This window comes from Dasypus novemcinctus, chromosome 28 (genome assembly GCF_030445035.2).
Source record: "Dasypus novemcinctus isolate mDasNov1 chromosome 28, mDasNov1.1.hap2, whole genome shotgun sequence".
NCBI lineage: Eukaryota > Metazoa > Chordata > Mammalia > Cingulata > Dasypodidae > Dasypus > Dasypus novemcinctus.
Genome location: NC_080700.1, coordinates 38,022,124 through 38,094,212, shown reverse-complemented (window position 1 = coordinate 38,094,212; position 72,089 = coordinate 38,022,124). Strand labels below are relative to the sequence as shown.

Here is a 72,089-nt window from a genome sequence, read left to right as displayed (position 1 = left end):
AATTTTAACTCATGGTTTTTTAACAATGTTATTGACAAGCTCTGCAGCTACAAAATGTAGAAACTGGTAGTAATGAGCAAACGTAGTGCCTAGATCTTGGATTCTAAAAACTTGTTTTTTATTGAAAGTAGTAATAGAAATGGCCAATTCCAAGGCTGTGCTGGAAAAATACAAGCTTGGGACAATTTACGGTGACTTAAAGTAAGAAAGTGCTCAAAGAATGATAAGGATTTGTCAAAGGACACAGGGATTAGCTAGAAGGGGCCTTTTTTGTCCCAATCTGGAACAATTTGAGCAGCATTATATTACAAAATATATGTGAAAGATTAAAACACATAATAAAATAACTTTCCAAGAGTCCATAATAATATAAAGAAATAAGTGAATACACAAATAAATATGGGAGAAGGAAAATATCTTCTTTAAAGTTTAACTGATATATGTGGAAGGAATTATGGAGTTAGAAAAACCTAGTTTGGCAACCATTATATTAATGATAATTTCAGGCAAGAATAATTCAACATGATTCAGTCATTGAGCAGGTAAAAGTGTGAAGAGCAGCCAGATATTTACATACCCAAAAAGTGTCTTCTCAGGAGGTAGTTATTATCTATATTTTCAAAGGGAATATATTAGCTATATTTTAAAACTGAGAAGGTGCCACCTTAACTAAGGAATTGATGTGAAACTCAGTGGTAAGTGATGGACAGACAGATAGCATGTGCCTCCTGTAAGGATGCCCTAAGGGGGACCAAGCATCCCTCTTGCAGTTTTCCTACAAATTTCCTATCCTAGATCTATTCACAAGGAAATATGAGACATACACATATTAAAGGCCATTCCAAAGAGAAAATGTCCTGTATTCTTCAAAATGTCAAAATCACAAAAAACAATGAGGAACTGGCAACGTCTTCCACAATAAAGGAGATTCCGGTGATCTGCCAAGTAAATGTCTTGTTCAATTCTGGATTGGACTGTGGAAAAGAAAAATATTTATCTATCTATATAGATAGATATTTATTGTTATAAGGGATTCTAGGGAGACTGTTGGCAAAATCTGAATGTCTTGTAGATTAGACATTAGTTTAGAACTTAATGTAATTTATCCATTTTGGTAATTGTGCTGAAGTTATACAAGGAAATGCCTTTGGTTTTTAGGAAATGCACATGGAAACATTCATGGGTAAAGGGGCATCAGGTTGACGACTTTTCCCAAATGCTTCCACCTTTACGCCTCAAACTATTTCCAGCAGAGCTCCCCATATGGTTCTGTAGAATCTAGGAAAAACGGTGTCATTATCCTGCTTAAAACTCTCCATTGAGTAAAAGGCAAAGCGTTATTACAACACATGCAGCTCCCCGCAACTCCCTAGAACCACTCAACAGCTCTGTCCTTGCTCTTGTTGCCTTGCTCATTTCTCTACTGCTCTCCCCCTTTCTCCTCTCGAGGCAAATTTGCCTCCCAAGAGCTTGTTTTTCTCTGTCTCTAGAAAGTTTTTCCTCAGATATCTGTAAACTTCATTCCCTTGCTTCTTTTGAATTTTTTCTGGATTTCTGGCCATCCTACCTAAAATTTCGCTTTTCCACCACTTCCTATCACCATCCTTAGCACTTCTCAATAACTTAGATGGTAGAAATGATAGTTACTTTTATTGTTTTCTGCCTGTCTACCCAGAGGAGAGGGATGCTTGCCTGTTTTCCTCACTGCTGCATCCACTGTGCTGCAATAGTTCCTGGTACCTGGTCAAGTAAATTCTTGGTGAATGTTGAGTGAAGTAATATTCATTTCTCTGATGTACATAGTGACCTGCTCTTCTTGAGAAAACAAAAAAGAACGCCACCACGGGACTGTTTGGCAGTTGCTAACAAAGTTGAAGATAGACTTGCCATGGGACCCTGCTTATCATTGCTAGGTTTATACCCAAAAACCTGAGAGCAGTGACACAAAAAGACATCTGCACACCCATGTTCACAGCAGTATTATTCACAATAGCCAAAAGCTGGAAACAACCCAGGTGTCTATCAACTGATGAATGGATGAACAAATTGTGGAATATGCACATGATGGAATATTAGGCAGTGTCAAGAAGAAAAGAAGTCATGAAACATATCACAACATGGATCAACCTGGAGGACATTAAGTTCAGTGAAGCAAGCCAGACACAAAAGGAAAAATACTGTATTATTGCCCTATTAGGAACTAAATATATTACGTGAAATATAAATATGTGAAATATGAATAGGGTAGAATTGGATATATAAGACCATTTTTCCTTAAGCTGAACAAATGTAAGTTAATATTACACAATGTTAATATCAGACCAAAAAAAAAAACATTTTACTAAGTGAAGGAGACCAAATATAGAACACTACGTATTGTATGACTCCATTTATATAAAATGTAAAGATGAAGGATTAGTTGTTATATAGGTGTGAGGAAAGAATGCTAAAGGGTTTGGAATTTTTCTTTTTGGAGTAATGAAATTGTTCCAGAATTTTTAAGATGATGAGTGTGATTATACTAAAAGCCATTGGTTACATACTTTGGATCGAATAGCCAGAAACAGCAGCTCTGGACAGTGGGGAAAGCATAGAGAGATTGAGAGGTGAGGAATTTTCTTGTTTGTTTCTTTGTGTTTTTTTGTTTTTATTATTAATACTGCAATAATGAAAATGCTCTAATAATGACTGAAGTGATGAATGCACAACTGTGTGATTATAGCAAATTCCATTGATTGTACACCTTGGAGGAATTGTATGCTTTATTAATATGTATCAATAAAATTGATTTTTTAAAAAGTAATAAGAGCAAAAAAAGCACCAAGGAGGTTTCTCATAGGGAAAATATGCAGAAACAAAGTGTTTACTTCCTCCTGAATTTGTCCAGTGACAGTTCCTGGTCCTGTTGACCCATGAAGTGTAACTCAGAGTCCTGGCTCTTCTTGGGAATGTGCTATCTTTATCGGCAGCAGCCTCATCCTGGACTTCTTTTCCTAGTGCTTCCAAACTGGACAACGTCTGTTAGAACTTGTATCAGAATGCATTAAATGTCACTGCATAGCCTTCTCTATTCAGGAATATTTTTGCTTAATGTGACTGAAAGCTTACCAAAAAAAAAAAAAAATCAGAAAAAGTGAGCTTCTTAAATGGAGTGTGAAAGAACAAAAGAGCTTGCTGTTCTAAACAGGTAATAATTTGGAAGATTTGTGATATACTATAGGCAGTTCAAGGAAGCAACTACCTAATTGCTTTGGCTCACCTGGGAAATAAATGAGCCTCATAATTTTTGGCTGTTTACCTGCTTATTGTTTTCCTCAGGGGGATTTAATTTAAATTCATTCCCTTTCAATATCTGTTCCTTTCTTAGCCAAGGGAAGGAAAATGTCTCACAATCATTTTAAATTCAGGTTTAAGTGAAGGCAACAGCATTCATCATAGTTGACATTAACAGTTTCCTGGTTTAAAAAATGCCTCATATTAAGAAGTTTATAACTCAATCACTCATTTGTTTTTTGAAAAAAACTCATTAAATAACTGCGGCTTTGTTCTTCCTTTCCAGTCATTCCTTGATTGCAATTTATTCTTGTCAATTGGAGGATTCTTCAAATCATTAATAGTGTCACCAGTAGGTCACTGAAATCAATAATATTAAACACCTGAAACATATCTATTATTTTAATAATAATTATGGCCTGCTAATTAATTCACTGACTTCTCAAGAGTTGCACAATATTGCTAGATTCTATTGTGATTGTCCTAGAAATGGTCAGGTAAATTAATTACTTGGGAGACATTCTAAAGTTATCAATGTGCATAGGGAAAAAAGAGGGCAACGAGGAGATTATTAAGCCAGCCCAGTTATCAGCTGAAGAATTCATCTATAGCCCATATGTTTGTTGGTCCTTTTACCATTTTCGTGAGAAAATGAAGTCTCTAAATTATAGGGATGGGGTGGAAAGGACATGTATTAATTCACAAAAAAAGTACTAAAATGCTTATCCTAATTGTATTTATGTTACATGACAAAGGGTTACAAACAATGGCAATAAATAACGTCAATATTGTTTAACTGGAAAAGTTATGGTTTCATCAACTGAGAATAGATGTAAAGTGATAGCTTTGAGGTTTTCTCTTCCTTGAATTCCATGATTTTCTATTGCTGTTGCTAACTTGTATTGCCTGAGAGTCTCATGTATCTTGACAATAATTCTTTGTTAGTTCTAGGCATTGAGAGCTAAAAATAATCGTCCCAGGTATTCTTCATTAAACAAAAATCTTCAGTTTTGTGTACTAAGAGTTCATCAGTCCTTCACTTATGTTTGTGTGTCCTAAGTTTTGTTGGGTAAGTCTTCCTCTGTGCCTAGAGATAAAGATAGTCTCGTCTTTTATTCCTATGTTTTTATTTTATTCATGTTTAAGTTGCATCTATCTCAAGCCTAGGTATGTGTTGAGGTCCCTTTTTCTTTTCCACATAAAGTCAACTGGCAAGAAGCAGACTTGGCCCAATGGATAAGGTGTCCGCCTACCACATGAGAAGTCCGCGGTTCAAACCTCGGGCCTCCTTGACCCATGAAGCTGGCCCACACGCGGTCCTGATGTGCGCAAGGAGTGCCCTGTTATGCAGGAGTGTCCCCTGCATAGGGGAGCCCCACTCATAAGGAGAGCCGCCCAGTGCAAAAGAAAGTGCAGCCTGCCCAGGAATGGCACTGCACACATGGAGAGCTGACACAACAAGATGACGCAACAAAAAGAAACAGATTCCTGGTGCCGCTGATAATGATGGAAGCGGTCACAGAAGAACACACTGCGAATGGACACAAAGAGCAGGCAACTGGGGGGAGAAGAAGGAAGGGGAGAGAAATAAATAAAAAATAAATCTTTAAAAAAAATAAAAATTAAAAAAAATAAAGTCAACTGGCTTCCCAATTATATAATATGAATTGTTCCAATTAATTTGTGATATCATTTTACAGACTGAGCTTCTACGTGGGGGGTGGATATATGTGCTCACCTATGCATATTGGTCTAGTTTTCATTTCTTATGTATCATAATATCTTTCTATTTAAATTACTATGACTTCGTAGAATGTTGTAATATTTACTAAAGGAAATTATTCCTATTTCCATTTCTTTGTTAAAGTTCATTTATTTATTTGGGACCTTTGTTCTATGACTATACATTTATTATAGGTTGACTTAGTCCCTCAACAAAACAACTGCAATTTATATAAATATCTTGAAGATTATTTGGGTAGAATTGACACTTTTATAACAATTGTCTTCCTGTCTGTGAAATGGAATTCCACTCCATTTAATTCAAGTTATTTCCTAATTACCTTATTCAAGTTTTAAGACTTTATTGAAATATGATTCATATTTTATTGATTAAAATAACTGAGAGATCTCACAGTTTTTATTGTTTTTGTGAATCATATATTACATTTTATCTTATGGTTGGTTATTGTTGCAGAACAGTTTATTGACTTTTGTAGGTTGTTCTTAGAAGGCACTTTGGAACTCTCTTATCCATTAAACAGAATGTTTATAGTTCTATTGGCTTTCCAGGTATATGACTGATCATAGCATATACAAATAATGACAGTTTTATCTTTTCTCCTCAAATCATTATGCCACATTTTTTCCTTAGTGGCAAAGTCCAGGAATTCTAAAATTATATTAAATAATAAATGGCAATATGGACATCCTTGTCTCTTTCTGTATCTTAGAGGAAAAGATCCTTGCCTCAGTGGATAGGTGGATGCTCCTCCAGGGATTGCAGGAATCCTGGGAAAAGAAAGGAGAAGGAACAGGTCCTGAGCATCTCCTCCATCGGGAGCTCACGTGGACATACTTTCTGACTTAATCTTCACTTGCCTGTTTAAATGGGGAGTTTCCAGATTGTCTAAATGAGTAGTCAGAGATTCAGAGAGGAGGGAGTGGACATGGCTCAACTGATAGAGCATCCACCTAATACATGGGAGGTCCAGGGTTCAAACCCAGGGCCTCCTGACCCATGTGGAGCTGGCCCACATGCAGTGCTGCCATGTGCAAGGAGTGCCCTGCCACGCAGGGGTGTCCCCCATGTAGGGGTGCCCCACACACAAAGAGCGTGCCCCGTAAGGAGAGCCACTCAGCATGAGAAAAGCGCAGCCTGCCCAGAAATGGCACCACACACACGGAGAGCTGACACAGCAAGATGATGCAACAAAAAAGACACAGTTCCCAGTGCCTCAGGATAATGCAAGTGAATGCAGAAGAACACACAGCAAATGGACACAGAGAGCAGACAACTGGGGTGGGAAGGGGAGAGAAATAAATAAAATCAATCTTTAGAAAAAAAACATTCTTCACTCATAAAGAGCACAAACTTTAAAAAAAGAAAAAAGAAAATCAGAAAGGAACAAGTCGAAGGTTTCAAACCTACTGAACAGAAAAGATCTAGAATTTGAAGGCCAGCCTTAGAGGCTCTGGAAACAAATTACCTATGTGCTGATATTATCTAAATCCAGCCCTGTTCTAGCAGAATTTGGGTAAATCGTATATATTAAAACCAGAAACAATCCTTGCATGACTTATAATGCAACTTATATACTAACAACAACAACAACAACAAAACAGAAGTGGAAAAAGAACTCAAAGAGCCATTCTGAAGATGGTTGGGTTTACAGAGCTCTAATGATGCTGAAATAGAGAGCGGGAGGTGGACAGCAATTAGGTGTGTTCTTTCTTGTGGTCTAGGGTAGAATTGGGAACCCTTAATGACAAGGGTTTCCCAATTCTTTTTTCAAAGAACTCTTGTCAGGAAACGAAAAAGTCCTGATTATGCATGTTTGCTTGAGGTTTTGCTGTGTTAAATTTACCAACTTACAAGAGTAGCTAAGAGCTTTTCTTTCTTTCTTTTTTTTCCTAACATAAGCGGGTATTGTCTAACAGTCTGACAGAGTGAATCCTCATGACATATGTGGGACATCTAAAGCATTTTGGGGAATTTTGTATCAGCCGAAACTACCAGCTTGAATTGAATAGGGCAGAGAGAATATAAAAGTAAGGCTGTTGGATCCCCAAATTCTACTGCTGGAGAACAGGTTCAGCTAACACAGTCTACCTTTTATGAGAAAGGACAAGCTCAGAAAGCAGAGGTGTAACCCAGAGAAGCAGAGCCAAAAGCTATGGATGACTCTTCCTGGCCTTGAAAGCTAATGGAGTTTACTCAGCTGCATTTCAAAACTGCTTTTGAAGGGAAGCGGATTTGGCCCAAAGGATAGGTCATCTGCCTACCACATGGGAGATCCAAGGTTCAAACCCAGGGCCTCCTGACCCATGTGGAGCTGGCCCACGTGCAGTGCTGATGCACACAAGGAGTGCCCTGCCACGCAGGGGTGTCCCCCACGTAGGGGAGCCCCACACATAAGGAGTGCGCCCGTAAGGAGAGCCGCCCAGCACAAAAAAAGTGCAGCCTGCCTGGGAGTGGCGCCGCACACACAGAGAGATGTCAAAACAAGACACAGATTCTGGGTGTCACTGACAAGAATACATGCAGACAAGGAAGAACACACAACGAATGGACACAGAGAGCAAACAACTGGAGGGGAGGCGGGGAGGGGAGAAAAATAAATTAAAAATCTTAAAAAAAAATGCTTTTGAAATTTTCACTAGCATAGGAAAAATCTACTCTCTGAAAACTTGAAATAATTCCCAATAAACACATTTGGGCCTAAGACCATTTTGTGTTGCTTTGACAGTGTACCATCAAATTGATTATGTATTGATCTGATTTTTCATTACTTTTTAATCAGTTATTCTATGTTATATATCTATCAATCCAGTTAATTGGGAAAAATCTTTTATACATTCCATATTTGAGAGCATTTCTTTGACTTTTTTGGTAATCATTTCTTTGTACTATAGTTAGAGTCAGCCTGTACATTTAAAGCTTTTAAAATTTTGTGTTTAATATTTGTGTTTAAAATGAGTAAGAGACAGGGGAGCAGATGTGGCTCAAGTGGTTGGGTACCCACTTCCCACATGGGGGGTTCTGGGTTTAGATCCCAGTGCCTCCTGAAAAAAGAAGACAAACAGACAGCAAGCAGGTATAATGAGCAGAGACCATGAGCAGACACAAAGAGCAAACAGATGAGGACGTGCCATCTGAGGGGGTGGTTTAGTAAGAGACAGCATTCTCTGTCAGTTAATTTAAGTAAAAGATTGTATATGCCCATGGAATTCATGGATTGTTTGAACAGCCAAGCAAAGGAGGGCTGGATTGATAAACTCACAGGCTGCCCAAGTCCATCTTTCTAGCTCTTTCTCTGCATATCTCTTTAGACTGGTTTCAATCCAACCAGTTCAAAATATTTTTCTCTTCATTGTGGGGTAAAAACATAACCACTAATATATTCTAAGTGTTATATATATAACCTAGCTCTGAGAGAGAAATGACTTTAAAATATTTCTGATGACAATTTATGATGTGTCCTGAGTTAGGTGCCAGTGAAATGAGACCAGTGACACAGGTCATGATGCAGTACCTCCCACTTTTCTGCAATAAACACATGGAGAGGTGGGGAGAATAAGTCACTTAAAAATAATAATGTACTTAATTACTTAATATACTTAAATTATTACTTAGTAATTGTACTTTAATAAGTAGTGCCTGTTTACAAAATCTTCTAGTGACTGAGTAGTACTGTTTAATTTTTCTTCAAATATTGTTTATGGGAAAACATATCCTATACCAAAACTAAAGTAGCTGCAGGTATATTAATGATCCAATTAATTATTTAAGAAGTACTAATTAGGTAATAATGTAGACAGATTGTAATTATAAGATTTATTTTCAATTTCAGGCACAATTAATGATTAATAATATGTGATGACATTTATTATTTTCATTTGGAAAGCATGCTAACCCATTAGTCTTTTGATAAATACTACCCTTGATGTTTAATTAAAGCTATCTCTAGAGGTTTTTTAAATGTCAACAGAGATGAAAATGTTATTTTCCTTATTTTTTTAAAGATAGATAAAAAATATTGGTCTTCAAAGAACATAAAATAAATAACAGATTTCAAGTTGCTAAAAATGTCTTAAATATTTGAGGAAAAATAACTGTGATTCATTCTGTTTCTTTAAATATATATATTTGAACTAGTCGGTAGCAAAAGGCAGATTTCCTCTTTGGTGGTGGTTTTGTCTGTCTACTTCCAGTTCTAGTTTCTATAATCAATCAATCAAGACAAATTCAAGGTAAATGCATTCCAGAATTTATTCAAGAATTTTCAGAATTGCTGTCTTCTTCATTTCAAAAACAAATTATAATCTTTTTAGTATTTTCCTTATCACTTCTCTGACAAATAAAAAAGAGGAAAAAGAGAGAAAGAAATAAGAAGTGGGAAGTTTCCACTAAAAGAATACAACGAAACCACTTTTATACTTCCTGGCACATTTAGGAAGGCAAGTCAGGTCTGTGCAATGAGTCATTCAAGACCTCAACGAAATGGAAACCACCCCCAGGTAAAGATGGATAATTGTATCTCTGTTGAAAGGCAGAGCAAGCAAATAGATAATGGCCTGGAGAGGGGTCACACATCATAAGAATTCAAATCATGGGATGTCAAGGCCTGTGTTCACAAGTTTCAGAGTGAGGAATTGTCAGACTCAGAAAGAAAATCACAGCTTTAAAATACTGCTTTTAATAATAATAAATAAGGACTTTTTTTGTCTTTATTAATTTTTTAAATATTACATTAAAAAAATATGAGGTCCCCATAAACCCCTCACCCCCCTCATCCCACTCCTCCCCCCATAACAACAATCTCCTCCATCATCATGAGACATTCATTGCATTTGGTGGATACATCTCTGAGCACCACTGCACCTCATGGTCAATGGTCCACACCATAGCCCACACTCTCCCACAGTCCACCCAGTGGGCTGTGGGAGGACGTACAATGTCTGGAAACTGTCCCCGCAGCACCACCCAGGACAACTCCAAGTCCTGAAAATGCCCCCACATTTTGATCTTGAGAAAATTTAAAACCCATAATAAGTTGTGTGATGCACATTATAATTTATATTAGAAATAGTTATTATATCCAATATCATAAAATAGTGACTCATAATTATTCTTTATCTGCAAATACCAAATATATCTCCGGGGAACTGATGTGGCTCAGTGACCAAGAGGCAGCTTCCCACATATGAGGTCCCTGGTTCAATTCCCAGCCCTGATACCTCAAAAAAACAAACAAACAAACAAAAGGAAATATATATATATACAAACACACGTATGCCTTTATTTGGATAAAGTAAGGCTTATGGACATTATATTATAAATATGTTACACATATAATAATTGCTATGCTGTATTTTGTAGTATTTACTAGATGGAAATTTACATTGCATTGAAATTCACAAGATGACTTTGCACAATCACTGTTTCCCATTTTCTAAGTGTATTTAATTGTACTTTGACACATTTGAATTCTTCATCCTAAAATCTTTCACTTCTTGATCAAAGATCCAAGGAGGAGGTATTTTCACATTCCCTCAGAATTAATTCATCATCTTCAGTTCCACAGACATGCAGTTGCCTGGTGTATTACTCAGTGTTCTCTAGGGAAATAGAATCAACAAGAGATATCTGTCAATAGTATGCGATTTTCTAAGAGTCTCTCATGCAGCCGTGGGGAGGCACAAGTCCAGGTTCCGCAGACAGGCTGCAACCAGGGGCTGCAATGAAAGTCCAGTGAAGATTCTTGACGAGTTCTGGGAGACGTTGGCTGTCCAAAAATGAGCTGGAAAATCCTCTCTCAATGCTGGAATCACTTTCCCTTTTAAGGTATTCAACTGATTGGGTTAAGCATCACTCATTGCTGATGGCAGTCTCCCTGACTGATGTAACTGTAATCAGCTATCTAGGATTTACCACCACAGTAAAGTCAATGGTGACTAAAGTCCACAAATGCCCTTCTAATAGTTAGCCAAGGGCTTGCTTGATCAAACAACTGGGCATAATTACCTAGCTGAGTTGACACATTAGCCTAACCATCACACCTGGCTACATGAAGGTTCGGCCTTTCCTATTTGATTTTAACAATCTCATTATCAACAATCATCATAATAAATCATAAGCATCAGAAGAAATGAATTCTGTTGGCACTAGGTGCCAGATAAACTATCCGGGGCTTTCTGTACTGACTCATTTACCCTCACTATTGATTGCTCTACTTCTCACACCCATTTACAGATGAGGAAACTGGAAACCCCAATGATGAACGTGCATTGCCAGGATTGCCCAGCTCTTAGTGGAGACACAGGATGTGTTTCCAAGACCGAGGTCTTTAACCTTCATCAGCACACTAGGGAGAGTGGGCTCAGGCCTGCAGCTGGCTAATAACCAGAGACATTTTATTGCTAGGTGAGTGTCCTAGCTCAATATAATATTGATTGAAGTCACCTGTGGCAGAAATGGAACCCAAAGGCAAGCTGTGGCCCAATAACATATTTAGGTCTTACCCACTGAATGCAGTGTTTTCCTTGCAATGAATGATCCTACCGTCTCTCCTCTGTAGGAGCAATCCCTGTCTGCTCAAGGGTAATGCAGGTTGTCATTGTCTTGTGGAATGCTGCATGATAAGATGAAGAAGGCTGCAAGCAGTGAACCTAAACCTGTAATATCAGATTCCTATTTCACAAAGCAGCACGAAAGTCTAGAGGGGACTTCAGGCGATGGGGCATCTCCCTCATGCAAGAGTAATAGATTGAACAAAGCTGCAGCAATGCCATTAGAAACTCCCTCTCAGGCCCCTCAAAATGGAATGTCTTCAGAAATGTACACAGGTACATGGAGTAACTATAAGTAAAAAAGCAATCTGAATGTCTTACTTCTTATTGTTAGGACAAAAAGAAAATGGTCTATGGCAAAGCAAGATTTTAACACAAGCATGATGGGAAAAACCTCACCTAAGGAAGTCAAATCTAGGTATCCTTTATGAAGGATTTTTAGTAAGTAATCTAAGAAGATTCTGCTGCAAGTGGTCTGAGACCACACATTTGAAAACACTGTTCTAGGCATGCTTTCCCCAATCTTACTTCATTCGATTTTTCTTACTAACTCTTGGGTAGGGCAAAATAATTTCCTATATTATATGTAAATAAACCGACTTTCAGAAAACTTACAATAACCCATATCAAGAAAACACTGTGACAGGAACTAGAAACCAGTGATAATATTGTTGTGTAGGGTAAACATAGCAAACCAAGTGTCTGGGCAATTTCCTTGCCAATCTCTGATTTTTTTATATAATTATATGTTTTATTATCATAAAACATTCTATAAATGCCAAATTCATACTCAGAAAACACACATACCCATACACTGTGTGTGTACTGTTTTTGTGTACACATACAACATCCATACACATGTATACACTCACACACATATAAATGTGCCTATATTTGCCTCAAATCAGAAATGTATATTGCTTCAAATTTCTGATTCACCTCATTCTCATGCACCCTCCTGGAACACAACCAATATGTGTAAATACACTGATTGTATTTACATAGTCCACACATATGTGCAAACATATATATTTACATATATGCAACCTTTTTGTAATAGAAAAGGATTTGAAACAACCTGTCAATGGGGACTTGTTAACTAAAATGTGGTACATAACACTTTGGATGATATATGCTTTATTGATACATAAAAATATATATATATATATATATATAAACTTGTTTTAAACATAAAAAATGGTACATACTTTCAATTTCATTAATCAGAAAGAAACTGAAGAGTCCCTCTATGAGCTCTCTAGAATGATCGCCAAGTTATTTTATTAAGTGAAAGAAACACACAGACCAGAATACATAGCTGTTGGAGATTTGGACCCAAAGAGTATGGGGAATGAAAGAAAGAGAAAAAGGAGAATGAAAGAAAGAGAAAGAAAGAGAGGAAGAGAGGAAGAGAGGAAGAGAGGAAGAATGAGAGAGCTGGGATCAGGAGGTCTGCCAGTAGAGACTCCTCAGACAACTCTATTGTTTACAAGGGGCTCTTCTCTGTATCCCCCAGTCCAAGAGAGAACAAGCAGCAACACGCAGTGAACCATCACCATTACTCATAGTCTAAGGAATTCAAAAAATCTAATCTCAAGGTACAAGGTCTAAATGTTCTATTTGCTACCAAAATGTTATCTGCTCATCTTTTCTTTCAGCCTTTCACAGCTTCATCCTGTTTGCCAGGAACTCTTAATTACCACATTCCTTAGGTTGCAAGCGTAGCCATGGAGACAGCACATCTCTCCTGGCAAGACGACTGTGCCTCAGTTTCCAACAATAGCTGCTACAAAAATATATTCTGTGTAGCTCTAGAAGGATCCACAAAAAAAGTGCAACAGTGTTTGTCCCTGGGGAGGGCACCTGGAGGACTGGGCTTCATGAGCAGGGGATTTATTGATAACTTTCTTTCTTTCGGGGGGCACTGGCAGGCATCTGCGTATTCATTATAGCAGGTTTCTATTTGTATACTGAGTTTTGGGTAAATGTTTGGCAAGTTATGATTTAAATTTGGATTCAATTAGAATTTGAATAGCGACAGTCTTATAGTTAATATGTACTTTTAAAAATGGAATGAAATAAATTATTTTTTGTGGAGTTGAGATTTTTAATACACTAAATCTTATTCTTAAAAGGTATTTTTTTTAAAAAGGAGTTCTTTCTTGCTAGTGTGTATTTTAAAATACTTTTCCTGCTTCTGTAATTAACACTGAAAACCTATAGCTTCGGCTTTCCTAAAGTCAGGCTTGGTTCCACCATTTGCTAGCTCTGGTGCTTTAGGCAAAATAATTAAATAGTTAAACTGTTACAAGGTTCTTTTATAAAATTAGGACAATGTCCTAGTTTGGTGTCGGAATTAATTTAAACGAAGCAGAAAGTGTGTTCCCTTTAGTACATCTTATATGATGAGTAATATTCTACTCAAAAAATAATTTTTTGTTATTTTTCCCTAATACTTAAAATATAGCAAGTCTAAAATTACAGTATGTGTAAAATTTTTCTTTAGGGTAGTATCCTACTGATATGCATTTATTTAACTTACCTGAGTCAAAATGACATAATTGTACTCTTTCATTTTTAATTTTTTCCCCTGTCCATCTGAGCCATTGCCTGTCTCTACTCTATTTTCTCTTTACACTAGAACAGAATATTTATAAAAAGAATAGGATTACTATGATAAACACAGATCATCATTGATAAATTCTTGTTGATTTGGTCATTTTAAAACCTATAAAGACCGCATAGTAAAGAATAGTATTTCTTTTTTCTTTAAGATGAAATAAAATATTAGTGCCTAGAAAAAGCTGCCAGGACTAGTAAGTGAGGGTAACAAAAATAAATTCATTTCCATACTTTAGCAAAGGCTAATTAAAAATTGATATAAAAAAACATGATTTTAAGTAGCACTCCAATGTATAAAATACTTAGAAATAAATATATAACGATAACAATACTAATACACTAAAACGAAATAGCATTGCTGAGAGGAGTTTAAAAAAAACCTAAATAAATGTCAAGGTATATTACATTTATGGAGTATAAGACTTGGTATCATTAAGAGTTCAGTTCTCCTCAAATTTTCCTAAAGATTCAACACAATCCCAGTCAAAAACCTATTGTTAACTTTCCACTCATCCATAACTTTTTAGAATGGGATACCTATGCATGTATTAGCCATTTAAACATAAATTAAAAGGGAGAAACTCTAGATAATAAACACAAAAACTTCTAAGTAACTAAAATAAATTTAATGTTTATAAACCATTATTTCCAAAAGTAGTGTTCTTGGAATATTAGTCTTGAGAGGTGTCCTGAGGGAAAATTACACCAGAGTGCCCTGATCAAGTAAGTTTGGAAATGCAAATGAAATACCCACCTCCTGGGTATTCAGAATGAAACCTGTATGTTACAGGCACTGATGAATCATTCCATGAAGGGACTCCTTTAACTTTTGCCATCTAGAAATTGATAAAATATATTTTACCTTTAAATCCTTTTTTACCCAATAGCTTTTAACATCCTATAGCACCAGTTTAAATAGAACCCTCCTGAGGAAATAAGGCTCTACTTCATGCTAAATTCAATGAAATGCATGCATCAGGCAGTCCATTAACTCAGCACTCAGAGCTATTTATTTTTATTTTATACACAAGCACAGCATCCTTGACATTCTGATTTCTCAATCAATAATAGGTTAGAGGTAGCAAATAAACGGGGGGGGGGGGAAAAGGCAGTTACAGGCATGTCCACTGATGGCTGTAGGAAGCCAAAGCCAAGGAAGAGACAGGGAGAAAAAAATACGAGAGACGAATGTACAACAATTTGGGGCTTTTTTGGTTGGCTTAACAACCAAGGGACCAATAATGAATGTTGTGTAGAGTAATTGGTGCCATAGTGAAGCCATCTTGGCAATTCAATATACAGCCTTGAGGTAAAAGAAATGGCAGAACTACTCTTTCTAATGTGGGCTATGGGTGGGAGGCTCTTTGTCTCTTCAGAGATAATCTTAACCTAAGCTGTCTGTCCTGACTTGTGGGTGTGGAACGGTAAGAGGCTACAGTCCTGCCCTTGGTGACCAGGGCAACAACTCCAGTCCCAGGAAACAGTTTAAAAATGCGAAGTCTGTAAACTTCAAATATTCAGGGAAAATGCAAACCAAATGTGCTAAAAGCTTATCTAGAATGTATGAAGTCCATGCTAAAAGCTTACCTAGGATGTGGAAGATAGATGCTAATTCAAGTCTATTGAGCACTGAAACAAAAGAACCATTTGGCCTTTCCTCTCTGTATAAAAGGGACTCCAAAATCTTGTTCAGGGCTCGGGATTGAAACAGAAAGCTCCCGAGTCTGACTGGCTGTCAATAAACCATTTTTCCTTCTCAAAATCATTCCTGAGTCCTGGCCTCTCTATAAGCAAATAATTGAACCTCTCTCAAATTCTACGACATTTCCACAACGCAGAAAGACTCTCCCAACTGTATTGGGACTTTGATAATGTGTCATCCTAACAAAAGGGCGATGGTCCCTGTGGAGTCCAGAAAATAGAAAGGCAAGTTTTAGCAAACAGAAACCTCTGTTAAATTGGGCAGGATTATCCTTATGGAATAACTGTTCCAGAACATCGAGTGGCTTTTGCCTTAATTCTTTGTTCACCAACCACCTTCTAAATCCAGGGGTTCTTACCAAGGGGTCTGTGAGCTTGAATTGAAACTCCAAAAAACATTGTTCCTGTGGGGACATGTTGCTGTGGGGGTGATGTATTTATTAAATAAGACACAGTATAGTGTGGACCTAGTAAAGGGCTTGTGGTTTTCACCTGCCTGGCAAAGGGGTCCATGGAACAAAAAAGGTTAAGAAGCCCTGTCCAGATCCTTGCTTTCCTCAGGGAGTCTACCCACCCAGAACACATATCTTTTCTAGGTGAAGGCAGCTAGCTTTCAAGCAGCTGTATGTCTCTTTGTGCTAATTAGAGTAAGCAGAGTGATTTCATGTTTGAGATTTTCGTTGTGAGGCGTGAATAGAAAACAATGCATTTTTTAAACAGCTACGAAAGTTCTCTGGACTCACCCAGGACAGCTCGAGAGAATCTACAACTGCAAGCAGGAGAGTCCCATCCATCAGCCGCATGGGATGGAGGCCCCCTCTCAATTAGAGGTGGAGTGGGCATCGCCATCCAAGAATCCTCAGGATTGAGGAATGAAATATGGACTAGAGTAAACTTGCTGGTATTCTACTGTAGACTTATTGTGATTCTAGCAATGGAAGAAATTCTGTCATCCAGTGGCCACCGGAGATGCTGAAGGCAGGGAGAGGAAAAAAGAGGTATAATATGGGGGCATTTTTGGGTCTTGGAATTGTCCTGAATATCATTGCAATGACAGATACAGGCCAGTATATATCCTGCCATAACCTACAGAACTGAGTGGGAGAGAGTGTAAACTACAATGTAAGCTATAATCCATGCTTAGTGGCAATGCTCCAAATGTGTACATCAATTGCAATGAATGTATCACACTAATGAAAGAAGGTGTTGATGTGGGGAAGGGTGGAAGGTGTGGGAGTGGGCCATATGGGAAGTTCTTATTTTTTTGTGTGTAACATTTTGTGTAATCTAAGTATCTTTTTTAAAAATTTAAAAATTATGTATTTTTTAAAAGTACATAAAACTAAAAAGTCATTCAGCATCTACTAATGTCAATTTTTATGGCCAGATGTAATTCATTGTCACTTGTGGATGTTTCTATAGATGAACAATGGAAGAAAATACACTTGAACATGAATTGCAAAGACCAGAGGTACTTTCCTGAGACAAATACAATGGGGGAAGTCACCTGACCTGAAACGTTCCAAATATTTGGCAAGCTGGAAATTTCTGAAATCTCATGATTTAGGTTTTTAATTTTTATATTCAGTAATTATATACAGCAATTCTCAGCCTTCATTAACTTTTACTTAATTATTTCAATGCATAATTCTGAAATATGTTTCTACGCTTTTCCACAAAGAATTTTGTTTGCACCCGAAAAAGAGAAATGCAGTAACACAAACGCGTTGCTACACTTGATGTTGTTTAGCTGCTAACACCAACTCAGATCCCAGCAGGGAGAAAACAGTCCCCGTTGAAGCCTCTAAACTTTCTAATATCAAATTCTAAACTTGCCCTTTTTCTTTATTATTTAAATGATTTTGTTTTGTTTTGTTTTGACTTATTCACTGGGTTCAGCCACAAGAAAGAGAAATACAGTGATTGGAGAAAAACACATTTCCTTATCAAAATTAGAGTTTTGTAGAGAAGGGAAAATAAAAAAGAAGAAAATCAAATTTCGTGAGCTAAATGCATTTACCCTTTAGCTGAACAAGCATCAAACTCTTCCTTACCAACGGATGATTTTAAACCATGATAATAGTGTTTCTCCAAAGGCAACCAAACACATCATGAAATTCAGAGTGCTCTGCAGGAAGCTAAGCAACTAGGAAAGCAGCAACAAGACACTTCAGAAAAGAAAGTGGTAAATTAATCCAGATTCTGTCATATTCTAGGCAACAGGAGACCAACAGTTTTGAACTTTCAGGCAATAGCAGCTCAGAATAGTTAGAAAGAGAGAGTTCTGGGACTTATTTTCTGTAAAGAATTTTCAGGCATTTATGAAGTCTTTCTACTTTAATCAAGCCAATGAGAGCCATTTCAATTGGAGTCCCTAATTTCCCATCATGACAATGGGCTTTGGTTGTGGGGAGGGGGACAATTAGATCTAAGTCTATCTATCATCTATCTATCGATCTATTTATCTATCTATCTATCTATCTATCTATCTATCTATCTATCTATCTATCTATCTATCTTTGCCATTAATCCATTCTGATTACTGGGACAGAGACCCATATATTTATAGGGGGATTTTAGGGTCAAGAACAAGGTATTCTCAGAGGGGAAGGGCAACTGTAGTTTGATAGAAAGAAACTTTAAGAAGTTATAGTTCAGCACAAGAAGGTGATTTATTGCCCCTGCAATAAGAGTGGCAGATTAGAAGAGCTATGAAATCAAATCCAGGTTTTGCCTTTAGATACACTGTGACTGAGCTAAGTAAGTCTCTCCAAGCTTCATCTTTTTTCATAAAATGAGCTGAATTATCTATAGTGTAAGATTTTTGTGAGAATTACAAAGTGCCTAACAGGGTACTTGAAATATTTAGCAAGTAATATTACTTATTATTCTCTTCTAAGTATTTTTTTGCTCACTTATTATTATAGACGATGCTCTCATTTATTTCTGTTCTAAGTACTGCATAATTGTAACCATAATTTCTTCTTTAACCCTTCAAAATGTGGTTTCTAGTTTCAAACTATATGGGAAACTTGAGCCTAAATTTTATAACTTTTCCAAATTTACTGGGTCGTAATCAGAGTGTATGACTTGTATAATACGAGCTTGATGGAATTTGTTGAGACTTTTGTGGCCAAGCACATGGTCAGATTTTCATATGCATGTATGTGTGTGAGTGTTTTAATGACTCTTCAGTCTGGTCCTTCCAGAATTCTGTATTTCTCAAGTTTGGTCAAGCTTGAAAAACTTCCCTATATTTTTAGAACTGTGGTCCCCATTTCCTAACTATCTGTTGATCTGAAGCTTCTAGAGGAAATATATAATTCCTACAATGTGGCTCTCTTTTAGGGAAGTTCACATGTCTGCTTGCTTTTACAAGGCCAGCAGGACAAGGAGAGTGAAACTAGCAAGAAAGACTCTTGTATAATGAAATGTAATCATGGGAGTAATAGTCTCTCACTTTTGTCACATTCTGTTAGTAGCAAGTCTCGGGGCCCGCTCACACTCAGGGGAGGGGATTATAAAACATCATGTGAGTATCAAAAGGCAGGATCGTTGGGGACCACCTTAGTAGCTGCCCACCATAAACTCCTGTTTTGTACTGCAATCTCTCCTTAGATGCTCTGTGCAGTCTTACTGCTTAAAATAATCTGTATGTTGATGACTTCCAAATTTGCATCTCAACCTGGACCCCTGCTCTCGAGATCCAAATGTTTACTCGGATACCTAATAGGCACTTTATCAATAAAGTCTAAATTGAGTTCCTGAGCGTTTTCTCTGAATGGGCTGGTCTTAGTTTCCCAGATCTTCTCTGACAAATACCACACCCTGGTTGGCTTAACAACAGGAATTAATTATCCCATGGCTCAGAAGCTAGATGCCCCAAACCTCACACCGAGGGGTCAGGATGGCTACCCTTTCTTCCTCTAATTTGTAGCGCTCCCCAAGTCTGGCTTGCTGCAACCCTTGAGATTTCTTGGCTTGCATCTCTGCTCCATCACTGGGCCATCTGTCTCTCCTGGTTTCCGATCTTCTGAATTCGGCTGACTTCTGGCTTCTTCCCCTGGCTTGTCTCTGATTGACTGCATTCAAATTTCCTCCAGTGGTACAAGCTAAGCTTAGCTTGATTGGAATTGGCTTCACCTTAATTAATATGAGCATCTTCAAAAGGTCCTATTTACAAATGGGTTTACACCCGCAGGAACACAGATGAAGATTTCTTCCTTTCCTAGGCAGCATGACCCTGGTTAATGTCTGTGATTGGATAAAGCAAGTGCCAAGAGGACTTTTGAACCCTAAGCCCTGGGCATACACAGGTTTGATATCTGAATTCACGCTAAGTGCATGGCGCAGCAATCATAAGGCAAGAAAGTTACATACAAACTGGACCAGGGTTGAGGCAGGGCTGTTGAGGCATATTGACAAACCCCCAAAGGCTCTCCATTCCATCATTTCAAGCTTAGCTATGTAATTTAAAATAAAACACATTAACCCATTATATTCTGATAGTGTTTATATCTTTGAAACAAGGCAAATTGGATTATTAATACATCTTTTAATTTTTCTTTAACTCACCTAATTTCTTATAAAATATTCTCATTGGTTTTACAGTTTTAGTTTGACATTCTTTTTTTTTCCCCCATCAACACTTTCAACATATACTATATTCTGGCTTCCAATGTTACTGCTGATAAATTTGTTATGTATCTAATTTCCTTTCCCTTATAAGTAATCAGTCTTTTCTCTGTGACTGCTGTTGGTATCGGTTGGGGAAAAATACAAAAGAAAATTATAATTGGATATCAAGATAAGAGATAGAAAATTTCATTTGAGTCTCTAAATAATCCACTTTATGATTATTTTAACTAGTAAACATTCTGAGGTTTAGATTAAAATATTTCATTTAATACTACTTTACAGGAACTATTTTTAATATACAAAATAAGGGAGAACTTGGTGCTAATATTGTCATTATTAATTATAAAACTTAGATGATTAAATGAGAAAGTTTTAAAAATAGAAGGTATCTTTAACTTTAAGAAAAGTAAATTGAAAGAATGAAATGCACAAGTAATTGACAGAGGTAAAGGAAATATTTCATATGGCCTAAAGTGAAATTTAAATATAGGTTTTTAAAAATTTCATGTCAAGGAGTACCCAAAAAAAAAACTTTAATAGAGGAAATAAAAGTAAAATTATTTTTTAAAATATTATTAAAAATAACAAATACTAACATCAGTTTAGTGCTGAAAAATAAGGAGATTATGCAATGGGGTATCCCTGCTGACTATTTTTTTTTATAGCAAATTTTTTAATTGTCTTTTTTTGAAAAGATACATAGAGCACGCAAAATGTTTCATTAAAAATATAAGAGTTTCCCATACATCCCACTCCCCACCTCTCCCCCCACTCCTATACCAATACTCTTTCCCCCATCTGTGTGGCACATTCACTGCATCCTGTGAACACATCTTGGAGCACTGCTACACTGCATGGATTATAGTTTATGTTGTAGTTTACACTCTCCCCCAGGCCATTCAGTGGGTTATGACAGGATATATAATGCCCTGCTTCTGTCCCTCCTGCTGACTATTTTTAAAGCACTATGCCAAGTGGCACACAGATATTTCATTACTAATTAAAACACCCCAAAGTGCATACTTTTATTATCTTCATTTGAAAGATAAACAATCTGAGGGATAAAGAGTTTTAGCAATTTGTGTAATTTTCTGCAATTAGTAAGTGAAATAATCGGTTCCAGTCATAGTAATAAGGATTCAAGCGCACGTAACTGCATTATTATACAACTTTCAAGAGCCCAAATCACTGATTGTAGAAGAAATGTACAATTCCCAAAACTAAATTGTAAATTCTATTCAAATATATAGGGTCATTTTTGAAAGGTTATAGCCAAGCATCTATATTTACTGGTAATGTAGAATCTATACTGAATAAAATATGGTAATATTTCCAACAAGGAGTAGATAATATATTCTAAAAAGTCTAATAAATAATTACGGTAGAGAGTATATATTCACTAACATGAGTTTTTGTAATGAACTTTGGATATAGTAATAACTGAGCAGATAAGATAAAATCTTTGTGTGAATACAGACAAGGAAAAAGGTATACTGTCACTTTTAATACAATGTCAGTGGCTTTGGATGCTAAATGTTATCCAATATCTTTTCTGTCATTGTTGCAATTTTAGCTTGGCACAGGGTTGCCTAGAATAAAAACTACACGTCCCAATCCTCTTTGCAGCTAGGTAGAATGCAGATAGCTTAACTATATAATATACAACAGCCCCTCACTTTACAGAAAACAAAATTGATGTGCTGATTTCCTGCTAGAATCTATAATTTATGATTCCTTGTTGGACATTGCTGATGTGACCTTTTCTCCCCCAGTCTGCTGAGTCCTTGAATGGGTTTGGGAATTATGGGTGGGGCGGAAGGAAGGGGAACACGTGTCAAGGTCCTGAGGATGCAAAGTTCCTGAAATATTTGTTTAAAAAGCATGGAGGCCAGCATGAATTGAACAGAAGTCGTTGGGGGGGTAGGGGGGTGGGAAGCGGTAGAATAAAATGAAATTCGGGAGGTGAACAGGTCTTCAGACCATTTTAAGAATCTTTCAGCCTTACTGAGGTGGAAGGTCTGAGCAGAGGAATGAATTGCTCTGGATTACTTTGTGACAGGATTACTCTCCCTGCTCTGGGGTGGGAAGGAGTGTAAGGGCAGAAACCTGGAGAGCAATTCAGAGGATGCAGCTCAAAGTCCTGATGCAGCAAGATGGCGGCTTGGACCAAGGGAGTAGAGTGAAACTGTTGAGCTCAGAACCCCCAGGCTGAGCGGTACCATCACAGAGGAGCTAGACAGATTTCTACCTGTGTTTTGCAGTTTACGGAGATAAAGAAAGATGTACAAGTATTTTAATGCAGTTCGGGAAGTAGACATGGCTCAACTGATTGAGCATCTGCCTACCATATGGAGGGTCCAGGGCTCATTCCCCAGAGCCTCCTGACCCATGTGGTGAGCTGGGCCATGCGCAGTGCTCAAAGGAGTGCCGTGCCACGCAGGGGTGTTCCCTGCATAGGGGAGCCCCACGGGCAAGGAGTGTGCCCCACAAGGAGAGCTGCCCTGTGAGAAAAAGGCACAGCCCACTCAGGAGTGGTGCCGCATACACGGAGAGATGACATAGCAAGATGACGCAATGAAAAAGAGACACAGTTTCCCAGTGCCACCAGATAATGCAAACGGACACAGAAGAACACACAGCGAATGGACACAGAGAGCAGACAACAAGGGGAAGGGGAGAGAAATAAATAAAAATAAATCTAAAAAAAAAAAAAGATGTGCAAGTATTTTAATGCAGTTAGGGTCACAGACTGAGGGCTTTAGCAAACCCAGATTATATGCTTGAAAAATTTAAAGCTGAAATTTATTTTCCCTGTAACTTTGACACTGAAATATTTTGGTGACAAGAAGGTTTCTGATAACCCGTGATATGAATTCTATGATTATTTAAATTTCTTAGAAAGACATTAACTAAATCTATGCTCAAAAGGGTCTTTCAAAATCCAGAATCAGAAAAACACAAGAAAAACACACAATTTTATCATTAACAGACCTACAAGTAAATTTTCTTCTAATATAATTCTCCTGGCCAGCCATAAATATTAGAATGGAACATTAAATATGCAGAAGGACTATAAACTATAAAATAAATAGATTTATTTTAGCTAGCCTGATTTTTCAATACAATGAAGTAAAAACAGATGCCTATTTGCCTCACACACGGAGAGCTGACACAACAAGATGACGCGACAAAAAGAAACACAGATTCCCGTGCAGCTGACAACAACAGAAGTGGACAAAGAAGAAGACGCAGCAAATAGACACAGAGAACAGACAACCAGGTGGGGGGAAGGGAAGGGGAGAGAAATAAATAAACAAACAAATAAATAAATCTTTAAAAAAACACACAAAAAAGATGCCTATTAAAATTTTACTTAGTTTACAATTAAACATCAGACCTAAAAAGATAAGGTTTTTTTTATTGTTTGTTTTTGTTTTTGCACACAACACAATACCATCTCTAGTTACAAACAGCCTGTACTATCCTCCCTACAATTTCCCCTGTGTACCTTCTATATCCTTTGTTGTCACTGGCCTATAGCAGCTATGAAGTTACTCAATGCTAAGAAAATTCCCATTTGGGTGTTGAAATTTTACTAATTTCCATATAATAAACTGACGTGCACTGAAAATTTGTTTTTCATCGATTTCATTGGGATCATCACTCTTTTATAGGTGTTGGGTTCAAATGACAGGTGCCAATATAATATGTTTCTCCTTCAATATACTGGCGAAAAAGGGTAGGTACAGGTAAACTCAAGGGTTCTTTCAGACAAAGCTTGGGAACCTAATAGAAATCCAAGTGAAGATATTGAATAGGCACTTGTATGTACAAGTCAAGAGATCTAAATTTGGGAGTCCTCAGCTAAAAGATAGCATTTGAGCAGTGACACTAGATACAATTACTGAAGTATATGAAATCCAAGAGTTGAGCAGATTGAACCATTATCACTCTGTGCAAATACCAGAATGGAGAAGCAAGAAGCAGCACCCAAAATCTGTTGACTTCATAATGGTTTCTATGGAAACATTCTAGTTCAGTGGCTTTCAAATATTTTAACAGGCAGCCGGAATAGAAATATATTTACATCACAATTCTTTATTTTGGTTCATACACACACAACTGAAAAAAAAATGTATACCCTTTCTACATGAAATACACTCTGATTAATTTCATTTTACTCTAATTCATTGTATTTTATGTTAAAAACACTAGAAATTTTTTGTTGACCCACTGATAGATCTCCATCTGATACTGGAAACATATTGTTTAGTCTTTGAGAGAATTTCAGCATGTGTTTAAGAGCATAAACTACGGAGACAGGCTGCCAATGTTTGAATCTAGGCTTCTTCAATTAGAATCTGTGTGTACTTTAGCAAGTTGTTAAGATTACTCAGTACATTGTTACATAGTAAGCACATAGTGATGATGGTGATGATGATTATTAATGAACATTTTCCTTTGCCTCTGGAGAAGTGTTTAGAAACTCAAATGCTGATAGAAGAAACACAATTTTCATATATGAGAAGTATAGTAGGTATATGGCAATTAAATTTAAGGTGCTGATATTGTGCCTTTACCTTAAAACTCTTTCTAAAACATTGGGTTGGCCCTAAAAATTAGCAAAACAAATCTTGTCTAAGAGTCATTATGGCCAGTAGACAGCAGTTGATCACTCTGAATGTAGACCACGATTATTGATTTAGGACAACAAATAATCAATCCTAATATAACTTTGTTGTTAGATTTCGGTTATAATTTCATATTAGATGCTTTTGGCACATCCCCATTAAAATTAATTTTATGATTTGAATCTCTTCAATAAAATTTAATAAGACAAATCAGAGAAGGTATATACAATATATACCAGTTATATGTACCATACATATTTTAATTTTTGTATGCATTAGCAATCTCTGTGAATGCACCATTTCACAATGGATATACAACAACATTTCTTTGAAATGATTGATGAGAATGGACTATTTTTCCCTAATTCAAAAATGTATCTGGGAAGCGGACTTGGCCCAATGGATAGGACATCCGCCTTCCACATGGGAAGTCCGCGGTTCAAACCCTGGGCCTCCTTGATCCATGTGGAGCTGGCCCAGGTGCAGTGCTGATGTGTGCAAGGAGTGCCGTGCCACGCAGGGGTGTCCCCCCTGTAGGGGAGCCCCATGCACACGGAGTACGCCCTGTAAGGAGAGCCCCCAGCATGAAAGAAAGTGCGGTCTGCCCAAGAATGGCGCCGTACACATGGAGAGCTGACACAGCGAGATGACACAACAAAAGAAACACAGATTCCCAGTGCTGCTGATAAGGATAGAAACAGTCACAGAAGAACACACAACGAATGGACACAGAGAGCAGACAACGGCGGGGGGGGGAGAGAAATAAATAAAAGATAAATCTTTTTAAAAAATGTATCTGTGTTTGAAAGAAATTTCTTATATCTAATTAACTGGTATCCTTTTGTTACAAAATGTTTTATCTTGTCACACTGTTTTGTAGTCAAGAGATAGTTTTTGTTATTTTTCTTTTACTTTGGCTCTCTATCCATTTTATTCCCCTGCTAATTTGCTGTCTGTGTCCATTTGCTGTGTGATCTTCTGTGTCTATTTCTCTCTCTTTTTTTTTTTTATCTTCTCTTGTCATTTTCTCCTTCTAGGCTTCACCAGGGTTCAATCCTGGGGATCTTCAAGATGGAGAGAGGCTCCCTGTCACTTGTGCCACCTTAGTTCCAGGTTTCTATTGCATCTCATCTTGACTCTCCCTTTCATTTCTCTTTTGTTGCATCATCATCTTGCTGTGTGACTTGCCACATGGACACTGGCTTGCTGCACAGGCACTCTTCGCACTCTTCTTTTTTTATTTTTTACCAGGAGGCCCCAGGGATGGAACCTAGGTCCTCCCATATAGTAGGCAGAAGCCCAATCACTTGAACCACATCCACTTCCTAAAAGATGGTTTCTACATTAGAAGTTTCCCGCAAGAGTGTCAATGAACAGGCAATTCTATTGAAATTCTTAGTTGTACAATTTGACAAACACACCAACATACACTTTCTCTATTAATTAATAACAAAATAATTATAACATCCTTTCACTATAATAATTGCTTTTGAATGTCTACTTGCTTAAGGTATCACACATAATTAAGATTTTCTGTTTTATTATAAAATTATACAAATTTTAACAATAATAAACATGATTCTTATTAATTTCATAATATCCATGTTTCAGAATCTATATGATCTCTTTAGAGAAAAGGAAGTGTTAGTAAATTTCATTGGAAAAGAAATGTAATGAAGGGTGTGATGGTCTTTTCATGTATCAGCTTGGCTAAGCCACAATCTTCAGGTATTCAGTCAAGCACAAGATTTTCTGAAGATATTTTGTAATTATTAAAATCTATAAATAATTGTATTTAAGTAAGAGCAGTTATCCTAGATACTCTGGATGGGCCTGACTCAATTAATTGAAGGACATGAGGCTTCCCTGATAAAGAAGAAATTCCTCCTGTGGTCAGCAGCTTCAGCCTGCACCCAGAGGAACAGATGACCTCTGGCACCTCCCCTGTGGGTTTTACACCAGTGTGGCCAGCAGCACAATTGTGTACGCTAATTCCCTGCAGTACATCTCTCAATATATACCTACTTTGCTTCTTTAATGAGTCTTGACTGATCCACATTACTTGTTACTTGCTTTGCCAGATATTAGAGCATATTTTTTAGTTATAATGATCAAAATGACATAATGCCAGTATAAGAATTGAGAGATGGCTCAATAGAAGACAGCAAATAATATATAAATATAAAACATAGGGAAATGCAAAATGACTGTGAGTTGCCACTTCACATCCACAAGGATGGCTATTGTTCAAAAAAAGAAGAGGACAGATGAAAAGGATGCAGAGAAATTGGACTCTAGTGCATTTTGGTGGAAAAGCAAAATGTTGTAGCCACTATGGAAAGTGGTATGGCAGTTCCTCAAAAAGTTAAATACAGAATTACCATATGGCCTGGTAATTCCACTCTTAGGTATACACTCAAAGACAGTGAAAATACAGCCACACACTAGCACTGTACACCAAAGTCCATAGTATCACTATTCACAATTGCCAAAAGGTGGAAACATGCCATGTGTCCATCAACAGAAGAATGGATAAACAAAATGTGGCAAAAAAACAAAATTTGGAGTATTATTTAGCTATAAGAAGGAATGAATTTCTGATATATTACAACAAGAATGAGCCTTAAAAACATTATCCTGAGTGAAGTAAGCCACATGCAAAAGGATAAATGCATTATATGATTTATATGAAATATCTAGAAATAGCAAATTCTCAGACAGAAGGTAGATTAGAAGTCACCAGGGAAGAGAGTAAGGGGGAGAGTGAAAGTATTTGCTTGGTGGGTATACAGTGTTTGAAAACAAAAATTAATTTAAAAATTGAAATGTGAATCCTAAATTGATATGTAAGGAAGGATAACAAAATACCAGTTTTTAATCAGTCAGAAATACTAAAAAGAATGTAATGGCATAAAACAATGTAATGGCATAGAAGGAAAAGGAAAGAAGTGAGTGGCACTAGGAAAAAAGTTCTCAATTGTATTTTTTTAAATTGTTTTGAAATATACATATATAAATGGAAAACTTCCTTCACAGAAATTTTTGCAGAAAGCCCACTGGGGCAAAAATAGATGATTTTCAACTCATTTCTGTTGAAGTCAGCTTGTCAGTCCTCAAAAGCCACCATCATCCTGGTGGTACCTGGAGAGCTGCTTTATCAAGGACAGTGGGACAAACATCGAAATGCTGCTGTAGGCTGAGAAAGCTGTGCTGCCTGCCCTTCTGTACATCTGCACTTTTACGAGGTATTTATATTCCACCCTAAATTCCTTACCTTGATGGAAAAGGTTGAGATACATTTGGCTATGTAAGGTAAGTGGTCATCTCGGATTGTGCTCAAATCTCTGACTCCTTCCTTCTTCTCTGAACCTCACACCTTCCTCTTCCTTTGCTTCTTTAAATCCAACTATTTTTATCTTTCCTTTATATTAATTTTATAAGTAATAGTTACCAATAGGAGAACCAAACACCTGAAGAAGAGGAATTACTAATAAGATTAGTCTTACCAAGTAACAAATGAGTTGCCTCATTGGAAAGTGCTGCCCAAATATTAGTAATTTAACAATACTAAGGGAAATCGAGGAGTTCACTTTTATATTAAGATCATTCCAAATATTTAATTACATGATATTTAAAAAAATAAAATTGAACACTACATGATTCAGATGGTTAAGTTAATGATTAAACCTGGAAGCACAACTCAGAATCTGTAGCATGATAATATAAGTTTAATTTTCCATTAAATATTGAAAATTTACATGTCTGAAAGACTGCAAGTACATACTTTAACTCAAAGTTTCACAAAATACTTCCATATCTGATAGTTTAAAATATTAAATCTAGTAATCAAATACAGTTAATACAGTTAACATTTACATACAGTTAATATTTAAAATATAATTTCTTGACAGAAAATTGCCTTTTTATATTAGTATGTACTCTCTGAACAGAAGCCAAACAATCATGTCTTATATTCATTGCCTTAAAATCTTGCCTGTTTAGGAATCTGTCTTTTCCTATTAATTATTTTAATCAATTTTAAATTAGGTTTGACTTAATTAATAAATTAGACATAACTGCCAAGCAATTTTTAAAAAGTTTCCTTTGACAACTAAACTTGGTCAGTAGAACTGTGGTTGTCATGGTTACCAATGAGTCTACATTCTGTTGCTAAATTTTAAAAAATGAAATAAAATAAATTGACACCAGAAAAGCCTAACCAGGTGATCACGGGCTTGAAATCTGGAGCCATGTGCTATCAGTCCACCTCCCAGAGCTCAACCACGTGGACATGGATTCTCTCAATCATGCTACATAATGAGACATCAATATAGACTTGGGGAGGTAGAAGCCACGAGAAGCTTCCATCACTAAGAAAATACATCTCCGTGCTGGGGGGTGGAGGGGGGGAGGTTGATGTGTTCTGACTCCATGTGGGGAGGACACGGAAGTTTGGATGTTTGGGAAAAACCTTTTCAGACCTCACTCAATGGTCTCTTCTTTTGGCTTCTTTGTGTATCTTTTTACTACAATAAAGCTATAATCATGTAAATAAAATGGTGATGTCGTGAATGATAGAGTTCCGTGAACTCTTTATGGTCATAAGCAACTCAAACTCCAATATTTTGAAGTCCATCTTCTCCCAGAATACCTCATTTACTTCCCTACATACTATGAGGGAAAACCTAGAATTAATAATCCAGGAGCAATGACCAAGCTACAGACTGGAATCCACAACAACGGCATCTGGATAAGAGGAAATATCTGCTGCCACCTCACATGAAAGTCTCAGGATCTGGGGGTGTTTCTCAAAATCAACCCTACGTGAAAGGAGTTGACATAATCCAAAGTAGGGAATGAAATAAAATCCCACTAGCCTTTCATCAGGGAAAACGATACCCACCCAACTCCAAAACGTACACTTATAGTTAAGTCCTGGAATTTGAACAAGAAAATGAGAAAAGACAAGTTCCCTGAAAGAATCTCTCTTGGGTCCTTGATCACTCTCCAGTAGTAGCCTCTGATAGATAATTTAATAAGCAAACTAGATCATCTTACAAGCTAAGTGGAAAATACCAACAGTGACCACAAAAATGAATATGCAGTGAGGAGATTTCATTGAACCTTATCAGGCTAGTGGTGAAGTGATCCAACAAGATGAGTTAGCCACAACTGTGGCTCTGGAAGTTTGTAGAGCCCATGGATTCAATTTCTTTCCTTGCCAGCTGACATTGAAATATAGAAGAAACTTAGAAATTAATTGGAATGCATGGAAGTTTTTTGGAAGAAAAAAAAAAAGAACAATACTTTTCTCATTCAGAGTTGCAAAAGTCCCCAAGGGAATCAAATAATGCTAGAAGTAATCCCAAGATAGTAAGATGTTAGAAAGAAGCCAGTGGGAGAATGCATGGGCAGGATGAAGATGGCTGACAGTGCGGCAAGTTCAGTGTCGTCTGGAGTCACTTGCGACCCTTCCTCTGCCAGTGACTGCTGGGCTGAAGCCATCATGCTGAGGTGGTGAGAATCTCTTCCGTTATTTCTACCACTCACTAAAATCACCCTCCTCTCTTACTAATCCCCAAACGCTAAAACTCAAAAGGCTATAACTTAACGCGGAACCACCTTTCAGAGCTTAAGCTCCAATGAGAAACACAGAGAACTCTCTTGGAGCACCAGCTCTCAAGCAAGAGCCTTGGAAGAAAAAGACTTCAGTTACCTGACGATGGAGAAGAACTTCTTTCTGCAAAGAGAGTATTTTATGAATTTAGAAAGAGGAAACAGAATAAACAGTGTGTACAAAGAAAAAAATAATAATATCAGTACTTAATCTTATTTCACTGCCCAGCAGGATTTGACCTTAGATGCCTGTTTTGCTCTTTTTAATTACAAAATTATTACATCAAATTGAAAAATATTAAAATAATGTAGAAGTGCCTGAACTATTAAAGGAGAAGCATCACCTCCCTCCTCTATTCCTTAAATATAACCATACAGGGTGGGGCATGGACTCTGTCTTAGTTGGTTAAAGGCTGCCAATGCAAAAATACCAGAAATCGGTTGGCTTTTATAATGGGAATTTATTAGGATGAAAACTTACAGTGCAAAATAAGTTTCAAATGTCCAAATCAAGCTATCATCAGAGATGCTGTCTCACCAAAGATTGACTACTGGTGATCCTGGACTCCTGCCACATGGCAAGACAAAATGGCACTGGTCTCTGCCTTCTCCTCCAGGCTCACCTTATCCCTGAGTTCAGTTGTAGGTAATCACGCATATGGTTCTTCTCTCCCCAGGCCTCGTCTCTGCAGCTTTGGGCTGCTCCTCTGATTCCAGCCTCCAACCTCTCTCAGCCTTTTAAGGTTTCTCTATCTTTCTGTGGCTAGAGTCCTCCTTGACATAGCAGAGTAAAGCTCACATCTCTCTTTCTGTGTGCCTCTGCTTTCAATCGTCAGTTTATATAAGACTCCAGTAAAAGCATTAGGACATACCCTGGGTCCTGCAATCTAACCAAAGGCCCTTAACAAAAGTGACCTAATCCAAGTGATCTAATCAAAAGATCCTTTAACTAAATCTAACCTAAAGTTCCCATATACAATAGGTTTACAGACACGGGAATGGGTCAGATTAAGAAGAGAAGACTATTTTGATAAAGTGCAAGCTTTCTTTTTTTTTTTTAATTATTATGTTCCATACTTTTTGGGTCCTATTTAAAAAAACCTTGACCTAATCCAACACCACAGTAATTTTTCTCTTATGCTTCCATATAAAATTTTTGTGATTTCTACTCTTGTATTTAGGTTTTTATTAACGCCAAATTAATTGTATATAGTATGAGGTAAGGATTAAGATTTATTTTTGCCTATGAAATTTGAGTTGTTCCAGCACCTTTGGTTGGAAAGGCCATCCTTTTCCTGCTGAATTAATTTGGCACCTATGTTGAAACTCAATAGACTATCTAAGTGTGAGTCTGATTTGGAACTTTATTCCTTTCCATTTTTCTGGAAGTGTATTCTCATGCCAATGCCAGACTATCTTGATTAAAACTTCGATCTATTTTTATGTTCCTGATTGTGTATTTGTGCCCAAATTTTCATATGCTCATTGTCTTTGCATTTCATTTTCATTTTTAAAAAAAATATTTATCCATTTCACTGTGGATTGTTAATGTTTTTCTTCTTCATCCCTTTTTCTATATTTCTCAATATAGCAATTGCATTTAATTTTGTTCTTGGTCTTTTATTGTTAATTTTGAATGTTTAGAACATAGTATTTTCCTTGGTGATTTTTGTTCCAATTCTGTTAAACTTAGATAGCTCTGGGAAGCAGATTTGGCTCAACTGATAGAGCATCTGCCTACTATATAGGAGGTCCAGGGTTCAAACGCAGGGCCTCCTGGCCCTTGTGGTGAGCTGGCACACGTGCAGTGCCAATGCACACAAGGAGTGCCATGCCATGCAGTTGTGTCCCCCGCATAGGGGAGCCCCACGCACAAGGAGTACACCTGTAGGAAAGCCGACCAGTGTGAAAACAGTTCAGCCTACCCAGGAGTGGCACCGCACACGTGGAGAGCTGACGCAGCAAGATGACACAACAAAAAGAGACACAGATTCCCGGTGCCACTGACAAGAATACAAGCGGACACAGAAGATCACATAGCAAATGAACACAGAAAGCAGACAATGGCAGGGGAGTGAAAGGGGGGCAGAGAAGGAGAGAGAAATAAATAAAAATAAATCTTTAAAAAAAAAAACTTAGATAGTTCTTCCTAACTACTAATCTGTTGAACAGACACCCATATTTTCTGGTGTTTTAAGCTTCTCTTTTTCTACTTTTTTACATTTCTTTCTCTATTTTTAAGATTTTAATCAAATTGATAAGCTATGGCCTCAGTCTTGTCCATTGAAGTTCTTTACTGAGATGGTTCCAAATTAACTTGTAAGGGAATCTGTCTTTACCCTTTGGCCTCAGGGCCCAGTGTTACAGCGTTTTGATCCCAGGTTGCAATAGCTTCTTACCACTACATGGCAAAAATCCATCTCTACCACAGTAGAGAAGGATGCCAGCACAATGACCATCCTTCTTTAGCCCTGAAGCTACCTCCTTCCTGCCCTGACCACCCAATATAAGTGAAAATAAAAAATCTGCCTATATTGTTGATATAAGTAAAGCTCTCTGAATAACTATCACACAGATGTGGTCATTCTGTCCACAGCACTTGTCAGAGCTTGTAATTCTGGAAGTGTCTCTACAAAGTTTATTTATCTTCCCTGCTAAATTGCAATACCTACAAATTCAGGAAACATGTCTACTTTATTTCCTGGACAAGTCTGGAATAGAAAAGATGCACTCGAATATTTGTTGCATGAAAAAGTAAATGCCTGCAATTTGGGTACATAAACTTAGGCTGTTACTGGAGAGGCAAGCAAGATGGGTCGAGACGGAATACAGAGATAGAATTACCAAAGGAGAAAGCATCCCTAGTGGAAAATAGCAGGCCCAAAAGCTCCTCTGGTTAATAATTCCATCCGTGGGAGCTAGGGGAGGTTATTCACTGTTCCCTGAGGCATACATGCAATTTTAAAAATATTTTGTTGGTACCTTGACTTTCAATTATTTCTAAATTTTTATAGAACTTAATTCTTCAATGGATTATTTTCTATTCCATCCCTGTTTTTAACTTTCAGTTGTTAATCTGAGTGTTTTAAGAAAGGTGATTTATAAATCTTATAAAATTCAGTCTAGGAAACTACAAGATACTGCTCTGAGATGGGTAAATATTTCCCATCAATTAAATGCTCAAAAGAGCAAACTCTATAGAAATGAAGCTCTCTATTTGATAGTAAAACAACACAGTAATAGCCAGAGCCTCTGTGTTCAAAGTAGTAAGCTGTTAGTAGGTACACTCAATGTAATTGCTATATACCGTTAGTGACGTAATTTATAATTGTATGATTACTTTTGTTTTTTGAATCCCCTCAATAATCTCTTATTGGATTTATTGATTCCTGAGTTCTTATAACAGAATGTTTTATTCTAACATATACATTTCAAAAGCTGTCAATAAAAATGGTTTATCTCAATTATTTTTGTTGTTTTTACTATGTTTTAAATGTTTCTTAAGATTTAGTCATGAATTCCCCATTTTCTGATAGGTAGACAAAATCAGATGCAGCCTGTCTTTTTCACTAGGAAATGTACCTTTAGCCCATTTTTAAAATATTTAAATATCAATTTTTAACAATTTAAATGTACAGGTCCTGCATCTTCCTCAGTGGTGACCCTGACTCTACCGCTTTCTTTAATGGAAGACAGATGGAAAGTAAAGTTTATACTCCTTATTCTACTCTTACTTACATTCAGGTAAGCAACATCCCTTGAGTGATACACTGTATAGAAAGATAGGCTTGCATTATATATATATGTATATTCCTTATCTTGGCCTAATGTACAAATGAATGATAAAGCAAGACCGTAGTGGTTATTAGAGTGGCAATTTCCATCATCCACCTTCAATCCACAAACAGCTAACTTTTGCTCCCCACCACTGCACAAGAGTGTACCAGTAATCTTTCCAAATATTTTACTATTAATAAGATCCAGTGATGTCTTTTCAATATTCTTCTTTCTGGGTTTTCCACAGTATTTGATATATACCAAAAACAAGGTTCAGCATTTAAGACCAGTGGCATGGATGAAAAGTTCCATTCCATTCCCTTGCAGAGGATCCCTGGAGTAGCAGAGCTGACTCTCTAGATTTAAACTGGATTGCTCCTATCTCCTTGTCCCCTGTCCCTGTGACCCTTGGCCTCTTCTCTTCCAGCTTTGCTCATTCATGATGTGGCTCTTGAGTGACTTTCACTCCACTGTGTGACTCCCCAGGTCACTCCCATCTGGCCAGCTTGCTTCAAGTTCTACTGCTGTTTCCTTCCTCCTGGGCCCCTGACACAAATGCTCCCACTCTCCTTAGACTGATCCCCTAGACATAGATCTCTTCCATGGCTTCTCCTTTAAACATTCTAAGTAGATATTTCCAATCATCTGCAATGCGTGTCACCCTTGGGGGAGTATTTAGTCATTTCAGTGTCAAGTCAAGAGTTAAAAGTACTTCTTCAGCATGCACAAAAGATATTTCTTCCACATGTGTCTCATTTGTGCGTCTTTGAGCAAATGAATTAAATGCTTTCTCTTGGTTTCCTCATTGCCAGTTGGCTAAGTTGAGGCATAAATATCCTCACAATCTGTGGCCATTCTAAAATGTCCATTCACACAGGTCTCCTCAGATTCCTTGTCCCCCATCTTCCACTCTTGCTCATTCAGGGTCAACCCCTGGGGCACCGGGCAGGATGGAGAAGACTTAGGAACTGATACAAAGAGGCAAACAGAAGATATCTCCATTTTGCTCTTGACCAAGGCTTTAGTTAAATATTTTAAAAATTAAATCTCATTTCAAAGAGGACTATACCGCACAACCAAGACAGAAATGTGATTTGAGGTTGGAAAACTTCAACTGAAAGGATTTCTGGTAAAACTGCTTAATGCATATGTTTCATACAGTTAAACACACATTTGTTATCAGCTTAGCAATGATAAGAACTGAGCAAATATTATGTGACATATGGATAAACAGCCTGTTCTCAAAAAACCTCCAGACCAGTAATGGATTCTTGGGAAATATTTAACAGGCTTTTCGTGATAGAAATGACTGCTAAAGAATCAAAGAAACTTAAATAAAAATGGCTTTTATAAGTCAAATGGAACCTCACTGATATGAGGATACATTCATTTATATAAAAACAATATTTGTTAAATAACTACTATATTTCAAGAAGATAGATCACTTTTAACTGAGAAAGAAAAACAAATTTTAGGGACAAAAGTTTTAAATGTTTTTTGATAGCCTAGTCTTTGAGAAATCCTACAGTGAATGCTAGATTTCCCTTCACTTTTACTATATGCAGTGTATTTTGGGACCTACGGAGAAACCATGAGCCAGAACGAATAGCATAATTGAAACTAGGATATTTCTCCCTGGGATAGCAGATCTGCATTTGACTAGGAGGCTGAACACCAACGCACCCTCAGTTTATGAGCCACAAAAGAGGAGTTCAACAGCAATCAGTAGACCAGAAGAGGCACCAACAACAAATTATTTTGGAAAACAGAAGAATGATTTAGAAATAGTTTGTGTCCTCTGTCAAAATTAAGGGATATAAAAATGAGATATGAGCTATAAAAGTTGTAATGATATTGCAATGGACTGAAATACAGACATCAAAATGGAACTCATTGGGAAAAGAAAAGCAGGCATAGATAGTTTTAAAAAGAAAAATATATATGTAATTGAGATTTAAAACTCTATAAGGAGTAATAGAAGGCAGACTGGACCAAAGAAAAATTGAATTAGTGACATGGATGAAATGTGTAAGAAATCCCCTCAGAATGCAAATTAAAATGTGACCAGTGATGAAAGAACAGATACAAAGAAAGGTAGAAAATAAAAATAAAAAATTAATTCATTCAAGTTTCTTTAAGAAAAGAGGAGGAGTAATGGTGTACAGATAAGAATCAAGAACTCATAGAGGAATATTTTCCTGAAATGAAGAAAAATTAGGCTGTGCATAATGACGGAACTTACTCTGCACCTAGAAAACAAAGATATTCAAAATCTCTATTCCAGACTGTAGCCGATAGTGATTGCTTCAAAACATATGGTCATAAAATACCAGCTGCCTACAACAATTCAGGAACCTCCAGGGCTGGTACAGTTGGATGGTCTCAGCTGCATTCCCTCACATGCTAAGGGTCAGCTGAAAGTTGGCTGGTCTTGGCTGAACTTTGATGGGCAGCTACAGACCTGGCCACCTTGATTCTGCTCCACATCTTCGTCTGAACGATGGGCTACAGGGCAGCAATTTTCTGGGACAACTCTTCTCACAGCAATGGCAAAGGCTCAAAGAGCAATCCCAACAGCACAAACACACATCAAATCCCAGCTTGGGTCCCCTCGTTCACCTTCCACCCTCCATAGCAAATCACGTGATATAGATAGGTCAAGGATTCTTGTAAGCAAATCAGGTCTATCTAGGGAAGGCAGTAAAAATTGCCATTTCTCATAGGAGCTCTAAGTTTTTAAAAAAATCTTAAAAGTAACTAGAAGAGAATGCCTACATTCTTCGTTGTAGATGCAAGACTTTCATTCAAATAATTTAACTCTATCAAATTAATTTTATGTGTTTTTCATAATCATATTTATAAAATAAATGTAGCCCATAAATTATTTGTAAAGGATATAGTATGAATGAATGATGTTCTCACTGAACAAGAGAAAAATCTTTAGCTCTGTTGACTTTTTCTCTAATAACAATTTTTTTCCTGTGCTTAGGGATTCATTTATTTCTAAATATAAAAGTATGCATTTTTATTTTGATGATATTTAGAATTAAATCACATCTATGATTCACCACTCATCTCTGGAAGAAGATTGGCAATTTTGGTTAAATCTCTCCCAAAGTAATAAACCCAAAAGCTATTTTTCTGGCTCACAGAAAAATCTGTAGAGAGTTGATCTGCTAATGAAATACCATTTATGTAACAAGTCCTGGGTCTCATGAATACTTCCAATAAATCAACTTCAATGACCTTACAAAATGAAAAGTGCTACTGGAAGAAAACATGGAAAGAATTCCAAATGTAAGGTATATGTGGGAGTGACTACTTATGTGTGTGTATAAAAAGTATTACAATAATTATCAGAGATGAATAGATAACTTTTATGGTGGTTTAAAGTGGTATGCACCCTAGAAAAATAGATTCTTAAATCTAATTGATTCCTGTGGGTGTAAATACATTATAAGGACCTTTTGATGAGGCTACGTCAGTTAAGGTGTGGCATAGAATGGGTCTTAATCCTATTACTGGTGTCCTTTATAAGAAAATAAAACTCAGAGACACAGAGAGAAAAGCCATGGAAGCAAGAAGCTGAAATCAACAAAACACGGAAAAGAAAGTAGAGTCCAGGAGAAGCTGCCATATGCCTTGCCATGTGACAGAGGGGCCAAGGATCCCCGGCAGCCAGTCTTCGGAAAGAAGGCATCACCTTGGTGCTTTTAATAGAGAATTTCAGGCATTTTCCCAGCCTCAAAACTGTTCTCTAATAAATTCCCATTGTTTAAGCCAACTTATTTCATGGCATTTCCTTTAGGAAGCCTACAAAATGTAAACAGACTTTGGTACCAGGAGGATAGAGTGATGCTAATGAAAATATTAGAGACAGCTTTTGAAATGAGTAATGGGTAGGGGCTGGAAGAATTGCGAGGTACTTAAGAGGCTAGATTGCTTTGAAGAGACTGTTGGTAGAAATACAGATGCTAAAGGTCCTTCTGATGAAGACTCAGAAGAAACTGATGACTGTGTTACTGGAAACTGGAGGAAAGGCAATTCTTATTTTAAAATGGCAGAGAACTTGGCAAAATTGAGTTCTGGTGTCAGATGGAAGGCAGAATTTGAGAGTGATGAACTCGGATATTTAACTGAGGAGATTTCCAAGCTAAAGGTGGAAAGTGCAGCCTGCTTTCTCCTTGCAGCCTGTAGTAAAATGTGAGAGGAAAGGGGTAAGCTGAGAACAGAATTCCTGGGCACAAAGAAAGCAGAATTGATTGTTTAGAAAATTCTGGGAAGTGAATCCCCAGAAAATAGTGCTCCATGTGAGGGTGTGAAAAATATGGACCCAGTTTATCATTTCAGTGAAAGTCAGGACTGGAAATGCAGCTATTCAGGAAGGATTTGTGGAAAGTTTCTTTGTCTGATGGTTTGGACCCCTATGTACTGCATGCAAAATCAACAATTTTTTTTTTTTTTTGCAAGGTCTACATAAATGGAGCCACTGCTAGCCTGAACTAAAAGGGACACAAAAGGGACAAATTGAAGGAAAAATCACATCAACGACAGAACCAGGGAAGCTGAGGTCTGGCCCGAAGGCATTTCTCAGGCCAAGAGAGTGGGTCACCCATGTGTGTGCAGAAAGGGTGAGTATGTCCAGGCACTTGGAAAGGGCAGGTCTTCCTGCCCCAATATGCAGGAAGAGTGGTGCTGCCCCAGGCTTCAGAGCAGGTGCACTGTGGTGGTTTGAGCAGTATGGACCCCAAAAAATCATGCTCTTAAACATAATCCATTCCTGTAGCTGTGGACCCATTGTAAGTGGGATCTTTTTTTTTTTAAACACCAAATAAAATATTTATTTTAGACATTAGGTTTTCACAGATGAGAGGAATTAAAGTGGTAGTTTATTTGTATGATTTTTTTTGTCTTTATTTTTTTAATGTTACATTCAAAAAATATGAGGTCCCCATATACCCCCCACCCCCCTCACCCCACTCCTTCCCCCATAACAACAACCTCCTCCATCATCATGAGACATTCATCGCACTTGGTGAATACATCTCTGAGCACCGCTGCACCTCATGGTCAATGGTCCACACCATAGCCCACACTCTCCCACTTTCCACCCAGTGGGCCATGGGAGGACATACAATGTCTGGTAACTGTCCCTGAAGCACCACCCAGGACAACTCCCAAGTCCCGAAAATGCCCCCACATCACATCTCTTCCTCCCATTCCCCACCCCCAGCAGCCACCATGGCCACTTTCTCCACACCAAGGCCACATTTTCTTCGATTACTAATCACAATAGTTCATGAATAGAATTATCAGTAAGTCCACTCTAATCCATACTCTATTCCTCCATCCTGTGGACCTTAGAATGGTTGTGTCCACTCCACATCTATGTCAAGAGGGGGCTTAGATTCCACATGGATGCTGGATGCAATTCTCCTGCTTTCAGTTGTAGGCACTCTTGGCTCCATGGTGTGGTGGTTGACCTTCTTCACCTCCATGTTAGCTGAATGGGGTAAGTCCAATAAACCAGAGTATAAGAGTTGCAAGTCTGTTGAGGCTCAGGGCCTGGCTATCACATGGTCAGTCCAGAGATTCAGGTCCCCTGGGTATACATTAAACCTGTAAGTGGGATCTTTTGATGAGGCTATTTCACTTAAGGTGTGACCCATCTCAATCTCAGTGGACTGGAATCCTTTATAAATGGAATGGGGAGGCGGGGGGTAGAGAGAGAGCGCCAGAAGCTAAAATCAGCAAAATCTGCAAGAGAAGAGAGAGCCGGCAGCCAGTCTTAAAGAAGGAAACATTGCTTGATGCCTTGATTTGAACATTTTCCTGTCCTCAGAACTTAAGTTAACATATTCCCATTGCTTTAGCCAATCCATTTAGTGGAATTTGCTTCAGCAGCCTAGGAAACTAAAACAGCTATACATTTTTTTTTTTTAAATGATAACTGATGGGAAATACTGATCAGGAGAGAAGATGTGAGAAAATAGATACTTTCATGCACTGCTGGTGGAAGTTTCAACTGGTGCAGTCATTCTGGATAGACATCTTGCAATACTTAGTGAAATTAAATATGAGTTGCTTTTTTATTAATATGAAATTACAAAATTTAGAAAAACATGCAGGCGAAAGAGTATTGGGTTTCACTTATAAGAAATAAAATGTATTAAACGGGAAAATTTCTAAAATTCTAAAATGAGATTATTCCCAGCAGCCTCATCTATAGGATCCATTCTTCATGTGAATAGCATAGTAGGGGAAAATATGTGCAAACAAAATAAATAGTATTTGAGGCCAAGAGAGAGGTTCACATATGAACTTTTAATTGAAGACAGTACTAAGGTATATAATGAGACTGTAGACAAAGAGCTTGGCTAGTCAATAAAAAGAAATCATTGAGCTTGAATGCTTAAGTGTGCCTTGAATATGATACATTTTGGCCATAATCAAAATTTTTATTGCTCTGTACTGCCTCACCTGTTCTGCTAGACACCTTGAAATAGAGGTGCAAACTAGAATTCTTACATGACTGAGGTTGCTAATTGAATGATCAAAACCAGTTGAATGTTACAAAAAAGAATATAAACCCTCTCTCTAGAAGTACATTTGGTGCCTCAAAGGAATAAAGATGCAGTGTGCCAGATTTGGAGTTTTTCAAGAAAACATGGAAGCAAAAATATTTGTGCCAATCTCCTGATTTTAAATTTTATTTGATTTTATCTTGGAATTCAGGACCACAGACTTTACTTAATAATTGTACTCCGGACATGATATGCAATTATAATCAATCCCATAAAACCCAGTTCTTGTTTCAAATTCTCAATACTCATATGATCTCATTCTTAAATCTAATTTAGTTATTTCATTTCATTTCATGATCCCTTCTCCCTTATTCTGGACATCCATTCCTTTCAAACACTCCTATGTACCTCTCTAATGTTTTTGATATATTTTCATGGTGGTATATTATAAAACGTATGAATATTTATAAAATATATAGTGTACTTTTTGTATATGTTTATTTAAATTCTTGTTACATGGTTCTGAGTTATGGATAATTTTTAACTGTTTCAAACTCCATAATATATTTGTTATTTCTTTATTAAAGAAGTTGTAGGTTTACAGAACAATCATACATAAAATACAGGATTCCTCTATACCACCCCGTTATGAACACCTTGCATTGTTGCAGTACATTTGTTAGAATTGATGAAAGCACATTTTTACAGTTGTGCTATTAACTACAGTCCATGGTTTAATTTAGGATTCATTGTTTGTGTAGTGTCACAATATATTACTCCTCGTTAGTATTCATTTGCAGCATCCCTTATGTTTCAGTTACATTTAGCCCACTTGTAGCTATTCAGGTAGTATATTGCCCCCCCTACAATAAATACTGCTCAGTGTATTCAAGGATGCCTCTATTGGGATATGTGATATTTCTCTGAGTTATATGTCAAAGAATAGGATAGCTACAGCACATGGTATGTGCATTATTAATTTCACCAAATACTGCTAGATTTCCCTCCAGAATGGCTGCAGCAGTTTACACTTCCTTGCAGAGCATTTAAAGAATCCATTTCTCTGCAGCCTAAGTGTTTTCTCAGATTAGTGAGATTTTTGTCATGTGTTTTTAATATGCATTGCATTGGTGCCTTTCTGGGCATTAACTATTCACAGCATCCAGTCTTTTTTCTAATTGAAAAAGCAAGGTGGTTCTTTCCTTTCAATACTCAGAAATGGCACTGTAAGCACCATCTCCCACTCTTTTGGCTTTTTAAAATATTTCTTTTGATGAATGGAAACATTTATGAATATTTTCCTTTAAAATTTTTCCTTTATCTTTTCCTTTATGGTCTGTTACTTTTATAGCACATTTACCAATTCTCTGCCTACACTGAAATCACAGAGCTAACCCCCTAAAATTTGCTTCAACCTTTTCAAAGTTTGCGTTCCACACTGAGAACTCTGAATCACATGGAATTGATTTCTCACGGTGGTTTGAGACAAGGACAATGTTTGTTTTCCCATGTAGAGAAACGTTTGTTGTCTGATTAACTCTTTCCCACCACTGTGCCTTCCCAGCTCTGTCATACATCTTTCTTCCATGTATTTTTACTTCTATGTTTAGGCTCTTGATTCTGTTTCATTCATCCATTTTTCTATCTATGCACCAATGTCACCCAACCTTACTCTCCCTAGATCTGTAATAATATCTGGTAAAGCAATTTCTTTTGCATTTTATATAACTTTAAGAGGCAGCTTAAGTTCCACAAAACTTCCTATGGTCATTTTGATTGGAATCTCATTGAACTGTAGATTTATTTCAGAAGACCTGATATCATTGAAGAACTGTAAAATCTATTTCCAAACAAGGATATGTTAGAGATTTCAAAGGGCTGTCAAAAAGTGTGTATTTCCCAAGCATTTATTTTTGTATTTTTAAAATTTTATTGAAGTATATCATTCACACATGAACATACATAAACAATAAGTGTATAGTAAAAGCTGTGAACTTATGAGACAAACATGCATAACATCATACAGAGGCCCCATATATCACCCCACCACCAACACCCTGCATTTCTGTGAAACATTTGTTACAAATTATGAAAGAACATGGTCATAATCTTCCTACTAACTATAGTCCATATTTCCCAAACACTTTTTATTTTTTATTTTTTTTACGTTTTTTTAGAAAAAGATACATAGATCACAAAAAGTGTTACATTAAAAAATAAAAGAGGTTACCATATACCCACACCCCACATCTCTTCTTCCTTCTCTCTGCCCTCAGCAACTACAGTGGTCACTGTCTCCATATCAATGACACAATTTCTTCCATTGCTAGAGTCACAATAGTCTATAGTAGAAACCAGTAAGTCCACTCCAATCCATATTTTATTATTCCATCCTGTGGATCCTGGGTTGGTGATGTCCACTCCAACTCTAAATCAAGAGGGGCTTAGATCCCACATGGCTGATGGATGCAATTCTCCTGCTTGCAGTTGTAGGCACCCAAACATTTTTTAAATGGGAATTTTAAAAATACTACTCAAAAATCATTTTGATGAGTAAAATCCTTTCTAAAACATATTCCATTTACTGCAAAGCTTTGAGATACATTTATATTGATAATCTGAGCACTAAATAGAACATAAACAAATTGTGTCTGGGGAGTATATACATATTTTAGTGTTTATTAGGTAAAACTGCCTTCAATACTATATTCCTGCATATGTATGAGAATGTTCTTTTTTACCCGCGCCCCCTTCGCCGCCTTGTGGCTTACTTGCTGTCTGCTCTCTGTGTTCATTTGTTGTGCGCTCTTCTGTGTTTTTACTTGTCTCCGTTTTTGTTGCGTCACCTGGCTTAGTAGGCGCTCCGTGGCACTTGTGGGCTCTCTGCGGTGTGCAGGTGAGCCTGCCTTCACAAGGAGAAGCCAGGACACAAGCCCAGGGCCTCCCATATGGTAGACGGGAGCCCAGCTGATTGAGCCACAGCCGCTTCCCTAAGAATGTATTTTTGACCATGTTCTTAATATTTATCTGTTCACAAAATTGTATATATGCTTCTTCAAATTCACATTTTTGGGGAATTGTCACCTTCTTTCATCAACTCATGTCTGTGGAGCTGAATATGCTGCATAATAATATTCTCACTGCATATGCTAATGAACTTGCAAAGAGCAGTCTAATTTCTGTTAGAAAGAAGGTATTTTCAAATACAAGTTTGTCACATGAAAATGTGCTAACATTGCAGCACAAACAACTCCACAGTCACTGTCTTTGGTCTCCTTTCAGAGAGTCTTAGCAAATATTTTTAACAGACACAAAACATCAAATAGCAGTTTCTACTTATGGTTGTTTTGGCTGCTTTGGCAAATTTAGATGCTACAAAATTGAACAACTTCTCATATTCATTCCACTATGTTTTAGCATATAAATTCGTTCAATTAAATATAGAAACTACCAAAAGATTCTTCCCACAAGCCCAGATATTTCACATTGCAAAGATAGAATTTCAAAGTTAACACACTGTACACCATTATTTTTAGATGACCAATATAATTTTTTTTTACTTTTGCTTAACGTATATGAATTGTTACTTATTTTTTTTGAAAAAATATTTTTGAAGTTATTTTTGCATTACTATTTTATACATCCACCAATATAATAAAACAAATATGTTGGTCAACTTATAAATAACTTGTCAAATTTTATCATTTTAATTATTCTTTAATTCCCATTTTTCACTCTCCACAAAGAACCAATTTGGACAATAAATTTTATAATCAGTTTATGTATCACCAAACTCTCTGTGGTGTGAATTCACAACATTTTTCCCTGTTTTTCTTTCATCTTTTCCCACTTTTCATACTTGCCTTTTTTGTTTCATCATGAATGTATTATTTTGTATGAATTAACTTCTGTTCCTTATTTAAATATTCATCGCTGCTGGTCAACCTTTATTTATTTGCATACCTACATTACAGTCCAAATTGCAATTTATCTTTTTTCATATGTTTTATCTTAAAATGTTATTTCATCTGTAACACTTCCAGGACCAAAATTCTCTAAAGATGATAGCATCCTTCATCAAACTGAAAGCACAATGAAATGCTGCTACACCCTTCAGAGTGGCTAAAATGAAAAAGATGAACCAAACCATGTGATTAGAACATTAAAACAACCGAGACCCTCAAATTGCGGGCAAGAATGTTTGGTAGAACATACACTTTGTGGCGGTGGACTTGGCCCAGTGGTTAGGGCGTCTGTCTACCACATTGGAGGTCTGTGGTTCAAGCCCCGGGCCTCCTGACCCATGTGGAGCTGGCCCATGCGCAGTACTGATGCACGCAAGGAGCGCCGTGCCAGGCAGGGGTGTCCCCCGCGTAGGGGAGCCCCATGCGCAAGGAGTGTGACCCCTAAGGAGAGCCGCCCAGTGCGAAAGAAAGTGCAGCCTGCCCTGGAATGGTGCCGCACACAAGGAGAGCTGACACAAGATGACGCAACAAAAAGAAACACAGATTCCCGTGCAGCTAACAACAACAGAAGTGGACAAAGAAGAGGACATAGCAAATAGACACAGAGAACAGACAACTGGGGTGGGGTGGGAAGGGGAGAGAAATAAATAAATCTTTGAAAAAAAAAAAAACATACACTTTGTACCATTGCTCTTCAGTGTCTCACAAAGTGAAATACATTTCCCCAAAACATGACAACAAAATGTTTATGAAAGGGATAATATCCAAAAATTGTAACCCAAATATCCAATAAGAAGTAAATGGATAAGCAGTTTTTGTTATGTTCTTATAATGGAATACTACTCAGCAAGAAAATACATATGTTCCTGCTATAAAGAACAGCATGGAAAAATATCACCGAAATTTTTTGAGTAAAAGAAGTTGTACAGCAAAACAAGCACAATGTTTGATTCCATGTGATAAAAATCAGACCAGTTGTTTCCTGGGGGGAAGTGCATGGTGGGGCAAGGAATGCAATGGGGAAAGGGGTATCTTGGTTGAGGTGGGGAACACACAGGTGTCAAAGTCATCAAACTGTACTTTAAATCAGTGTATTTCTTTTATGCAAATTATAAATTAATGAAGGTGGTCAAAATTCCATCACTTCTCCTAACAATTCTAAGATTACATATAACTAAGAACAGAAATTCTAAGCAATTATCTCTCTAGGTATAATCTATCTAAATATATATTTGCTCCAGAATTAAATGTATTTAAAAAACACACCAGGGATCAATTTTTAGGAAAAAAAAATAGACCATCAGTAAAAGCTTTCTTCATTAAAAAGAATTGGGGGAAGCAAATGTGGCCCAAGTGACTGGGCTCCCATCTACCATATGAAAGGCCCCATGTTCAATTCCTGAGGCTGCTGCATGGAGAGCTGACAGTCTGTATTGCCTCAGAGAGCTGAGAGCAGGCAATGAGCACAAAACAACAAGGGAGGGGGAATAAATAAAATAAAATAAATAAATTTTTACAAAAATAATAATTATAAGTAGAAGTGGGGTATTTTAAATTTATTCAATTTTTTTTCCCAGGTATTATTTTATCACTTTAAAGACTAGATTCCATAAATAGATTTGATATTATTATAACCACATACTATTTAATAAGCTAAATGAAATATGTACAAGTAAAGAGCAAATACAGCCTACATATTTTTTATTACCAGTGAATATGCTTTACATTGGAATAATATTTCCCAAGATATGTTCATCAAACAGTAATTTCCCATAATATATGTTTCACGAAAAATATGTATGTATGTATTTTTCAAAAAATATTCTAAACAAATGAATGTAAAACTTTTGTGAGATAATTTTAAGAAGTTGTGTACTCTGCCTTACAAAGTCAGAGAATCATTTTCAAGAGCTCCTCATATAAAGATGTCATTTTTCTTAAACCCTTGTGGATATTTGTCTTGTAATTAATGATCACATATGCATGTGTTTTTTCTGAAATATTTCTTTTTCTTAATAAAATGAAAATCAGCACATTTTTTCCCAATTTTTTATTTCTTAAGATGCTTAAAATTGCATGTTGTTATAGTTATGATAATGTCATGCATCAATTAATTAACCAGTGAGATGTTTTGTTGTTCTCATTCATCTGAGCATATATTTTAGAGATTGTCTTGATGCTTTATCAACTGATTTTAATTAAGAAATGTTCATGAACAAATTAAGGAAGTGTCTCCAATATGTAACCTGTTTAGTTATTTTAAGCATGTATTTACTTCTTGGTGGAAATATTTTTGATATCTACAGCAGCAATTTTTCCTTGTTGAAACTGACCCATATTTCACCTATGGAAAAGTTTCCAAGCCTGTAGTTTTGGGGGAAGTACCACTATCTAAGGGCTTACCGTGTATCTCATTATGAGTATGTGGTTCCCATGCAACATTGCCTTCGCCTAATGGAGCTACTTTATGGCAAAAGAAGTGAAACAATGGACGGATGACAATGGGACCCACTCACATACAATATCAGCCAGAACCCGTCTGCCTGTATAAATAATGGGTTGATCTCTTAAAATCAGAACTAAGGTGCCAGATTGGGGACAAGAGCTTTCAAAGTTTGTGTTCTATCCTCAAAGATGAGTTTTTTAAATGTTTTTAATGAATAGCCATTTTATGGTGCTTTCTCCCCATTAACTAAACACATGGGCCAGGAACCAAAGGATAGAAGTAAATATAGCCCTATAGCCCCTTTCACTGTAACTTCCAGTGACCCACTTCAGGAAACTGTTTCCTGCCCCAGCACCTTTAGGATATGCTAAATTAGAGGACTCAGTCACCAGGAGTGGGACATTTAGACCAGGAAGGAACTCGGTTACCTGGCTACTTTGACCTACTCATCCCAGTAGACTAGCAGGAAAAGAAAGGAGCTAATTTATTAATAGGTGTAATTCACTTGTACATCCTGAATAGAGAGGTGCCTTATATAGAGAGGGCATTGGGGAGTTTGGAATTCTAATTAATTACTGGATGTCTCTTGCTAATTTTCCGCCTGGAAAGCAGCTGAAGCAGCGATAATATAAGAACATGGCAATCAGAAACTATGACCCATCCTGGATGGAGTTTGACTCACTCATGTACGTGCAAGTGAGACTAGCAAACTTGCTGGATGAAGGTGACCAGAATCTAGAATGGGTGTGAAAGAGGGAGATGAGGGATATCAGCTATAGCTTCAGGATCAAATGCAGCAGTAGCGAATACTGCTTGTTCCACTAACCTTCTTTTAAAGTCTTGGTAATTGTGAGAAGTCATTACCTTGAAAATCAGTTTCAAGAGAAAGATGGAATTTCATGTAGTTCACAAGTGGTCTTAAATGGTGAGGGTGTGGGTACTCTAATTGACCCTTCCAGCACCTTGCCCATTTCTTAACCTTCTAATGCTTCATGCTCCAGTGACCTACATCTCTCAGCCATTGGGCTTTCTTGTGCTATAGGAGCACACTTGGGAAAAGTGTAGGCAAAGTGAAAGTGCTAATGGGATGATGTCTCCAGAAAGACTCATCCAATGACACAGCTTTCTTCTCCATTTGGTGAAGCATCTCTAAAATGCACTTTCACACCGTTCTAGAAGTCAACAGGGACAGGGAAATTCAGCCCATTATTTCTGGAATTGCTATATTCAAGTTCTTTCTGACTCACCAGCCAATTTTATCCTAAGCCCATCATTTTCTTTATACTCTTTGTTAAACTCAGCTAACATCAAACAAAATAATGATATTCTGTATCAACCTGATCTCAGAGAATTGCAAGCTTGGTAAGCATGTGATTGGCCTGCCCATCCATACATTTCAAACTCATTTGCCACAGCATAATATGACTTTTCATCATTCTACCTTTTTAAATAACTTTTATTACTCCCTGACACGAAATGATCAAGTCAGTGTTAGGTATTTCATCATTTCTCATTGCAGTAACCCACTTCAAGATACCACTTTCATATTAATTAAGGTAATGTTAAATGCTATTATTATGAACACTTCCAAATTTCCCTAGCGTAGTACAATAGATGTTTATTTTCCACTTGCATAAAGCCTAAGCAGAGGTGGTCACAGAGGGCTGACCAGCTACTCCATGAAGCGGTTCAGAGACCCAGAGTAATAAGGCAATCTTCCCTACCTTCAACATCTGGTTTCCATGGTCACACTGGGCATCTATGTGCATCTACCAGGCAGGGATGAAAGAGATCATAATACCACACCGTCAGGCATGGAAGTGGCATTCATTAGTTCTATCTCCATTTCATTGGCCAGAAACTGAGTCACATGATCACATTTAACTGCAAGAAACACTAAGCTAGGAGCACAGTGGGAAAGGTAAAATGATTTGGTGCCAATTGAACAATTTCTTTATGCTAACTATTAAGCATAAAAGTCCCATAAAAATTTGAAACTTCTCTTTTGGTGGAATAATTATACATAAAATTATTAAAATATGAAACATTAAAAATGAATGGGAGGCACGATTCATTCCTTTATTCCAAAAATATTTATCAAGTGCCTCCTATGTGGTGGTCATTGAACTAAGTACTTGGTATACAAGAATAGAAAAAACAAACAAAAATCCTATCTTATATGGAACTTACATTAACAACAACAATTTAATTCGCTGTTTAAGATAAAAATTAATGCCAGAGGTTCAGAGTTATTGGTCTAAGATGTACTCAGTTGTAAAGTGTATTATCTGCTTAGTAGAATAAAATTAGTTTGAGTTAAAAACTACAGATGCTCTGTTGAATATTCTCAATAATATATTCCTTTCAGGGTAGATCCCTGAAGAAACCAAATGGAAAACATAATTTTAATATCAAAGAAATCACTAGAGACGCCAGAAGGAAAATTCATACTTTGTCAACCTAATTTAAATGATAAGCTGCAGTAGGAAGATTAGTTTTAAAAGATCGAGTGCTGAAGCCCATGGAGAAAACTGGTGCTAAAGTGGCTGCCAAAATTCAGGGGAAAAAATTCTCTCATTTACTAAGAAAACCATGAAAGCCTTATTTTTCATTTTGTCAAAGCTTAGGATTCTGTGACCTCAGAATGGCTTTGAAGTTTAGAAAAAGGTACATGGATGTCACTGAAATTTGGCACGATTTATATTAAGAATCAAATATTGATAGTTATAACTGAATCTTTTAGGATAAAGATGCAAAATTATTACTAATAACAATAGGATTGTTTCTTTAAATTTATATAGATATAATGTAAATTGTATTGTGCACATGTCAGATTTGACAAGTTGATTCTAAAATTCATATACAAAAACAAAACACCTAGAATGAACAATATAATATTGAGAAAGGAAAATAAAATTGGTTGACCTAAACAACATGCTTTCAAGATTCATTATAAAGCTATAGTAATTATAGTGTATGACAATATAAACTGGATTAAGATTGGAAAAAGAGAAATAAGCAAAATACTATATTTAGATATAGATCCACATGGAATTGCTCAGTTAACTTTAGATAAAGATGACAAGATAATTCAATGCAGAATAGAATGATTTTTCAATAAATTCTGTGGAAAAAGTAGATACCCCAATGGCAAAAAAAAAAAAAAAAAGTCTCACACATTACTTTATAGCATGCACCAAAATATATTGCAAGATGTTATCAAAAGCTTAAATGTGTAAGCTAAAACTACAAAATTTCTGAGAGAGAAACCTCAATAGACAAGCAGACACTGTCAAAAACAACTTTCCAAGAACTCTGGAGACAAGTCGAGGGTAAACTGTAATCAATAAAATGCAGAATCAGGGAAAAAATTCCTAAAAACCTTGGGGGGAGGAGGCAATTTCTGGAATTACAACATCAAAATACTCAAACTTTAACATAAATTTTAAAGCATGCAAATATGGAGGAAGAGATGGTCCATTGAAAGGAACAAAATAAAGTGCCAAAAACTATCCATGAAGAAACTAAGACATTGAAACAACTAATCAAAGACATTAAGTTAACTCTCCTAAATAAGTTCAATGAGACAAAGGAAAACATGGACAAAAAGCTAGAGCGAATCTGGAAAAGGATTCATGAACAAAGAGCAGTATTAGAAATGTTTAAAAGGAATCAAATGGAAATTCTGGAGATGAAAAGTAAAACTGAAATAAAAAATTCACTCGAGGAGACAAACAGCAGATTTGAGCTGGCAGAAGAAAGAATCAGCAAACTTGAAGATAAGATAATTGACATTATTCAGTATGAGTAGCAGAAAGAAAAAAATAAAAGAACTGCTTCTCTGAAATGATGTTTTGCTGTATACGAAAGAAGGCAGCCATAGACGATACGATGGTGAAAAAGGTATAAAGCATATCAGAGAAATTAGCCAAATGGCAAAAGTAAACCCTGTCTTATCAGTAATTGCTCTGAATATAAATGGATTAAATGCTCCAAAAACAGAGATTGGCAGAATGGATGGAAAAGCATGATGTAAATATATACTGTTTACAAGAGACTCATCTTAGAACCTAAGACAAAAATAGGTTGAAAGTGAAAAGATGAAAATTATTCCATGTAAATATTAATCAAAAGAAAGCAGGGATAACTATACAACATCAGACAAAATAGAGTTTAAGTCAAAAACTGTTATGAGACAAACAAGGACAAAAGGGTCAATCTATCAAGAAGATATAATAATTATAAGCATATATGCAACTCACAACAGAGCCACAAAATACATGAAGCAAACAATGAGAGAACTGAAGGGACAAATAGGCAGTACTTTAAGAACAACTGAAGAATCCAATACACCATTTTCAATAATGGATAGAATATCTAGACAGAAGATCAAAAAGGAAACAGATGGCTTGAAACGTACTATAAACTAACCAGACCTAAAAGGTATATATAGAACACTCCACAAACAACACTAGAAGTGCACATGGATCATTCTCTAGGATAGATCATATGTGAGGTCACTAAACAAATCTCAAAGAATTTTAAAAGATTGAAATAACACAAAACATCTTCTCCAACCACAATGAAATGAAGCTAGAAATCAAGAACAGAAGAACTGGAAATTTCAAAAATATGTTGAAATTAAACAGCATATTTTTAAACAACTGTTGAGTCAAAGAATAAATCACAAGGGAAGTCAGAAAATTCTTAGAGACAAATTCAAATGGATACACAACATACTTAAATTAATGGAATACAGTAAAAGTAGTGTTTAGAGGGAAGTGTATAGCTCTAAATGCCAATGTTAAGAAAGAAGAAAGATATTAAAGCAATAATCTAAATGAACATTTGAGGAACTAGAAAGAGAAGTGCATACTAAATCTAAAGTTGGCAGAAGGAAGGGAATAACAAATATTAGATAAGGTAAAATTAAATAGAGACTTACAGTATTACCAAAACCAAAGGTTGGTTCTTTGGAAGATAAATAATATTGACAAATCTTTAACAGAATTAACAAAAACAAAAATAAAAAAGAGAGAGAAGATGAAAATAAGTGAAATTGGAAATCAAAGATGGGACGTTACTATTGCTCTTCCATAAATTAAGATCATAAAGAATGATATAAACTATTATGTCAAAAAAACAGATAATCAAGATGAAATGGAAAATTTCCTAGAACCACATAATTTACCTAAATTAACTCAAGAAGAAACAGATCTAACAGACCTAATACAAGTGAGGAGATTGAATCAATAATAAAAAAATCTTCCAACAACTGTCTATGTGCCAGCTGGGCCCTGAGTCTCAGCAGATTTGTAACACCTACTCTCTGAACCGCTGGACTTACCCAGGTCAGCTAACAGGGAGGTGAGGATGGTCAACCACCCCACCAGGGAACAGAGAGAGTCTACAGCTGCAAGCAGGAGAATTCCATCCATCAGCCATGTGGGATCCAAACCCCCTTTCAATTTAGAGGTGGAGTGGACATCACCATCCTGGGGTCTTCATGATGGAGGAACAAAATATGTATTAGAGTGGACTTACTGGTATTATACTATAGAAATATTCTGACTCTAGCAATGTAGGAAAGTATATCACTGATGTGGAGACAGTGACCTCAGGGGTGGCTGAAGGCAGGGAGAGGGAAATATAGGTGTGATATTGGGACATTTTGGGGATTTGGAGTGTCCTCAATGATATTGCAGGAACAGATGCAGGACACTATATATCCTGCCATAACCCACTGAATGGACTGGGAGAGAGTATAATCTACAACATAAACTATGATCCATGCTCTGTAGCAATGCTCCAAAATGTACTCATCAAATGCAATGAATGTACCACACTGATGAAAGAAGTTGATGATGTGGGAGATGTGGGGAGTGTGGGGAGTGGCGTATATGGGAACCTCTTATATTTTTTAATGTAACATTTTGTGTGATCCATGTATCTTTTAAAAAAAAAAGATAATAATAAAATAAAAATGTGAAAATGAAAAAAAAAGAAAAGAAAAAAAATCTCCCAACAAAGAAAATTCCAAGACCAGATAGATGATTTCACCAGTGAATCTACCAAACTTTCAAAGAAGAATTGACACCAAACATTCTCAAATTAATCTAAAAAATTGAAGAGAGGGATCACTTACTAACTCAATCTAAGAAGCCAGCATTACCATCATACCAAATCCAGAAAAACACAAAAGTAGAAAAGAAAAATACAGACCAATGTTACATAAGAATGTAGATGTAAAAATCCTCAACAAAATACTATCAAATCAGATTCAATAGCATATGAAGAGAATCTTACACTGTGATCAAGTTGGATTTACCTTAGGAATGTGAGGGTGATCTAGATAAGAAAATCGATCAATGCAATATACCATATTATAGAATGAAGGAAAAATCCACATGATCATCTCAGTTGATACATCAAAGGCATTTGACAAAATCCAACACCCTTTCATGATAAAAATATTCAGAAAACTAGGAATAGAAGGGAAAGTCATCAACAGGATTAAGGGAATCTATGAAAAAAACACAGCTAACATTATACTCAATGGTGAAAGCCTGAAAATGTTTCCCCTAAGATCAGCAACAAGACAAGGATGCCCACTTGGCTATTTAATATTTTACTGGTAAATAAGAAAAAGAAATACTAGGAATCCAAAATGGAAAGTAAAAAGCAAAATAATTTCAATTTGTAGATGATATAATTCTTTATATATGAAATCCCAAACAATAAACAAGAAAATTAGTTGGGAGAATAAATGAATTCAGCAAGTATTCAGGATCCAAAATTAACTTACAAAAATCAGTTGTGTTTCTATGTACCAACAATGAGCAATCTAAAATGGAAATTAAGAAAACAGTTCCATTTATAATAGCATCTAAAAGAATATGTATACTGAAAACTAAAAACACTACTGAAAGAAAATAAAGATCTAAATAAATAGCAAGATATCCATTTTCATTGATTGTAAGACAATAATGTTAAGATGTCAACATACCAAAAGCATCTACAGATTAAATGAATGCAACGGGTATAGAATAATCTCTTCAGGGAAGCAGATTTGGCTCTACTGATACAGCATCCACCTACTATATAGGAGGTCCAGGGTTCAAACACATGGCCTCCTGACCCATGTGGGGAGCTGGCTCATGTGCAGTGCTAACGTGTGCAAGGAGTGCCATGCCATGCAGGGGTGTCTCCCGCATAGGGGAGCCCCACATGCAAAGAGTGCACCCCCATGTGGAAAAAAGCACAGCCTGCCCAAGAGTGGCACCATACACAGGGAGAGCTGATGCAGCAAGATGACGCAACGAAAGAGACACAGATTCCCAGTGCTGCTGACAAGAATGTGAGTGGACACAGAAGAACACACAGTGAATGGACACATAGAGCAGACAATGGGAGGGGGGAAGGAGGAGGAAGGGGAGAGAAATAAATAAAAAATGAAATCTTAAAAAAAAAAAAGATTAATCTCTTCAAATAAATGTGCTGGGTGTAGTTAATAATTAGAAGATGGGTCACCAGAAAATAGAAAGAAGGTAGAGAATGGAAAGCTGAGAGTTAATCTGTGCAGAACTGGTATAAAAGTTATTTGTAAATCTTTGGAAATGAATAGAAATGGAGAAAGCATATCACAGTGTTTGTAACTACCAGAGCTATGCTATGGTTATGACAGTGATTGAAAGGGAAAGTCTAAGGTCATGTATATTACTAGAAGGAAAGCTAAAAACTGAAACATGGGACTGTATAAGATAGTAAAACCTCATGTAACAAATGAAAAAAAAGTGATGCTGAGAAAATTGGATATCCACATGCAAAAGAGTCATATTGGACCCCAAACTCAGAACATACACAAAAATTAGCTCAAAATGAATCAATGACCAAATATAAAAGCAAAATTAATGAAACTCTTAGAAGAAAAGATAGAGTAAAACTTTCCTGACATTGGATTTGGCAATAATTTCTTAGATATGGCATCAAAAGCATAAGCACGTAATATGTAATAGATAAAATAGACTTTACACACATAAAAACTTTTATTCATCAAATAACATTATTAAGAAAGTGAAAAGTCAACCTACAGAATGGTTGAAAATAATACAACTTAAATATCTAATAAGAGTTTAATATCCAGAATATATAAAGGAGAACTATAACTGAACAACAAAAGGACAACCCAATTAAAAAATTGGCCTGGGAAATTAATAGATATTTCTTTTAAGAAGTTATACAAATGGTCAATAAGCACATGAAAAGATACTCAGTATCATTAGCCCTTAGGGAAATGCAAATCAAAACCACAATGAGTTTGGATAACAATGAGTTATCCAAAACAAACAAACCAAACCAAGACAAAACCAAACAAAAATAACAAGTGTTGGTGATGTAGCAGAGAAATAAGAACCCTTGTAAATTGTCCATAAGATAGTGAGATGGCGCAACCACTGTTGAAACCAGTCTTGTGTTTCCTCAGAAAGTTTTACAATTCCAATTCCAGGTACTTGTCCCCCAAAATTGAAAGCAGTGGTTGGATGAGGTCAGATGTTCTGTGGGGCCAGAGCAAGATGAGCTGGATCATTGCAGTGAATTCCTGGGACACCATCTTTGCTATGTTTTTAAAAGTATCGCTCTTGCTGCTTCATTGAGGATCAGGTCAAATTGTTACAATCTGTTGTTGAATCAGCTTGTGGATGGATATTGCTTTCTAATCAGAGACATCATGGGTCTGGTGGTATCTGAGGGCAGCATGGAACTTCAGGCTTTCTCCATTTCTCAAACTCTCCTTAAAAGTTTCCTGATAATACTTCACTGACATTCTTTGTGGGTTAAAGAGATAGACTTTTGAAATGTATCATTGCATAAACGATGGGAGGAATATCTGATTCTAGATGAGTCAGGATTTTTAACTATAGACATATTGGGTCACTGTAAGATAAAGCCAATCCAATGAGCATGTCACATCAGAAAACGGATCTAGTCCCTGCTGGCATCATAGAGTTGTTAGGCTAACTTTGACGTTACCCAGATTTAATCCTCAGGCACAGAAAAAAGTCAACATCTGCATGGTTTAAGCCACTGGTTTCTTGTTACTCACAGTTATAAACATTTTCAACAGATTCTCTACCCTTCTACTCTACTTATTCTCTACTATTTGATCTTTTAATTGTGTGCATTTAATATTTTGATTAAGTGTTTAAATATTAAAGTGAAAAAGTATAATTTCAATATTCTGCAGAGTCCCTGCCTCCTAAAAGTTGAAATCCTAAGGAGGAAAATTGAAAGTCCCTGTTTTAGTTACATGAGATAAAAAGAGATCAGAGAGGATCAGCAGAAAAGCTTGTTATGAGAACTAGAAATAGTCTAAAATATAAATTCAATTTTATGAACAGTGAACCTAGCTTAACCAAAGTAATTCCACCTCCTGTATTAACAGCAACAGAGAGGAATAAAGTCGCTTTTCAAGAACAATGACGTGAGGGTTTTCCTTTTCCCTTCCATGTCTTATGTGTGAAATTGGAACACTAGCAACATGAAAACACAAAGTAGCCTGTTGATTTGCAAGAGTCCTACAATTATAGTCCAGGAAAAACAGAGACATTACTGCAGCATTACTGGCAATGAGATCAATAAATTATAGGTGAAGAGGTGATTTCCAGGGAGAAAATTAATTCTTCATAACTTAGTGTCTTTTGTTTCTGAATGGCTTCTCAAAGAGCAGTTGATAAATCAATGCATGTTGAACCATTACTAAAGGCCTGTCATCAATATAGTTCCCTTGTAGGGAGTATTTTTATATAGGTAGCATTTAATTTGTAGAATTGTTTAAGTTATATTTAACTTTATGTTCTCAAAGAGTGAAATTTGGGGCATGTAAATTCCAGATCTGATTGGAAAGCATTAAGATTTCAGATATTTCCCAGTTATTTTACTACATTAGTGACCAAACCCTCCGACCGTGTTCAGTTCTCAGTAGGGGAGAATGAGCTGATGGAATCTGAAGCACAGCATTTTAAAGGCCATTATAAAGAGAGCATATAATTTTAAAAATTCAGCTAGCAAAGTAACAGTATCAGCTTCGCATTAAATTTGAAAAGCTTTTGGACTTGGGAACCTGCTGGAAATGCTCATCAACTCTACTTAAATGCTTCCTCTCAAACAGAATTTTGGGCTTTTTCAAAGTTTTAATATTCAACATCTTTGGGGGAAAAAAAGATAAAATTCAAACCCAACCAAGTTTTCTGAAACATTAAAGAAAATAGTATACAATGCTCTTTTCTTCTGCTTTCTTTTTTTTCAAAAATTACTCTTTTTTTCCCCTATGAATCATTATTTTTCACTTGAAGAAATCTAAATGCCTGCTTTCCACTTTGAGATTGATATTTGAATTTCCCATTATGCCTCAAACATGAGAATTGTTTCAGATATCTTCTAGTGGCCTTGTTATATCTCCTTTCAGGAGGAATGAATCACACACAAAAGCTGATAACAGTTAATTGTACAATATTTGAAAGACTCTTCATCTCAAAGGAGGGCAGAGTGCTTGGCAAAGAGTATTATGCAAATAATTGCCTCATCTCTGAAAAAGTGTCACCTTCTGCACTCTGGGAAATCACCACCGATCACAGCTTGAAAAAAGGCTAAGACTATTTCCATCATCACTGTCATGGCTAGAGGAAATGAAAGCAGGCATTTAAAACCCATGGTGAATGTTCCAAGTGGTTAAGATACTTAAGCCACCCACACTCACTCTACTCATGGTTCAAAAATGTAGTAGGTATCAGAGAATCCTACCTTTACAGACACACTAAAATTCATTGGCACGGGGAAGCGGCTGCGGCTCAATCAGTTGGGCTCCCGTCTACCATATGGGAGGCCCTGGGTTCACATCCCAGGGCCTCCTTGTGAAGGCAAGCTCACCCACACGCTGCGGAGAGCCACCGGCCTGGGCGCTGCAGAGTGCCACCAGCCCGCAAAAGCCGCAGAGAGTCGACTCAGCTAGACGACGCAACAAAAAGGGAGATAAGCAAAAACGCGGAATAACGAGCAGCAAGACACGAGGGGAGGGGGAGAAATAAATAAATAAATATTTAAAAAACACAGACACAGAACAACGCACAGTGAATGGACACAGAAAGCAGCAAGCAAAAGAGTCACGGGGGGGGGGGTAAAAAAATTATTGGCATGTACTGACTAAACAAAACAAAAAACTAATGTCATGTTCACAGGTTTTTGTGAGGATGAAGATGGTTGTGCCTTTGAACTTGCTAGGGTGACTCCTGTAAACCCTCTGGCAGAAGAAAGCATAAAGGACTGGAGGATGGAGGTTTTGCGGAGGCGGTTGGGCTGCCATGCGTGATTTCACAGGCTCTGAGCTGCAGTTGTGTCGTGCTAAAGCACTTGGTTCTAGCCCATGAGATTAGCCAGAAGCTAACCCTCACCTCCAGAGTCTCCTCTCTTCGGGCTTCCATTTGTTCCTCTCTAAAATTATAGATTTGTCTTCAGTGGTCTTTAAAGAACCTTCTAACTGTCCTCAGTGATCTCTAAAGAATGGTTTGAAAAATGTCATTCTCAGGGGGTGTGGGGTATATATGGACCTCATATTTTTTTAATGTAACATTTTTTTAAAAATAAAGAGAGAAAATGTCATTATCAGAGTGTCAAATTTTACCTATTGTGAATCAGGTGAATATTGATTTAAAAGGCATAAGATCTAACCAAGAATTTTTAAAAGCAGAAAACCTGGTGTTGGGAAGAACATATATGTTTGTCTGGAGAAAAAAAATTAAAAAGTCAAGAAATAAATACATACATGATATCCTAAAACAGAGCTTATAACCAACAGATGTTGCCAGCTCTGAAGATTGGGCAAGCAAAATTAAAGTATTGCAACTTTTTAAATAAAAGCTTCTGATTTTTAATCACATCTTACCCATGAAAAGAAAGTAATTTTGTTTGCTTATGATTGCTTATTCTCCTGTGCATTATCTCTCATTTCTCTCCTGGAAAAAGAAAAATGGGCTTGTACTTTCTGAATATAAAGTGGATTTTTCACCAAAGGGGATTAAAACATGGAAAGTCACTTTTGCTTGGTTCTTTTTCTCTTCTTTATGTTGTTAGAATAGCCTGCCATGTTCTCACTATTTAGTTGAACTGTGAATTAGCTAGAGGTCTTGAATCTAGATCTTTACCTTAAACGACTCTAAATATATGTTTAATCTCTCTTTTCTCCATCCCTTCTGCCTTCTCTTCAGTTTAATCTTTCATCTGATTTATTCTTTGCTGCAGGATTTTTCTTAAAAATTGATCTTGTCAATGCCAGCACCTGCCCCCTCCAATGGCATCCAAGCATTTTGAGTTAGAATCTGTAAGGTTTGACATAGTCTAACCCTTGCCTGATTGTTATGGTCCAGCCCTGAGCCTGAGTTACACTGGCTTCTCTCAGGTTCTAGAATACACCATGTCGCTCACTGAAAGGCCTGTTCCCTCTATCTAGAATGATATACTGACTCAGAGTCCCAGGAGGAGGAAAAGAAAAAGCTCTAGTTTCTGGGTTCAGTTTAACCTTGATATTTATACAAGACAGAATCTACCTTTGTTGACTATAATGGGATGTTTATAATAAAAATGAATGTCATTAAAATGCACTTAAGCCAAATATCCTAATTTTATAAATCTTAGACTGGATGGCATATTCATGGATTGCTTCATGAATAACTCTAACAATTACTTTCACTCTCTATTATTCATGGTTTTCAAGATGAGTCTGATGGAATTTCATTGTATAAAACTTTTTAAATAAACGTTGGGAAGAGTGGAAAATTACCTGCTTACATTAAAACCAAATGAAGCACCATCTTATTAGGATATTGAATCCAAAGTTTTCATTGCAATTGTATCCTTTAATTCTCAAAATTATAATGGGAACAAACATCCTTGAAGAAAAATCAGTTGTTTCTATTCTAGTATTATACTCGTACTTAAGGCACTTAAACTGCATCAGAACATCACCAAATTCTGCAATTTGTTCCACTATAAATCTCCAACTTCCAAGTATCATCTGAAAAGCTTAGTCATGTTCTTGGGCAGTTTTATTCTATTATTGTTCAAAAAACTTCTACACTTCTCAAACTTCTAATTGCTTCTTTCCAATTTATTCCCATGTATTCATTTTTAAAAAAACAAAAAACACATTGGTTTGGTTCCTGCAATAAGCCATACAAACAAGTCTAGAGATGCCATGGAAACAAACAGAGCAGAGCCATCCTCATGAACTTCCAGTGTGGTGGCCGGCCGGGGCGGGGCGAGGGCGAGTGGGGAGGAGAGGGCAGCGTGTAAGCATTTGATCCCACATAAATATCACAGAAGAACCCTTGCCGCCCTTCACCAGAAACAGAGGAAGCTCCAAAGGAGCTCCCTCGCGTCCATGACCATCCAGCCTTCCTTCTTTCCTTTCTAAAGAACCTGGGAACCGCCTAAGGTTGAAGGTTCATTCTTCCACGAGGAAAGAAGTTGAAAAGAAGCCAAGAAAAGTCATCCTTAAATGGAAAGCAAAACCTACCACACGGTAATAAATCCAAGCACTGAATTTCCATAATGAATTGGAAGTTCTGTGAGCCTGTCATCTCCACAAGGAAGTTCTTTGTCTGTTCGTTGGGTTTGGTTTTCTGTTTTGTTCCCTGATATATCCTTAACCTCTAGTAGAATATCTTTTACATTGTATGCACTAAGTAAACAGTAATGAAGGAAGGGGGTTTCATGCACTTTTCAAATTGATTTTTATACCTCTTTTAACAATTCTTCACTAAATGAAGTATGTATGACTTGGCAAGCATTTGATGACAAGGCTTTCCAAGCGCCTTGTCTCAGCTTTGCTCATGGCTCTTTTGTTATCAGCAGAATCTGGAGCTCTTGTCTCCTGACTCTTCACTTATCTCTACCTGCCACAGAGAAATAGATTCGAGAACTCTATGAATGTGGGAAGTCATTTACCTTACTCTTGATTATTTCATGTGATGCAGTGATTTATTTCTTTTTTTATTGCAATTTGCTGGTAGCATTGTCTCACATCTCTCATTAGCACTTTCCAACCTGAATGTTTTGTCAAATGTTTGCTTTGCCAAATATCTAAAGCAGATTGACCTAAATTTAATAAATCCAATTACTTAAAGAAAAAAGCTAAAATTATTGCAGATTAAAAAATTTTGAACCAGTTAAGCACAGGAAAATGGAAAATATACTTTGACAAAAATAAATTATTTTTCTAAATTTCAAAATCAGGTATTAGACAATAATCTAAAATACATAAAGAAAGATAATTGAATATAACACAGTGGAGACTATGCTTTTACTCTCATGAAGGAAAAATTAAATGTAGCCATTTTACCTGGAATCTGTTAACTATGATATTGTACTTTCTGTAATTCTTTTGGCTAGTTGTTTAGACACTACCATTGAAATACCTTTCAATATTCTTTTGAAATATTGCTTTATTGGTATAAGACACATGTTAGAGACACTCAGATTACAAAACCTGGAAAGCTACATTGTTGATAAGCATCTGAGGCAATTCTGAAGAAAATTAAAATTTGGCCAAGAGAACACATTAAAAATAACCAATTGTTTTATATGGTCATCATAATAGTCATACTATTTTCACTGAACAATACAGTGATGATAAAGAAAATTTCAAACCACTTGTCTTCTATCATTTTTCTCCCCTCCTATTTCTTAAAAGAGATAATTATGTCTCTTTTAAATTATATTTCCAGTTTTATTGACTAGCATGTCCAGAATAATATTAATCAACAATGATATTAACATGAACTTGTATTATTTTTTACTGTAATGGGCAAATATCTAAGAATCCTAGTTTTTCACTATTAACATAATGAATTTTAGTTTTGTTAATGAATTATTCATTGACCTAGCTATTGCTCATTTTGTGCCATGGACTTCTTCAAGAATCTCATGAAAGGTTTAGACCCTCATGCCTTAACTCTCTCAAATATGCACTGACATGTAACATCTTGAATATATTTAAGGCATAGGTTAGAGATACACCGAAGCCTACCCATAAAGTTTCTAGGGGTCTATGAACCAGAGTTTATGGACTGATCATCGCCTGACTCCTACCCCTCCAATCCTCTTAGTTCTGCCTGTCTATTCTGCCACTCTGGACACCATGGCCTCTTCACCACCTCCACAACTCCTTGGATTCACCTCCAACCTGTGGGTCATTATGGCCAAGGTCCTTCTTGGTTTCAATAGTCAAGCACCTCCAATACCCGACCACTATTTCTTCTTTTAATTCCCACCATATTAATAGCCCAGCTCTGTGATTGCCTTCTCTACAGTCATCCTACCCTAGCAGAGGAGGGCACCTCCTAACTTCAACTGTTGCCCCTCTTCCCAGAGGATTCCTGATAATCCTGGTGAATGAGGTTTCCTCCAGGCCTTCTCTTGGAACATAACACTCTCATGGGTGGTCTGACCTTATATACTATATCCTTCCAGCATGGCTACCTCCCTCAACCTCGTCGTTCTTCCTCTACTGTCAGGGCAATTCAGGCATTTGTTGGTCAGAGATTTGGCCATCATCTTTTCCAAATTTATATAAGCCACTCCAGCAGTGAGTTTGCTCCACTCCCTGGAATTCTTACCTGGATATTAAATTGTGAGTCCTGAGAAGGTGCCCCTAAGTCAATGAATTCTTACATATCCAGTTTTATATTCTGGTCTTTTGATCAAACACACTCAAACTCCAATCACAGACGTTTGTCTCCTTGCAAAGCTTAGGTGTATAGTCATTTCCCTCTGTTTCTCTTAGTTATGCTGAGAATTAGCAGTCTTTATTGGCCTGGTAGCCAGAAGAAGAGGTGGGGGAAATTCCTGAGGGTAGCTCTGTTTCACTGCAGAGGCGGGGTGGGGGGAAGGTGCTGCAGTGTCATTCAACACAGCTGAAGTGCTGTCACTTCCTGGGGAAGTGTGGGCCACATCTTCAAGCCCAAAGGACAGCAAGGAGCCCATGCAGTCAATATCCGCAGGGACATGCAACCAGATTTTCCTGCCCCAGGATTTCCCAATCACGGTTCTAACCTTCACATAACAGCCTGTCTCTGAGGCTCTGCTGTGTTAGGTATTCAGCCTGTGGGTCAGCCAGGCATGTCCTTCCACTTCAAGTGATAAAAGCTTCTTTGTGAAGTACAACAGAACTTGTGCCTTTCACGCTTAGTCGTTACTGGTTATGAACCACCCTTAGTTTTTCATTAGCCCTCTTTTGTCCGGAACCAACCAGCCCCAGGTGTGTGTAGGCAGGTATTGTTTCCCCACGTATTTTTCACAGGCTACCATCATCACACCCATCCCAATATGTGTCCATTGGAACATTTTCCCAGGTTACCAGCAGGAAATAATTTAGCAAGTCACCACCTTGTGCTAAAGACTCTAATTGCCATACCTACCAACTACCATGGCATCCCTTGTTTTTGCTAGGTAATGGAAGAGCCAGTTTCAAATCCTCATCTTACTGTCTTTTGGGGGATCACTCTTTGTTTCCAGAGGTGTTAGTCCAGGTCTTCCAAAAAAAAAACACCTGCCAAGACAGAGAAGTTTATTTGAGGAAATATCTGAGAAAGAGAGTGAGGGAGGCTGGAGACACAGGGAGGGCAAGGGCCATCAGATGTAAGTGGAGAGGAAGGAGTGGCTGCTTTCACTCAGTGAAGTAAGAGGAAGGAGTGAAGTAAGAGGAAGGAGTGACTGCTTTCACTCAGCACACTTATTTAGAGAATCATCCATGTTGTAGTTCGTATCGATAATCCATCCATCTCTACTGTGAGTCCATTAAATGAATATACAACCCTTTGTCTATCCATTTACCTTTTGATGGATGTGGTAGTTTTACAGTTTTTGACTTTTACAATTGAAGCCGTCATGAACGTTTTCATGTAAGTCTTTTCTCTGGGGTAAAGACCTAGGAGTGGAGCCAGTGGGTCTTATAATCGGTGTCATGCTTAACTTATTAAGACCCTGCTGAGCAGGCAGGCAGCTTGGTGGCCGTGGAAATGTGTGTGTGCGGAACAGACGGCTGCAGTGGTGGGGCCAACCTCTAGGATCCCACCTGCATCAAGCTGGGCATCTGCGGCTCATACTTCTGCTCACAGGAATGTTTTAAAGGAAGTCGGGCTACTCGCAGGTTACTACCTAAGAAAGCCAAAGATGAAAAGGCAAAGCAAGAAGTGTCTTCCTGGACGGTAGAAGATGAATTAACACTGACCCATGGGCAGGTTATCAGTATACTGGTAAACCCAAACCACATTATCTACTGATGCCAACAAGGCCAGTGCCAAGTTATATTCAAAGACCAGATTATGCTGGTCATCCTTTAGGAATGTCTGAATCTGAACAGACTCTTACAGGTACTTCTCAAATTAAATTACTCTCAAATGAAGTTATAGAAGGGATGCGACTTATATGTAGGCTTGCTAGAGAAGTTTTGGATCATGCTGCTGGGATGATTAAACCAGGTATAACTACTGAGGAAGTAGATCATGCTCTGTACTTAACATGTATTACAAGAAATTGCTATCCTTCTCCCCTGAAATACTATGATTTCCCAAAGTCTTGTGCCTCAGTGAATGAAGTAATCTGTCATGGAATTCCAGACAGATGGCCTTTGCAAGAAGGTGATACAGTTAATGTGGATCACAGTGGTTATCATGGGGAGCTGCATGAGACTTTTTTCATTGGAGATGTGGATGAAGGAGGACAGAAACAAGGGCCAGACCACATATGATGCCATGGATGCAGTGAAACCTGGTGTTCAATACAGAGAATTGGGAAACATTATTCAGAAGCCTGCCCATCCAAATGGGTTTTCAGTTGTTCGAAGCGACAATGGGCATGCAATCCACAACTTTTTCATACAGCCCCTAATGTACCCTACTCTGCCAAAAATAAAGCTTTTGGAGAGATGGCAGCAGGCCGTGTATTTACAATTGAGACAATGATTTGTGAAGGCGGGTGGCAGGATAAAACCTGGCCAGATGGATGGACCACGGTGACGAGAGACGGGAAGCCATCTGCTCGTTGGAGCACACCCTGCTGGTCATGGACACTGGCTGTGAAATCCAAACCCGGAGACTTGACAGTACACGGCCTCACTTCATGTCCCAGTTATAATTTCTCCCAAGATGGCCTCATACATTTTGGCTGTACTTTGCATTTTATTAGGAGTACAGAAAGGAAGAGGAAATTTTTATCGCCTGTTTTGTTTGGACCATAGATAAGAAAGGACTACAGGATTTGATGTATATCTTTAAGAACTTGTCTTGGGTCTGAGAAAGTCTAGAAGAATAAAGGAAAAATTTCTCAACTCCTCTCACTGTCCCTTCTCTCCCCACCAATTATCTCTACACCCCTGTTTTCTCTTTTGCCCTTTGAGCACTTTTACTCAAACCTGCTTGTAGTTGCTTTTATCATTGCTGCAATTGGCCATTTTTCAGATGAATGTTGAAGATGAGAATCCTTGAAACTTCAGCAACATATGTTGCTCCACATTTTTAAAATTAAATATACAGATGAAAAAATACATGTATACATTTTAAATTCCATGTACAAAATTACTGAGCAGTATGTGACCTGGAGCTTGTATTGCTTCTACTCTGACATGGTTATATGCTATCATGCTGGACCCATAGTTTGCAGTGATTTAATTCTTAGTTGAGAACTATCATCCCACTCCCCCCAGCCCACTGATCATTTACCCTAGTAAATGTATGAAATACCGAAGGATGTACTCAATGAGACTTTTTCTCTAACGTGGACTCTGTGTTTGTGTCAATGAATGGATGTGGCAAAATTCACTTTGGAAAATGTTGCCAGACTTTAAATCTTGTATGTGGCAAAAAATAACCATGCTCCTAGTCATGAGTGGCTATTGCAGGGCATGAAAAATTTTGTAATACACTACTATTTCAGACCTCTATTTGATCAGAAATGGGAGAAAAAAGTCTACTTTCTTTCTCTCTCTAGTTTACTTCAAGAACATTCCTTGGATGTACTCAGGAGAAGGTGAAATGTGGAGAATGGTGTTCTAGAATCTATCCGGCTGTGAGCAGAGTAAGTTTGGTTGGCTGTTAGGTTCTAACATTTAGTCATCAATACTGATGAGAAAGGAACTATTTAATACTTTGAAGATTGTTTCCTTGCAGTAGGGATGCAGTGCCCTTCTTGATGTGCTGAAAATACACCTAGCCTTTATGTAGTTGATCCTTATTAGAAAAGATCCCAGCTGCCCAATGTGTGTGTCCTTTCCAGTATTTCAGTCCAGATAAGAAAGTATCCAATGAAGACAGATCATGCCATAAAGTCATTGTCATGAGAGTGTGCTTGATTACTGGGTATCTGGGAAGTGCTTGTAATATAATATGATACCACTGACACATTAGACTTTTGGGGGTATGGGTGCAAAGTTTTAAACAAATTGTATTATTTGTGAATGGGATGCCTTGCAAATATGAACATTAATATAATGTGTAAAGGGAGATTAAAAAGTTTGATTATCCGTCCTCCAAAAAAAGAAACTGCTAAGCTGATTCTCAAAGTTCGTTGAATAATTTTGCTTTCCCAATCATGGTATGTAAGAGCTCTAGTACCTCCAAACCCTTGAAAACTTTTGGTATGGTCAGGAATTTTGACTGTTGGCACTCTAACAGGCATGTAGTGGCACCAGAATACAATTTTAATTTGCGTTTTCTTCATGACTAATGATTTTGAGCATCTTCTCCTTTGTTTATCTGCCACCTCCATATCTTATTTTATGAAGTGTCTGATCAAATCTTTTGCCCAGTTTTTATTTGTTTGTCTGGTTTTTTATTATAGATTTTGAGAATTCTTTATATATTCTGGATAGAAATCCTTTATAAGTTATGCAATTTGCAAAGATATCTTCCATTCTGTGATTTAAAATTTAATTATCTTAGCAATATCTTCTGAAACACAGAAGGTTTTGATTTTGATGAAGTTCAAAATTGTCAATATTTTCTTTAATGGCTTGTAGAATCCCTGCTGCATCACAGAACTCTTAAACTGCAGGACAGTTCTAAGAAAATGGTGAAGCCTTTGTGGAATACTCAAGCTAAAGTTGTCCATCCAGGGGTCACATGTCTCCCAAGAAAGGATCTGCCTTAGCATCCCTGCCATGCTCAGCCACTATGTGGGAGCAACCTATGGGAACTAAGGGACTGGTGTCAAGGCACCAACAGATTTCACAAACAATAGCTGGTGCATTTGGTCAATCACTCATTCTTCAATAAAAAATCTGAGAGGTATATTCTCACGGCTGCTAAGGTGGTGCTGTGTGTTACTTTCTCATGACTGCTAAGGTGGTACTGCATATGTAGCTCAATTTTCATTGCTGTTGATGTCCCATTATATGAATCTACCACCAGTGATGTTCTTATGGATTATTTCTTGTTTTTATCACTATAAATCATGTTTCTATGACCACTCTTAGCCATGCGCTTTCTTTCTGTTCAGTATATCCTTAGAAATTTGATTGCTGGGCTATATGGTATGCAAGTAGTCAAGTTTTAGTTCAGGTGTTGGAATTATTCCAGACAGGTTTCTGCAGTGGTTGAACCAGTTTACACTCCCACCAGCATTGTTTGAAAATTGGCTTTGCTCCATCTATGTACAAAACTCTGGCGAGTGGTTGATGGCTGTTAGGGACACTGACACCAATTGTCACTGCTTCTGCCTCTTGAAGCCTCTCAGGTAACTCGTACTGGTTGGAAAAAAAATAATTGCCTTAACATTTCAGAAGGTCTGAAGTAAATAAAAGATGGAGAAAACAAAAAATAAAAAACAGACTTCTGCAAGTTCTTCTGGGCTATTAAAGGCTTGGAATGATTTAATTTAGCATAATAAACCAAGGTCAGTGCTGAAATTAGTAGACTGTAGAGCACTAAGATATTCACATAAAGAAGTTATAGGCAATGAGTCCCAGAATTTGGGAGAAGACTGGAAGGACCCTGAACTTTATAAGGAACTTACAGATCTTTCATGGACAGAGAGGCAAAGTTTTACAGCATGAAACTATGTCTAAGCTATCTTCTCTCAATCAGTTTACCTCTTTATTTTTTTTCAAAAGGCACCGTAAAAGAATTGGAATTCTTAAAAACTCAAAGTCTTGATATTCCAGAATTTCCCTGAGCAGAAAAAAGGGTTGACGCTTCTCCTGCCTAAAGCAGAGGTATAAACTTTAGTATGGTACCAGAGTGAAATTCTACCAGTCCAGAGTACACTGATAACACCACAAGGTGCAGTGCCAACCTCAGATTTCACAAGAGTTTTACTCATTGTTGACATATATCAACTGAATAATTAAAAATGATGAACTACTGACTACACAACTGGCAAAGTTCAACAGGCAATCTTGCCAAGAATATAGGTTTCCTAGAGCTGTGAAAAGGACAGCAGAGTGGGCGGGCTGTGGATTTCCCAATAAAGACAACAACTCAAGAAGGGACACTAGAAGAGATGAGGACCAAAATGAGTCTTAAGGATGGGCAGATGGAAGAGGATCTGAATCAGTGGGTGCTTCGAGGAGAGGGCATGAACAAATGGATGGAGATAAGTAAAAGAAATTCATAAAGATGAAAGTAAAAGTCATTCATGTTCTTATAGCCTAGGAGAAATTGCTGATACATATTTACTCGTTTACTCATTTATTCAGTAATGTGCCCTGGCCTGGGAGACTGGGTGCTGGGAAACAAAAAGACTGAGTTTTGCTCACATGGTTACACACATTCACTCACACACTCACAGATAGTAAATAACACTGTTAAGGTGATATACATCTAGAGTGAGCAAAACTCTTGTGAAATCTGAGGCTGGGATAGGATATTGTTGCTGTATTATCAGTATACTCTGGACTGGTAGAACTCCACTTAAGATATAAACCTAAGTTTATATCTCTGTTTAGGTAAAAGAAGAGTCAACCCCTTTCTCTGCTCAGGGAAATTCTGGAATATCAAGACTGAATTCTTAAGAAGTCCAAGAAAGAACACACTCACATACAGTAAATAATATGTAGATGCATATTGTAAATATTTACTTTGCAGCATGTTTCTACAGATTATAATTATTTGTCCAATTTATTTTTGAAGATGTGTATTAATGGATTTTTATTATAGATGTGATTAGGATTTAATACTTTAACTCTTCCTTTGTTCTGTGATTTCAGGGTTTTTTTCCCATTTTTTCACAATTATAATTAACATTGTAATGATGATTTTATCAGTGAACCTCTACTTCAAGAAACAGCAGAGCCAACTAGAAGTGGTTAACATTTACAGACATTCGTTACTTTACAAATTAAAACCTCAGAATTTCTGTGATTAATGGCATAGCCCCATAGGTACATGGTCCTGTTTTGGATCAGTGGCTTGTGAGCAGCTGTAAATGGATTATTAAATGCTAAGAGTAGAGTGGTATTTAATACTATTCAGGAAGGGATGGGAGTAAACAACTTAATCAGATGCCCATGAGAATGAGTCAGGTTTAAGAAAGCAGTCTTGCCATTGTAATCTGATAGACACTACTCATAATCCTCGATTTTTTTTGTTTATTAAAGGAGAGAGTAGCTATATATAATTGTATGTACTGTAGGTATTACAAATAAAATTTAATCTAGAGCTAACAATGTAAACATAAAATTGAAATCATTTTTCTCATAAGATTTTAGAATGCAGTGGTTTCAGAAAGGAATATATATGGGAACAAAGATACAAATAAATATATTAATTGTTCTTTATGTTTTAAGCACCTAAGTCATTTCATGGTTTTATCCTTTTAAGAATTTCAGAACCTATACTGGACTTTCTGATTTTGTTTAGAATAGAGTATTTTGTATTAAGCAAGACTTCTGGCTGAAAACAGCCATTAAGGTTGGATAAAATTTGAGAAATTAAATCAGCTTTTTCAGGCAAGAAATTAACCTAGGCATGTGTCATTGACCAATGCATTACTTAAATCACAAATATTTGTGGATTTTCAAGATATCTTATTACTCCTAAAAGAAATAATCTATTGAGTCGTTCCCTCCTGGTTGCATGGATGCTGCACCTATTCCTAATTGTCAGTGATTCCCATCCTCACCTGTACAATAGTCTTGCAATTGGTCCACTCACCTCTAGTCACTTCCTCCAATTGATACCTCCAGATAGGCACATTCTCATACTCTTATTTTTTATACAAGACTTGTATTAACAAAAGAGGGTATTGACTTCATGGAGTAATCTCCAATCTCACTGGAAGTTTTAATAAAATTACAAATTTTGTAAGTAGGTTTGTATTTAATTACCTAAGTCATCATTTCTATTTAGTAGTAATTCTGAACATGCCTCCTGCTTTTCTTTTCATGTCCTGTCCCAAAAGATCTGATCAAATACAAACAGCTGTGAAATGACAGCCACTGCTTCATTTCAATTCAGAGAGTTTTAATGTTCAAAAGTGAAATTTAAAAATATCACACAGATGGTGATATAGTCAAGGGGAAATGCAAAAAAGTATTTTATTTATGCGCTACAAGATGAACATATTCTATATCATCTTCAATATTGAGTTTAGCATTTGAATTTGGCAAGAGAGTGATAAGGAAAAGTATGCACTTGCAAAGTAAAAATAAATACATAAAATTGAGTATAACTTAACTCCCTTAATTATATCATTTGAAGAGCTTCCTAATAGAATCAGAATTTATACATTATTTGTGGTCAAAATATGAACTTTTAGGATAAGAACCAATAAGTTCAGTGGGAAACAACTATTACAAGTTTACATGTACCTCCTTAATACTTTTTCATTTTTATGGGAACAATGTAAAAGTCACACAGTATTTTACAAAATGCACGTCACTGGTCCTGTCAAATATTTTTAATATCGAGACCTCTAAGGCTGTTAGTTCCTAATTGCAGTGATAAAGGCATATTGCTACTTCCAAAACAAATTACCTTTATAATGGCATAACAGATAATTATATACTGGATTTGGTAATTAATAGAAACTGGTGCAAGAAAAGGTACTCTGCTCTAGATTGGTATCTGAGAACTCTAGGAATAGCCTCTTCCAAGGGCATATATATATATCTTGAGAAATACTTTCAGGGATCTCTTTTATCATGCAAGTCATTTACCTATAGGGAAAATTCTCAAGATTTAGTGCATCATATCCTTGATTACGCACTGTAGCTGATCTCTCTCATTGCGTGCTGAAAGTGTAGAATTGTTTAGGAGTCTGTCTGAGGAGTGGGATTCCACCTTCTAGCCACTGCATAATGCAATGCCACAGGTGGACAAGCAAGTCCATCGACTCTCTAAGCTATTACACAAGTGAGAGAAAGACGCCAAGGGTTACTGGTCTCTTTTCAGCTGTGTAGGCTGCTCTACTGCAGAGGGATTTGTGCTGGTGCTTCATCAATTGCTTCTCTCACTCTGTCTCCATTAACTATTTCCCCCCAGATTCTGGCAATCATTTGGGGGTTAATCTTCATTTGGCCACTGTCTCTGAGTTTTCAGTTTTTTGGTGATGTTATTGT

General features: G+C 37.0%; 1 pseudogene; it reads left to right on the top strand.

Annotated features, from left to right (window-relative positions):
- Positions 1-38,445: 38,445 nt before the first annotated feature.
- On the top strand, positions 38,446-65,671 carry LOC101429837 (methionine aminopeptidase 1-like; annotated as a pseudogene).
- Positions 65,672-72,089: the final 6,418 nt, after the last annotated feature.